Source organism: Fringilla coelebs (assembly GCF_963513975.1).
Source record: "Fringilla coelebs genome assembly, chromosome: 5".
Lineage (NCBI taxonomy): Eukaryota > Metazoa > Chordata > Aves > Passeriformes > Fringillidae > Fringilla > Fringilla coelebs.
The window spans coordinates 24,744,635-24,816,723 of NC_140033.1; the positions used below are offsets into that span (position 1 = coordinate 24,744,635).

Here is a 72,089-nt window from a genome sequence, read left to right on the forward strand (position 1 = left end):
AGTTTTAAATAAAGCGTGTCAATCGGTTTAGCTGGGTTGGAGGCATTGCAATGAGAGCTTCCATGAACAATTTCTTTCTAAAGAAAGATCTTCCTTAATTAGGAGATGTCCAAATGACCAAACTGAGAGTGTTTGTCAGCAAACAGCGTGCTTTGCTTAGCAGTGTATGGTCCAGGAGTGACATCAGATGACCAAGGGATGCTACAGGCTCTTTCTCACTGGGATCTGCAGATAAACAATCACCTGTGAGGAATGGTGTCACTGGAAGGTGAGTCAGTGATATCTTGACAGCTCTTTCATCACTCTGTTTTTATCAATTAAGGGAAAGATAAAATGATGGAAACCACGTTTTTTGGTTTGAATTCAGCAATGCTTTATTTGACATGAAAGATTGATTTCATTTCTGGTGGAAGTCAATGCATCTTTGAATAGACCCCAATTCATTCTCAAAGCTATAGTGTTATTGACTTAAGAGAAGACATAAATAAGTGCTTATCTTGAAGAATGTTCTTATGGCACATTCAAAGATTCTTTACTCTGACCCTGATAATACCTTGACACACCACTGTGACCATAATTTTAGTGTGGTTTCACCTGAAATGCTCCCAAAGCAAATGCTCTTGAATTTCACAGTGTGAGCTATCTTGCAATAAAATGATCATGAATACAACTAGATCAAGGAGAAAATTACTTGCAGACACACAAGTGTACTTTATTCTTCCAGTTTCTTTTCCTCAGAAGCATAACTCTCCTGAGACCAGCAACTGTTAAAAATAAAACAGAAAAATAACACGCCATTTTTGTGTAAAGATAAAATGATTGTAGCTAGTGATATTTATGATTTGATTATAGCTTTCAGGATTTTTAGTGTTCTTCAAGCCTTCTTTTCCCTGATTTTTCTTGTGCCATGTGGGCGGCTCTACTATTGCTTAATGAAAAAAGATTCTAATCCACATAATGTGAAGAAAGACTTTTAGGGTTCATAACCAGATGGAGAATAGAAAGAAGAGAGATTGTTTTTCTTTTTCATTTAAGTATTTAAATTTCAAAGTCAACCTAAAAGTTTATTTGTCCTTCCTCTGGATTTGGGGTCTCTGTATACTAAGAAAAAAGCAGACCCACTTCCAGTGAACCATTCTGTGTATATTTACAAGATAAGCAAAGGGTGGGGGAAGAAAACTATTGTTAAGGAATTAAGGGATTAAACTGCCAGTACTTTCAACACTTGGTTGTGCAGTTAAGGTCACAGACCCAAGAGGGCAGAGGCAGCCTGCAGGAGAGCTGGGAACTGACCCCAGCTACTCCTCAGAGGGGACACAAGTGGCATCAGTAAAACAAAGACAACAAAAAACCCCAGGGACCAACGGTGATAAAAGAGCTGCAGAGTTTAGTACTTTCTTAATGAGTGTCACTGTGAAAAATCTCGATGGACTGCCACAACTGGCCGTGTTTTTGTCTCTAGGTTAAGGGACATAGATGAGAAACAAAGAGCACAATTATTGTTCTTCATGAAATAGTTCAGCTTGGGAACTGCTTGCCACAGGGTTCTGTGAATGGCAGAAGTTTACAGAGCATCAAAAGGAAAGTGGACAAGCCCATGGGTAAGAAATCAGTAAATAGCACCAAATTAAAAACACCCAAGAAAACCAAACTGAAGCCTACAACACACCCATATTGCTTTTAGGGTTTATTTTTATTTGAAAATTACTCAGGGATGAGAATGCATTTCAGTGATATATCTTCTTTTTCCTTGTTCCCACACCCTTCCTTGGACACTGATTGTGGTCACTGCTGGAGGCAGGATGTTGGTGTAAATGGGGTTTGTTGTGACCTACTACCACTGTCCCAAGGCCATAATGTTATGGGGAACATGTTCTGACAGCAGCTAAGGTCTAACACATGAGCTGTTGGAAGTTTTCTTAGATGCTATGTGGGCTTTGTGGCTATTAAGTAGTTTCCAGAGATGCCTTTTCCCAGAATCTCTTGGCCCTGCAAATAAAGCAGTTCTGCATGGTTCTATCTGCTTTGGACTCTCTGTGAGTCAGTTGCTGGGACTGTAGCTCATGGAAGGGATCAAATGCCTTGTTACCAAGGGTAGGCTGCACCACACTGGAAATTTTTTTCCTCAGTATACCCCTGACATTTCTAAAATCTAAGAAATGGGTTTCTACAAATAAACAACATCTGTGTGTTATCAGTATTATCCATCTTCAAGATGGAACACATTCATCTGGGCAGTTCCTGAAAGCCCCCCCAGGAATATTTCACACCCATTTTCTAGGTGAAGCAAACAGATATTTCTACCCCAGCCCTGCATCCCACACTGACTCCTGCACTCACAAGAACCCCAGTGACCTCTCTGGGACCATACAGGCTACACAGACTGCCATTACCTTTGAGAATTAGTACAGTATGGCTTTCAATGAATATACTTCAATTTTGTCACTTCTCCCAACAAGAAAATTACATTTAAATTGGCATCAATTAATGAATTGAAACGTACAAAAGTAATTTAAATGAAAAAATGTCAAGTATCCACATAAGCTCAAATTGGATACATAAGCCATCAGATGAGAAACACAGGCTGTGAAAACAAAGGTGCATCAGTAGCTTTATTTAAAAAAATTCATTTCTGTGTGATTGAAAGAAAGAACTGGAGGTGATGTAAATAGTTTGGAATAGTTTGTAAATCAGCCCCACTGTAATAATTTATTAAGAAGAAATATGTGTGAATTTCAATGATTAGTACAAATATAGCCCAGATCTGTGGGAAAAAAAATCACAACAATTTAATCAAATTGTGGCTCAGACTTACATTGTAATACAATTGTTTGCCAGCTGAAAAGAGAAAAATGTAGTAAAAGGGAAAATCTTAACATTTCCCTCCACAAAATCTACTGGTGAAAGAATCAGCAGCTCTTCAGGCTCCCATTTCTAAATCAATTTGCCTTCTTGATTGCAAGATATTACTGGCTTTCAGTGGTCTGGCAGAGCCTGACTGCTCCAGGTGTGTTCCTGGCCTGTGGCAGATGCAGAGGAAGCTGGGTTTGTAAGCAGTCACCCACAAAGGTTTCAGCCCCCTGTTTGCAATGGGCTGGGAGCACATGCAGCCACTGACAGACAATTGAGATGTGTTAACTTGAGCTTGTGAGAACACATCATTAAAATGCCTTCACTGCACTCCAAAATATGTTGTGTCAAGCTTGTGATAAAATTTTACTTATTGATACTACATGGAAATTAAGATGAAGACAGGTACCGTGCAAAAGTTTACATCTTCTAGCCACCTTTCACTCATTCTAGATGTTTCTGATCAAGATTTCCATTTGTTCCTTTCAGCACTAAGTGCACTGAGATATGATCTCAGTTTTTTATGGTTTTTATCAGAATTCAGAGGATCTCAAGACCACACAAGGAGGTCTTTGGCAAACCTCAACTACAGTTTTCCACAGGCTCTGTGGCTGCCTTTTGATGATCTTTAGCTTTAGTTGTGATCCACTTGTTGAAAAAACTTTCTAACATATAAGAAGTGCTGTGCTTTTTTTTTTCTCAACAAGTTATTAATTCATTTTTAGCTGAGACTCCACCTCTAGATAACAGCTCCACTCCTAACAGGCAGTTACTTCTCACTGCCTGAATTCTTTCCATCAGAGAACTTAGGTATAAAAATTTATCACTGTGGGTGTGACAGCAATCTGTAGATACAGTAATAGATAAGAAGAGAATAAATTATTTCTTTCTGACAATTTCGTGGCCAAGGGATTTCATTTTTGTGTAATATTATTAAAAAAAAAGAGTTCAAGAGGCAGGTAGCATTTTTTTTCTCTTCCTGCTTACATGTAATAGCAGAGGGGCCCAGACCTTTTCTTTGTATTCAAATTATATCAATATTTTAAGCTGATCTTAGACTAAATGAAGTCATCACAAATTCTGCAGATATTGATAGGTAATTAGACTGAATTACTTTGACTCAGAAAGTCATATGTGTAGTCTAAGTCAAAGGGCTACCATCAAGAGAGAGAAAGAGCAGAACGAGTGGGAAAAATTCAGTAGTTCATAAATAAATGTCTGAAATAGAATCACCCTCTGGAGATGCTTTTACCTCCTCTCTTTAGAACCAGGCTGAGTTTTGATGATTAACTTCAGATTGACATCTTACTGTTAAATGGCTAAAATTAGGTGACATGAACTTTATCTTCCCATTATCTATTATCACCCAATGCAGCTAAGTATTTAATAGCAGTCTTATGTAAAAAAACTGCCATACATCTTTTTAAATGCAGTGCTGGGTCAGGTCAAGAGTGCTCATCAGTTTGCAGGATTAAATACTGTATCTCTAATGGTGTTTTGCACTTGAAATTCCTATCAATAACATTGCTCTAATTAGCAGTTACAGCTTTAAAATGTGAGGACCAGATTTGAAAGGATTTGTTTGCCACTTTTCTAATCTGCCTTTACCAGAGGGAAGTGAAGGTGTAGGAAAAAGAGCTTGCATACCTCACCTCTGGCTGGATACTAAGCATCTGAAAGTTATTTTCTTTTGCTATCTTAAAAAAGCAGGAAAAGGGAAAAGCAGAGACACTGAAGTGGGAATAGATTTAACACACAATTATTGCGTTTACTTAGTGATATTCTATGCTTGCTTTAGGCGTCTACCTTAGGTGCAATTAAGGAAATGCAAGTTTAGCAATCCAGATTCAATTGCAGTCAATGGGAAGAGACACAAAGGGACAATGGGAACATCAGCACTGGCTGCCCATAACCTCCAATGTTACCTATTTTGCTATTTAATTGCAATATTATTGCCGGGTTGTTTCCTGGCAAGGTATAAAGTACACATGGAAAAATTAGATATTGCAGGAACAGAGAGCACCTTTTTGAGCCCATTTAACTCCCCTGCAAGTTGGCAAGCAAAACCTGCTTTCACTGAAGTCTTGTGTCTAAGCAACACAAAAATGTTTTTCACGCGGTATTTACCATATTTTACAGCACTATTTCACAGCAATCCAGATAAGTGGCTTGTATAAACTGTGTTGCAGTTTGACTATGAGAAGCTAACTCATAGAGACTATTTGTGTTCATATCACAAAGATAAAACAGAAGCTACTAAACAATGTTATGCCTTGACTTTGAACATGGTGAGTATAGCGCATTATCAGCCGGCAAAAACAAATGTTGAATTTTTGACAAATATTCAGGAAATTAAACTTTGACTCAATTTGCCGTCCAGTTTAGTTTCCAAAGTGACTGAAAGAGTAAAATACTTCTCTTGCCTGCATTATTGTTGTTTTAGGCCAAAGAGAGGATTGGCTTTAGCAGCTCTGCTCTGACTTTTATTATATTGTTTGACTTATTAGAAATCTAGTCAAAACAAAGGAAAGAAAACATTTCATAGTTTGAAGACTATTACATACTTATTTGCAGCTAATATAAAACAGGACTTTGCATTTTCTTCTCTGAGTCTATTTGCCACAATAAGTGTTTACCATTGCTGCTCATTCAAGATGGACTCATGTATTTTGTGAGTCTACTGCAAATAACTCTGAGAAAAGTCCCGTTTGAAGTGGTGGCCTAAATCTCCACTCTTCCACCTATGATGGGAAGTGAAATGTCTGCTTAAGTTGGCAGATGTTGACTGGTCAGTGTGCTAGTGATATGCTCTAGAAAAAAGGAAATTTTGTCAAGGAGGAACCAATTTTTTTACACAAAGGGGAAGAGAAATTACTCCTTTGATCTATTTGCTAATGTGAAGCATCATTTATTAGTCTAAAGAAGTTACCTTATTCTTATGTGCTTACTAAAGTTAAATGTTAGTCTTCTAACAGCTCCTTCTAAGACAACACCTGGTGGACTAAGAGACAATTTGGAGACCCAAAAGCAACGTTTTCCAAAGGAAATAACTTTTGTCTTCTTTCCAATTCTGTTTTCTATTATTATTCTTCAGACTTTACATCATTGCTTAACTATAAATTGTCCCATGCTACTTTTATAGGCATGGAGTGCATGCAGCCTCAGTGTTATGCTCAAAGTAAGCTGCTGCACAGTCCTGAGAATATGAACATCTATAAAGCTTTTATTTTTTTAACTAGAGGAGGTGTCAGCTGCATGCAGATACTCTGGACAATGGGCTTTTTGCCTTTTGTCCTTATTAAAGCAAATTCTAACCTCACAACATTTTCTGACTTAAGCCTGTGTGCAGGTTTGAACTGAGGTATAGTGGACTGAGGGGCTCTGGTTTAGATTTGTGCTTAAAACACTCCTGATAATACCAAGATGTTTTTGTTCCTGCTGAGCAGTGCTGGTGAGAAGATTGGGGATGCATGGCAAGTTGGGAGGAGGCACAGCCAGGGCAAATGATTCAACCTGACCAAAGGGCTATTCCATATACTACCATACAACATAATGTTTATTTAAAGTGGGAGGATGAAGGGTAAAGGGGGGAAGTTTGGAGTGATGGCATTTGACATCCCAAGTCACCATTACGTGTGATGGGGCTCTGTTCTCCTGGAGATGCTGCAACACCTGCCTGCCCATGGGAAGCAGTGGCTTAATTCCTTGTTTTGCTTTGCTTGTGTGCACAGCTTTTGCTTTCCCTATTGAACTGTCTTTATCTCAATCCATGAGTTTTCCAGCTTTTATCCTTTTTTACCCCCAATCCTGGTGGTGGGGCAGTGAGTGAGCAGCTGTGCAGGGCTTGGTTGTTGGCTGGGAATGCCCCAAAAGACAAGACCCCCTCCAAAACCGGAGAATTTCCCTCCTGTACTCAGCACTGGCGATGCCACATCTTGAACACAGTTCAGTTTTGGGCCCCTCACTTTAAAAAGGTCATGGAAACACTGGAGCCTGTCCAGTGAAGGGTAATAAGGTGAAGGGTCTAGAAAACATGTTTTATGAGGAGTGGCTGAGGGAACTGGGTTTGTTTAGTCTTGAGGACACTCAGGGAGCAGCTCATCACCTTCCTCAATTACCTGAAGGGAGGCTGTCGTGAGGAGGGGGCTGGTCTCTTCTACTTGCCTGCAGTGAGAGGAAATTTCCTTAAACTGAGATGGGAGATTCAGATTAGATGTTAGAAAAAAAATCACTGTTGGGGTGATTGAAGTAAGTTGCCCAGGGAGGTGCTTGACTATCCATACTTGGAGATGTTTAAGAGGCATGTGTGTCTGGTGCTGGGTGATGCTGTTTAGTGGGTACAGGGGTAGTGCTAGGTGGATGGTTATGCTGGAAAATCTTTAAGATCTCTTCCAACTGTGATCATCCTATGATTCCCTCAGTCAGCTGACTTGGCTGCAGATTGGTATGAGCAGGCAGCTGGCCAGGTCTCACTGCTGTGCCTTCCCTTGGAGAGGTTTCCTGTAGGGGTCCCTATGAACAATAGAGGAGGCAACTCACTGGCCTGGGGTGAAAGGACCGTGCTTGACCAAAAAATTTACACCTCCACATTTCTTGTCCGTGTTATGAGATGTGGGGAATCCTGTGAAAGTAATTTGCTAGATTAGATGACTCTGATGACTCAGTGTTTCCTCACTCGTGGAAGTCAGCCCTATCACTGTGAATGTAAAGTGAAGGATATGGGTTAGCTAATGGGGTGGGACCCTGACATTCCTCAGAGGCTTCTAATTCCTGTCCTGTTACTGGAGTCCCTAGAGAACCCCTCCCAAAGAGCTCTGTCTTCCTATTACCTCTGCTAATGGGACTGAGACCTGTGTACCACCACGTATGAAGACTGCTGGCAGGCTCCTCCGAAATGGGAGTCTAAAATTCCACATCCTATCCCCTTTCCACAGACTTCTGTCAGCAGGGACCTGTTCTTATCAGTTTGGATATCAGATGGAACGCTTGCTGATACAACCTTTTCCTGCACTAATGAGATCACCCACCCATAGATGTTCTCTGAATGATTAGTAGTGCAGACTAGTTAGTGCTGCTATAGCCAATAATACTTCTAATCATGCAATCCTAATGAGACCATTTGGGATTGTGTTGGATTAAAGGATGTTGGGGCTTTAAAAACTTTTATTTGATTTGGTTCTTTATTTGAATGTTGTCTTCTGGTAAGAAAGTAAATAAATAGCTGCAGTTAACTCGGTATCTAAGTTCAATTGGCTGAACAGAGAACTAAAATTTACCTGCAGTAACAGCATCAGGGTATTTCTGAAATAAAAGGTACCACACTTTGAGCCAAGATTCAGAGCAGGGGAGCTGAGTGTCAACATGCAACTAGAGCCTCAAGGCCTATATGTAATAGCCAGATATTGTCAGCCAAGCAAATTTCTATATTGAGTTCTGTGAAACTGGAATGTTGAGAACACAGTCACCTGGAGTAAACATTCACTGCCTTTCATCTTCAAGTTATTTCAAAACTATTAATTGACTTCAGAAGGTTCCAGAAACATTGGTGCTGCCATTCTAATTAAAAAAAAATTAAACCACAGAACTAGAAAAAGTTTCACTTTCTCTAAGTGATTAGCAGTGAGAGAAAGAAAACCCAGCCTCAAGATGACACCTCAGGATTTCTGGTTTCCAGTTTTGAGTAAAAAAAGTTTCATCTCCTCCAAGCCACCCACAATATACTCAATATTGCACCTTTTCTTGCTAAGTAGAAAGAAATCCTTAGTTTGGGGATTTGGGTCAGGTTGGGAAGCAGCACAGCCCTCTCTGGAACAGTGTGTGCCTTCCAAGTCTGCTCAGACACACGTTGTACAACTGTGCCTGAAGGCAAGTGGCAGTGGTTTACATTAGGATCAGAACTGGGCTTGGGACAGTGAGTTCAGCAAGCATGAGAATAATGCTTCTTTCTTTAGCCATCTGAGGCTCCACCCCGTTTCTCAAAATTGCTGAACTATTTACAAATGTTTAAGAGAATCTCTGTGTGATGTTTACACTGCCATGCATTTCAGATGCAGGCAGAGCAATACAACCAAGGCCCGCCCCAAAGACAAGAGCTGTGCTGGATTATCATAATATGTACTGGTTCTACTCTCCACTACCATACAAGGCACTTCTGCATTCCTCCTGGTAACCTTCCATTACCTCCTAAGTCTGGCAGATCACTGCCAGATTTCTTAAACTTCATGGACTGATTACAGGCTTCCTAAATATAAAGCCCAGATTCTGTTTGGCAGTTTTGTATGGGAATTTCAAAATGAAGAGAAAAGGTATTTCAGAAAAGACTGTTAAAACCATTTATAGAACTGCACTGCAGTTATACAGTTTACAGATTCAATAAACTTTACTGGTTAGAGTGAACCAGGCCTCAAAATATCCCCGTGAAGTTGCTGTTACAGCCATCCCACATAGGATGGGAATGGAGGAACAGAATGCCCAAGGAATTCAGACAATGTCTGTTGCGTTCAGCCGGTGACTGGAATTGGATGTTGGATGTTTCTGCTTTGCAGTCATACTCTGCAGTCTGCTAAACTATGCTGATTCCTTATGCTTTTAGAAAGAGGTAAAAGGATGAAAAGGATTCCAAGCAGTGTATATTGATACTTTCCATGCATTGCAGTTAAATTAGGGTGGGCTAAGAACCTGTCTGTTTGCTGCAATTAAGAAATCTGTAGAGAAATATTCAGTTTTATAGATAATTTCCCTGACACATTAAAAAACCTAACTAAAATAAAACAAAGAAGAAATGGAATCAATGCAAGTCCACAAAAGTGGCCTGAAAAACTTCTGAATGCTTGTCATACTGAGATTTTTTAAAGCGAAAAAAAGTGCATTGAATGAGAGAGATGCTGTTTGTATTCTGCCCACAATGTTCTGGCTCCCTATTCTGAAAGGTCATTAAAATGTTTTCTAAGAACTGATGAACTGTTTGCTGATTTTATTCTTACTGATTATTCTTGATTTGTCTCCTGAATACACCACCAAACTTACTAATTAAAAATACCTCCCAGCTTGTTTCAGCTGGAACTTTAAGCTATGTTGTTGACTTTTTCCCATGTTTTCTTTGATGAATATGTGTCCAGCTGAGACAAGATAAGTCTCAATAGCTTCCATCGAGTCAAATTTCTACACAAAATAATGGAAAAGTGTCAGAACCTGAGTGTTGCCTGTCAGAATGTGCCATTTTTGGGTCCAGAACTTGAAATGCAGTACAGGTTAGAGCCATGATGCTGAACAGAGGGTCACACCACCAAAACACACCAGTAGGAAATGCTGCAAATGCTGAATGTGGATTTTTCTGAAGCTTGCTAGTGCCAGCTAGAAATGGGTGCAGACCACACCGAAGTGTTAGCTAAGGTACTTTTGGAAAGGCTCTTCAGACTGAGTCATGCGTGGATGTGTTTTCCGTGTAGGCGGTCTGTGTGTGAGACAGAGGAGCCTCTTCTCCTGTAACCTTAGCCAAACTTGGCAGAGGGATAGACATCTAATATTAAGTTCCTAAAAGTTTCAAAAAACTTGCAAAACAAGTTTTGTCTGTTAATGCTGAACCTCTGCTGAGCCTCAGCCTCTTAATAGACAACATAAATTTTGCATGGGCAAGTAAGATCTAATGAATTCCCAAATCATGGGAAATGCGTTAGTCAGAGTATGTATTAAGCCACAGAAACCCTCAGAGTTCCTGCCTGTATGGATTCTCTGCTACACAGTAAATGTAGATGATGATAAAAGTCATAAATGCATTTATAAGCATGGTTTCCCAATTAGATCCTTCGAAGTCTCTAAAGGAGAAACTCTTGCTGCAAATTAATCTAGTACAATTAGATTGTCAATTAATCACAAAAGCAGCTTTGGGAGCTAAGCTGCTTTAGTTCAGGTACTTGGAAATGCTTCGAGTGTTGTAAGGAAGATGTTATGGAGCAATGATCTTAGTTGGAGAGAGAAATGGCAGCTGGCAGGCACCTTTTCAGTGATGTGTCACAGTGAAAACCAGAGCAGGCCAGGAGATAAACAGAACTTAATTACAACTGTCGTTGGAATAAGCAGCCTGTGACTAGGATTTGGCTGGGCAAGGCCCTGAGTAACAATGTACCCACAAATTTTATCCTGCTTTCAGCAGAGGATTGAATCTTTGTGTGATGTAATCAGCCCTCAAACACTGATTCCACAGTTAAAAGATGGACCCTTGATTTTGCTTTTATGTTGCTTAGCTGTTACCAGCGCTCTAATTCCTCTGAATGAGATGTGAAATTCCTCAGAATCAGATCTCCTTGCTAGGAAGAGTGATAAAGCTAACCTGAGGCAGCACACTTCAGCACACTGCCTCAGACCACTAGCACACAAACCCACTTTTGCTTTGCTGTAATGAGGCACACCTATTAATCTCCTTACAGGTGTAATAACACATAACTTTTTTGATGTAAGTGTGCAACATTAGGAGCATGGATTACTGCTGAATCAAAGAATCCCTGAATGGGTAAGACTGGAAAGGACCACGGGGGCCATCTGGTCCAACTTCCCTGCTCGAGCAGGGTCATCCAGACCACATGGCACAGGATTCTGTTCAGGTTGTTCTTGAGTATCTCCACTGAGGCTGACTCTACAACCTCTCTGAGCAGACTGTTCCAGTGCACAGTCAGTCACCTGCACAGTAAAGTTCTTTCTTATAAACAGGTGAATATAGAATGCACTTCCTGAGCATCAGTCTCTGCCTGTTGCTTTTTGTGCTATTGCTCAGCACCACTGAGCAGAGCCTGGCTCCCCTGCCCTTGATACCCCCCTTCAATACTGATGAACAGTGATGTCCCCTCTCAGTTGTCTCTTCTCAAGGCTGAAAAGGCCCAGCTCCCTCAGACTTTCCTCACAAGAGACGCTTCAGCTCCTCAATCAGTTTTGTTGTCCTCTGCTGAACCCACTCCAGAAGCTCCAGGTCTGTCCTGTACTGAGGAGACCAAAACTGGGCACAGCACTCCAGATATGCCTCATCAGGGCTGAAGAACCACCTCTCCTCACCACCTGTCATCTTGAAACCCTCTTCTTCTTATCACAAAGGCTTGATTATTGCAGTTCCTTACCCTCATGGCCTGTTTTGTACCCATAGCAATTAAACAGCATCATCAACTTTCCTTTTCTAGAGCAATTTAACTTCAGCACTCCATGTTTTTCACCTTTTCATAGTAAGTCAAAACTATTTCACAGTGCTCCCATGATTCAGGATTATGTCCTGGCTTATTACATATTTTCCCTCTATTTTCCCACTCTGCTCATGTTAATTCTAAAATATCTTTGTTGAGCCTTTTTCTCCCATCCAAATTTCAGGTCGTGCTGTTTTCCAGTTCTACACTGCCTTCTAGCCTTAGAGCTCTGTCCTCAGCTCGCTCCTTAAAGCCTTCAGAAGATCTCTTTCAGTTCAAAACTTATTTTCCTGGTGTTTCCCAGAGCCCTGCCCTGTGCGCTGAGTGCAGCACAGACGGCATCTGCTGGGGAACGGAGGAACATCAGGGGGCCGCTTCCAAGAGCTCAGTCACTGCCAAGAGAAAAATCATGTCTTGACTCATGTAAACAACTCAGTCAGGGCAACCAATAAATAGCCTCCATGCTTTATTGTGACACTAAATTTTTTTAACAAATGAAAAGTTAACAAATATATGAAGCTTGACTAGTTTCTCGTAAACTGGGTGCAAAAGTTTTCTACGACAATGCTGGGCATGAATCCAAATCTGAACAATGCTGGTTTTAATTTGTAGCAGAAACATCCTCTAATTTTTTTCACTTGTTTAGGGGGGAGGCAAAGGGGGAAACTGATCTGTAACACTTTGTCGTGATTGTTCATAGCAGTCACATTGCACTCTGGCAGTGGCACCCTGAAGCAGGTATTGCCAGAGGTAAAACCTATCTGGCTCAGTTTTTATGAGTTAGGCAGTGAACACCGGGTGGCAGTCTAAAATCTGAGAGCCTAGTCCTGGCTCAGATGGTTTTGGACTTTAGGCCCCTCAAGCTCCTTTACCTTTATTTTATGTTAATAAGGACATGGAAAAAATTAACATGTTATTTTCGGTACTTGATGATAATTAGATGACATGTTTTCCATTTAGCACTTACTTCTAGGGCCTCTTTGGCAGAACACTTAACTCTACTAAGTACCATTTTTTGGCTTTATGCTTAACTAAAAAACTCAATTTACTTTTTGACTGAAGGATGGAGTAAAGGCAGAGGTAGAAGGCCCTGGCCCATAGACTTTTTCAGCCTCAGCACTGTGAAGCAATAAGGTAGTAGATGAAATGAAGCAGTGAGGCTCCAACTTTATACCATTAATAAGCAGCTCTTTGCAAGACAAAAATCACCAAATCTACTTGTGTGTGATCCTACTCACTGCTGAGCACTCACAGCATTGCAATCCAACTTCAAAGGTGTTTTTCAGTTACCATTAAAAACCATTAGCTTTTGTACTGTGGGTGGTACTAGCTACACATAGGATCATGTGTAGTTTAGGTTGACTATGAAATTCTGAATTGCTTTGGTCTACCTACAGTGGATGATATGAAGGGTGCCTACTTGGAGCTGACATCAGAGCTTGATGGCTGGGACATTCTACCAGAAGGTGAGAGGGAGAATTTGGAGATAAAATGCTTGAGGAAAGCCTTGAATCAGGAATTCCCCCTTCTGGAAGCAAACACTTCACTCATTGAGAGACACAAAAGGTGAAGAAACCGTCCCCGTGTTTCACACTGAAAATGATAAGGAAAATAACATTTGCCTTATTGCAGACTGATGGATATGTGATGAGCAGTTGGAGTGTGCTCCTGTCAGTTCTAGGATAAAACAGGGCACTCCACAGTCCTGACACATGGAGAAGTGCGGAGGCCTAGCAAAAGATTTTCTACTAGCCTCTCCCACCCTTTTCACCACACAAAAAAATTCATATATATTGATGTGAATCAGACTGTAATCTTCTCAGCCCAAGTGTTTTGCTTGGGCTGAGAAAGAAGGAATCCTTGGGTCCCAGAGGACTGCTCTTGTGGAAGTGATTTTTAAGATGGCTTTCCACTGAGATTCAACAAGGTATGGGACACTGCTGTGGTGGGAGAACATGCCCAGGACCTGAGGACACCCTACCTGAACTCTGAATTTCTGTCCTTGAACTGCTACAAGCACTAGGTCCCTTCATCCTGCTCTTAGTACAGCCATTGTGCCCCTGGTCCCTTGGAGAACTTGCTGCTAGGTGAATTGCTGTCCCTTTCATGGACTGCCAGCCTCCTTCCTGCCACCCATTCCTAGCTCTAGCATCCCAAACCCATGCTAAATTTATCAGAGCTATTGACAAAATGTTCCCATTCTGCCACCCCCACCTCACCAGTTCTGGGAACAGAGGGTCTAGGGTGTCCAAGTACTTCTAGTTCTGCAAGCAAACACTTCTGTGCTAATGGTCATTACTACTAAAAAGTCAGGTAATTTTGCTTCACACCATTAACTCTGTTCACATTCAAAACCTATGATTCTGGAAGCAAACGGGAAGTTGCTGTGTTGATTGCTCTTTAGCATGTCTTTTAATACATAAACTTTAGATTTCCAGAGGTAAAAAAATACATATAAGACCCGATTAAAAGACATTTTTCTCTTATTTTTAGCATATGCATAACCATACTAAGTTTGAAATGTAATCCAAATCTCAGTAAACGTTTATTCCTATCATGTAAAAATATGTTACTAATTCAAAGATGCGTTTCCTTAGCTTTGTTCTTTCAAAGTTTTTGCAAAGCTTTTGCCAGCCTCAGTTTTACAGATCCACAGGATATCTCTTCCTTAAATAAAAAGATTTAGCTGTTAAAATGACTGTTTATACCTCTTTCTTACCAACAAAGTTCTACTCTTCAGCAAAGAACTTCAACATTCAATAGAGGTCAAAATTTCATCTGGAAAGTATATATTTTTATTACTGAAGTATGCAAAAGCTTCCAGCTTCTATTCTTAGCTTATTAAGATAAATAGGCCCAAAGGGACTTCTAATAAAATAGCCAAAAAATGCAAGAGAAAAAACCCCAACACTCTACTGCCAATATTTTTATTATGACAGTGACAGAATGAAATCTCCTTAATGCTTGCTTTCGAGCTCCAGTATGTTGACTTATCTTTCAGCTAACACAAAAAAGCATTATCTGCAGGAACATAAATTCCTTCCTAGCTCATTACAAGAAGAGCTCAGCACTCCTAATCACCTCAGACCTATTGTGAAGTCACACAGCAGTATCTTTACTCTCTGTATCACCTGTATGTTACACCTGAGGTTCTTAAGACACGATTCTTTCCAACCACTGCATGAACAGAAATTAACCTTTGGATATCCCATAGGAGAAACACCTGGATACATCAGGTTCCAGGGAGGAGAGTCAGAGGCATCAAGCAGGCAAGGGAAGATACTCAAGAAGAGTCCCAGCTAAAGCCAGCAAGCCAACATGCTTCAGAAGAGGCCTGGAAAAAGTTAGTCCTAGTTGATGGATTGTAATTGTTTCATTTGACATAAATTTCCTTAGCAACTGTGTCTTGATGGAATAAGTAACTCCTGAGGTATCTCCAGCTCAGCTTTGTAAATGAAGGTTATACAATAATAAATTTTAATAAACAAAACTGTTCATAACAAGATTTAAAGTGAAAAGTATGACTGCTATCAGTCCAAGTAATCATACTAATGAGAAAGCTGTTACACAGCGTGGCAAGGGAGGGTGCAAAAGATCTTTTCACTGTTCTTTATAAAAAGTCAGCTGTATCTTTCAGAAGAGATGTGAGTGGCTGAGGACAGATGTACTAAAGACACATAAAACCAGTCACTATTAAGCTACCTTATGTTTATTCATTAAATAAGACCTTATCCCTCCCCCAGACACCATTCTCACAGCATTTCCTGTACAAGTTAAAGTACATAACCTGGTGCAGGTTAAGTAACACTTACATGGAAAAACCTTCTCTTACTGAGACATTCTGGTGTTCCTTGGTTTAAACCTGCAAATCTGGCAAGGATACTGGTTATTGGTATGAACTAAAATATATATACATTTTGTACTTCCTGAGGAAGTCTGAGAAAAGCTGTACAGGCTTCAAGAACATGGATGTAAAGTTTACAATTTAAGACAACATATAAATATCCCAATGTATCTCAGTGGGTCTTATTTTCACTGGACTCAAAGGATCACAATGCACTTTATTTTCTCAACACATTACCTCACTTGTATGAATTCAAAACTTCCCATCCAATGTCTGAAAATAGTTTATGTGAACAAAAAATAACACTAAGTTCTGAAGCTGTGCATTTGTTGGAACTAGACCCACTATTTTGCACATTAACAACGTTACACAAGGCAGTAACCACTGAACAATAATACAGGTCTTCAGTTTTTAGGAAATAATGTTCAAGCTAAAGTAAGGGAACATTTTCCTTCCTCCTTGCGTCCTCTGAAGGGGACTGAACAAGAACAGAAGTAGTAGACAATTTAAAGTGAAAACCACTAATTTTATTTATAGGTGTTACAATACAATCACCATAAAACTTACAAGAACTGAACATAAGACTTGCATAGACTTTCTTTAAAAATTAATTATTTTATTATTTTTTTCAAGCCAAAGACTCCCCATTCAGTGTTTGGCACAAAGATATCTAAGATGCTTCACTGTAGGTCTATAATTATTAAATAAAAGAAAGAGCTACACATTTGGTTTATCTAGTAAGCAAAGCTAAACACAGCTGTGAATTTTTTCACTCAAATACTGCAAGTTTTCTGGGAAAGACTTCTTCATGCTTTGGTTAGAACTCAGAAATCAAAAGCAGGATCCATTTGCAGAAATACATTCTTGGAAATGCATACAGTACTATGTGCCACATCCCTCTTGATAGAAGGCACAGCTTAGGAACATTCATGATATAAAACAGAAGCCAGTTCTGAAAGGCTAAAAGTGACACCCACTACTTCTGGCAATTTTTTTTTAATCTAAGCAAGACCTGCTCTTATTTTCTAACACCAACATCCCCCATCACCAATCTATAACATAACATTAGTGTTTGTAAAATTAAAGCTTTTCCAGGCATGAACAGTTGCAAAAAAGAAACATGAGGCAACATTTTTCTACTGGTGGAGTTACTTTCAAAACTATACATGAGAAGCCACTATTCCCCAAGAACCCATGTGTCAAAACCAAAGAAATTATTAAAGGCAATTTTTTTTTAAGTGTCATTCTCCCTGCATACTTGAAGTCAGGAAAACAAAGCTGTACATGGCAGTAAAACCGATCATTTTGTCTAAAGTGCTTGATGAAAGCAGAAAAACTATAAAAATGATAAATTAGTGAAACCAGAGGTGGAAGAGTTACATTTATCATATAAAACAAGATAAATTGGAGCATTTTCACATTTTCTTGTTCCAATAGACAAGATACAGCAGAAAGATTCTTCACAGTGAAGAGCTCCCTTAGAATATACAGAGTTTGTAACACATTTTTTCTTACATTTCTGTGATATGAAGTAATTTGAAGTAAGACTCAGAAACAGTATTCCAAAAGAGAAAATATTATTATAGCTAAGAAATGAGGATTACATAGGAAGCTTTAGACATTAGAAAAAAAAAATCTTTGGGAAATGCTATTTAATACTTTCAATAATTTTAAATGCCCTGACACTATATATTTTACAGTAGAAATGCAAGAGCCTTTGGAACACAGCAATACTTGATTAGTTTTGTGCATGTCTTCTTTTAGGACATCATCTTTTCCTTACATCCCACTGAGCAGAAAAGCATCCCTTCCACAGATATGAACTTCTGGCCAATGAGACACTTGCTGCAACAGGAGCACAAGAAGCATTCCCGCTTTGCATGCCAGTTGAAGTTGTTGTAGGTTACACGCTGAACCTCTGGATCTATGGCATTGTGACAGCCTTGGCAGATCTGGTGAGAAATAAAACAACACTGAAATGAAGCACACATATGCTCTCTTCAAGTGAAATAAAACCTGGAACTTTTAAATGTTTTTGGAGGAGAGAGACAGGTGTTAAAAGAAGTCTCCAGCTTTTGATTTTTTTTCTTTGCTTTTGAAGTGTTTTGATTAGAATTCAGCTGAGGGCACAGAATAATAAAATGAACATGCAAGTTATTTGCTGCTGGGACTAAGCTTAGACAGTTATGATGGTTAGGATTTCCCATTACCCAAATAATCATAAAAACCTGTTATGTCAAATGGCACAGATCTTCATATAGTACCTAAATACTTCAAGACATTAGCTACAAATCTTCCTGTGCATTGACAGCTCTGTGGTTATGCCAAATAATTAAGGGTTATTAGAAAGTCTTGAATGCAATTTATCTTAAAATCTGGTTGTTCACAAACTATAATTTAAACTGCCAACTAGAGATGAACATTTTTTTTTCTTCATTCACTATAGAAATCACCTATGTGCACAGACTGAGCCCCCAGCTAGTAGCTAGCTAACTTACAGATATGAATGGACCATTATCTCAGATTAGTTTCCAGCATAACCACAAACTGAGAACTACCATTCTTTTCCAAACTTCTAGCTTTATCCTGTCAATCACTCTCCTTTTTAACACGTGTGGCTAGAAATAAACAAAACAAAAGTACCTAGATTGCAGTATTTAACTACAGACCTTTAGCAGCAGCTGAAGTTGATTTCCACCAGGCTCAATGAACTACAACTGATGAGAAGTAAACATTTAGCAGCATCACTCATCTTCACCTACCTTACTCCTTCTGTTACCAAATCCTGCTTCACCACTGGCTAAGTTAAAGGTGTTTTTCCAACAGGTTCCCCCCCTCCACCCCAGCAGTGGCTTTTGTTCAAGTTTATGAAGTCACAAAATACTTGCCTGCCTGAAGTTCTGGGTTTTGGTTTCTTTTTCCTGAAGGGGAAGAAGATGACTGACTCAAGCCTAAATATTCAATTTATACTCTTCACATACTCCCAGATTGAGAAAAATTAAGAGTTTGAAGCTCCACAGACTCATATTCCCTTCCTTCACAACACCAAGACATCTGTAAGGACCTTACCACAGCATGGTTCTTCATGTAGCAGGATTTGCAGACTGGCTTGTCATTCACTGTTATATAGGTTATCCCAGCCAGAACACAATCACAATCAAAACAGCAGAAGTGTTTCAGATGCCAGTTTTGCCCTTCTGCGAGAGTATATTCATTGCTGAATATTAGCTACAGGGAAGATATAAACAAGTGCACAAGTAAACAAACACATTCATTTGAACAGTGTACCTTTTAATAAACCTAGCCTCTGGATGTTTTGTGATTTGCAAGGAACTCCCAGTGGTTCCACCACTGTTTGTTTCCCAAAAGCCTCCATGCTGCTCCCAAGAGCTCACAGATACCAGAGGCACCAGGAGGGCTGTTCCCTGCTGCTGGCCAGGGTCAGTTTGGCCCCTAGTGTTCCTGATAAGAAAACAACTGCATAAGTGTGATTTGTTGGAAGAATTTGCCCTCACATATCACATACTATGTCCCTAGAGATTCTGCAAAATCATCACCAAACCCAAAGCAAACTATGGGTGTGCAGTGTCCATATTGGTTTCAGTTCTTTGCAACCAAAATATCAACTATACTGGTGAAGGCATAACATCTTCCTGCACTGAAACGTTTTAGTAAAACTCCTAAACACTTACCAGAGGAACAAACTTTTGTGCTAGAAGAAAGGACTAGGATATTTCTTACCTCATCACATCCAGCACAGCGGGGTCTTTCACTATCACAATAATGTCTTCCACAGTACAGGTTACCATTCTTCCAGAAATAGATCATGTCTACTAGAAGTTCACGGCAGGTGCAACAGACGAAACAACCTGGATGCCACAATTTGTCATATCCAGCACGTTCGGCATAGACAGCTGGGTCACCTTCCTTCATGTTCATTTTGCAGTGATAGCAGGACTGGAAAGAGATTATTACCAAGTTAATTAAGTCTTTGAGAGCTATATTTATAAAAATTACATACTATCAATACGTTTAATAAATTCCATCTTTCCAGACTGAAATTAAAGCATTAGTTTAATCCCACGAGTAGACAGCAGTGGTTAAGGATATACCTCTACCATGGTTTAGGTTTAACTAAGCCATTCAAGATGATGCACATTCCACTGTCATAGCTTAGTGCTCCTTAAAAGGATTGTTGTACTTTGCTGTATTCACATTCTGCAATTGCAGTCCAGTGTTTAAAGAAAACAACAGACAATTAAACTTCATGATATGCTCTGTAAACCTTACATGCTTAGGAACAAGGACAGAATAATGATCCTCCATCCAAGCTAACCAACTATGACTAGAATGCATGACAAGGAAATGGCTGTACTTATAGGTCATGAGAAGAGCAAGCCATATCTGCATCACTGGTGGGGAAAATAAAAAATTAGTAAATATTTCAAACTGATTCTGTTTAAAGCTGTGTTCTAGGGATGCTAGTCACTCATGGCTGCTGTCCAACAGTCTGTGATTAATGATTTTAGGATGGGAGAGTGACTATGGATAAACTACAAAGCATACATACACAGCTACACTACAAATAGTTCCAGAGACTTCTCAATCAGTCTTCTGCCCTATACCTGCCTACAGAGAGGGTTGTGCCATCACGTAAAAAACCACAGATGATTTATGTTACTGAAGCAAAATTTTTTTATCTACAGTTTAATCACCAGTTTGGCATTTCCTGCACTCCAGCTGGTCTGTGGACTGGGCTGAACATCCTGGGAAGGTTTTCCTCTGTGACTCACATCAGCCACAAATGGCTTTGTGTGCATATAAAAATAAAATATGCCTCGGCTACAAGGCATATTGATCAGATCCCAGATGCCTGACAATTTCAAAAGAAAGCCACCAAAAGAAGAAGAACAACTTGGAACAGAAACAGAATGGAGAATGTAGGGAAATTAATGAAAGGGAAAGTTCAAATATACATGTATAGAAAGGTTTCTGACCTTTCTACTTTAGAACTCATACTCCAAGAGAAGCCCACTGAAAGGTTAAGTAGCTGCCTTGACCCAAGTCTAGGCAATGTGATTCATTTGCCTACCATTTACAACATCTCCAGCTTTGGTGGTTAAAAGGTATATAGAAATTTCCTTCTTTACCAGATGAAAAATATGTTAAGCATATTCTTCTTTAATTTAGCTTTCAGTCAGGGTGAAAAAGCTTTGTATTTGTAAACACAGAGACAATTACTATAGGTATATTTACATTAATAGTGACCTGGTTGTTAGTGTTGTTTGGTTTGCTTTTTTATTTTTTATCAGGTTTCAAAGAAGTGCAGTCTATTCCTAGAATGAAAATTAATTTTTCAGGAGATTCTTTTTACCACAGCTACAGGAATACAGCTTTCAAACTCAGTCTGAAAAACAACGTACAAGAAAACCTGATGAGCAAAAATGCAGAACCAATAAAAAAAGTGTAGACATGGATGGCATTCTTTTGCTAAGTATTTAAGAGCTCCTCTGTATCAATTTATGCTGAACTGTTAAAAAGCTGTTGAGATAATGCTAAATCATACACCTGAAACAAAGTCTCGTTGCAAAAGTAAGACACCCCCCCCCCACCAAAATACTTAAAAATAACATATCTAAATCCTGATTATTTAACCCAGTGTAAAGTCAGTACCTAATAAGAGATAAGAAACCCAAATGTTCACTTATGTTATTAAGAACCTACAAGCCTCTTTCTAAATCACAGCCCACAGTGATAATATATGCTTGGCTTAAACTGCAGGAAGAATACTCAGGTACTGGAGTAAGAAAAGTTGGGAAGTAATAAACAGGTGCAATGCAAAAAACAAAGCACCTTCTGATACAATTACTCGTGAGGACAGAGTGCCTCCTGCTATTGACTTATAGTCCAAGGCAGTTGGTCAGCAGGGTACAATGCAAGATGTGCATTTCTGTAGGTCTTCCTTTAGGAGATAAGTTAAGAATTGCTGCTGTGAAACTAAAGTAAACCAGCAGGAATGGCTGATATAAGACAAAATGACAGCAACCTAATCAAGCCATGGTAAAACAGTAACAAAAAAAAAAAAAAAGGCAAATAGGTACAGGTAACCAAATGGCACAGCTTGAAAGTTTTTAGGGTAAGTGGCCATGTCCAAAGCTAAAACCTAAGTGCTGATTTTATATTTCACACCAGTAGTCATATATACTGTCAGTTCAGAAAAAAACAACAAAAAACACATCACTCTCCCCAATAATACCAAAAGTCAAATTCTACAACCAATGTTAAACAAACCTTTTTCTCCATCTAGAACTTGTATATTAATTTTCTGTAAGCAACCTGAAGGCAAATATTCATACACACAATAGCAACATTTCTAAAAATCAACTTATAGTAGAGCTTTCAACACTCCTAAGTAATGTCTACCTCTACTAAACTGATTTCATGTTCCTTCAGTAATCCTATCCCTATTTTGAATTTGTAATTGGCAGTTGAGATATGCACAGCAGTAGTCATGTCAGAAATACTTGATTAAGGATATAATTTTTGAAATATCAATGAAACTGTGTAGTTTTATATACTTTGTTTTTTGTTGAGCTATTACAAGGAGAAATTAGAGGCCAAAGGAAAAAAATTGATAAGAAAATGGAGCTGAATATGAAAAGAAGGCTAGTCAAAAAAGGTTCAACTTGTTGGACACATGATGGAGACATGTTACTTTATTATTTCTTAATGTAATTTCACTTTAAACACAATTTGTCAAGTGGGTAATTTCAGTGCTCTTCCAAAATAGAGGAGAAAACAAGCTTCTAAAATTAAACTAACTCTTCAAGAGGAGAAGAATGTAACAATTAGTCCCTAAGACAACACAAACTTTTTGATTATTATTCTATAAAAGCCACCCTAATATACTATCTCCAAACTAACATGTTTTTGCACTGAGGATGTAAGTGTCACCTAGGAAGTTATTTGCTGCAATGAATTAAATACTGTCAGAAACCATGGCTCTATGCAGACATTCACAACACTTTCCAGCTTCTTCTTTCCCTCCCCAGATTTTTGCTATTCCAAATTAACAAACAATTTAGTTGGGCTAAAATGACCAAATAGAACACTCAGATGACAATATACCTTCTTGCTTTACCTTTCCCTTCTTATACTTACATATTGGGATGCTTTCTGATGTGGGAACTTCTCCATTGTTCCAACAGCAGATGAGGTACCTCTGTCACCACCATTTTTCAAGTTGTTCTCATCAGGAGCTCTCACTTCCACATCACCAGGGAGCTTGATATCTCCTACACCAAGTGCCTCTCTTTTGTACTTCTTCACAAATTGTTCCATATGCCTCACTTCACTGGGGGAAAGCTCGTGGCACTTGGAAGGATCCTGATCGTGAGCAGGCAGCTGCTTTGCCAACTGCTTCTTCCTGTACTGCGCGCCTTCCGAGCCAGTCACAGGCTGCTTCTCCTTGGGTAACATCTGCATGTACTGCTTAGCCTGAATCAGCAGGAATCACACATCAGATGGCACTTCAACTACACACCCATTCTCATAAGCAAACACAACTAAACTAATCTCTACTGTTTTTAGCGACAGTCATATTTGTCAAAAACATATTTTTTTTCCATAAACATTAAGCTCCTGAAAAAGTAATGGAGATAAAATACAGCAGATGCATTAATTGGCTTTTTCCCAGAGTAAGAGAAAGACTCCTTTTTAAGCCTTTTACAACATACAGAAAAGAGTTATTACTTCTCTGAATAAATAACATTTACACAGCACCTTGTCTCTATCTATGAATACTGATCATGAGTAGAGTCTTAGAAAAGTAGAAACTGAAATAATCTGCCTAGGGCATTTAGCCCATTGAAGAAATAACTCTAGCTAAATTAAGAGGAAAAAAAGCCCTAGTTTAAATAAAGCAATGACAAGACTAAAAATCAAATTGGTAACTGAATGTTAAGTAAGTCTTAGATGAACAAGGTTTGATTAATTCAATGAAAAGGAATAATTTGAGATGATGTCATTCTAGCATGGATTGCACAACATTTTGGTACAATAAATTAGTAATCAAAGTTTGAAAAGTGAAGCAAGATCCTCAGAAGGCTATCTACCATCTCATCTACTTCAGCTGAAAATATACTGGAAGAGAGCTGCTCTTTTAGATGTCAACACTGACCTGTTCTTGCCATATACAGTAAAAGCTATAAGCAAGACTAAGTGTTCCCCTTAAGTTTAAACAATGATATAAATTGATGTGGTGTTGGGTATTGGGGTTTTTTTTTCCTTTAAGCCTACACTCCATGCAAATGTTTCAACTTTATTAAAAAAAGAAAAAAAAAAAAAGAAAAAAAGAAAAAAATTAAAAAAAAAAGAAAAAAAAAGAAAAAAAAAAAAAAAAAAAAAAGAGAGCAGGTTACAGAAACTGGACTCCAGGAACTTAGTAGATAACTCTTAATCCTACGTATTAAAAATGACCTCACCTCCCCAGGTTTTTTAGAATTTCTACAAACATCCGTAAAGCAGGATGACAGATGCAAGACTCATTAAACAGGCACCATATTTTCAGTTTTGAGGAGGAAGAAAGGAAGAGGCAAAGTTATCCTTCCAGTAAGCTCTACTACTTTATCTCCCACCAACTCTTGACTTGAACATGAAAAAATGTGAGTTGGACTTACAAGTGTCTGATTCTGAACAGGAGGAGCCCACTCATAAGTCACAGTATCAATGGTTATGTTCTTCTTGGCTGGCACTGGGCTGGTCAGTATCATTACATTGCGTTTATACAAGGGATTGCCATCATTCTTCAGCTTTGCAATGAGAGTTGTGTATTTTGTATCTTCTAAGAGTTTCCCCACTTTCCGATCTTCCTCACTGCTTGAAGGGATATCATGCTCCTCCTGGCCACATTTGCAGTTGCGGCATATTTTCCTGAAATTCAAGGAAACAGCAACAAAATTACAATCTCACATCATCTGGGTAGTAACATCACCAGGAACCCAAACCTTTGTTTTCAGTGCTTTCTTTAGGAAATATACACTTTTTCTGCAATAGGTCAAACACCTCCTTTATGTGTCCTGTTGCATTATTTACATTGTTTATTTACAGATACTGTTATCAGATATCAGTCAACTACACTAATGCATTTTTAATATGAAGCTATGTCATTTCTTCAGTTACATCTCAGTACTGAACAAACACATACATATCCATTATCAGTCACCTACCAGATTTATTATAAGATAATGCATCAACATGATTCACCCAGCAATCATTTGCTTGGGATTTTAGTTTTTCAGCTGCTCTTCATACATTCAAAGTTACACACACTATACAATTTTCTTCATATGTATTTCACTGTTTGCATGATATTTGGTTATCACCGGGTTGCTATCGCCTGGAAACAAGTATTTCCAAGAAAGGAAGAAAATGCACATAGACATGTGAAAAGTATAATTGCACCAAGTTCTGTTCAAAGCACAGAATTCAAAGAGAAGATGAAAGAAAAGTTAAAGGCTTATATGGATAAAGCCTTTCAAAATAGCTCTGAACCAAGTCAGAGGTACTCTGGCACATGCTGTAGAGAGACTTTTCACAGAAAACAGCCTTAAAAGGTAGAAGTAGATCTACTTCCTTGGATATAAATTATATTCTTTCATATACAACATATTTCAACTGCTTTGGCTAACAAATATTAGAAAGTAATTTGTTACCTTGAGCATAATTAAACAGATCACATATAATGAACAGAACCTAGGATTAGACAAGCTAGTTCATTATTTATTAACAGTGTCTCCAGAACTTCAGTTCAAAGCAGTCAGCCAGAAATCAGAGAAACTAGATGTTAACTAAAGGTTCTTATTACAGACTAAGAAAACGTACCAACCTTCTGGATCTCTAGAGTTTGAAGAAGAATGAGCACTTTTAGCCCATTATTTATCCTTCATACAACAAATAGCATAAACCAGAAAATGCTTCTGAACCCTGCCTGCCAAAACTCATCAAACTCTAACATTGTTCTGCATCTTGTTTTATACAGTCTTGAAGGCAAGTTAGGTACCGTAAGATATGTCACAGGAACACAACAAGAACATGCCATGACTACAGCAAGCCCCTGAAGTAAAGGGAAAGGAAGGAGGACCTTTAATTGGCAACCTGAAGTGATACTCAGCCAGCCCCAAACATATGCTCTCTATATGGACACCAGTTTAGGATGTGGGGTACTAACATTTCAATGGGTGGTGGATGCTACACTGGTCATTTGGTTACACAGAAAACAAACATTGTGGTAATTTAAGTTTTAAAGCCCATTCCAAATAAAAATACCTAAACTTCAAAAATGAGCCACTCATTCAAAATAAGAATGTTAAGCAGAAGTGACTTCACTTTGCAACACAAATACCTAAAGAGATCACTGAGATGTAGACTGTCTGACAGCTTCCAACTCATTTCCACAACAGGAAAGATGTGCAGAATTTCAAAGCTGATACTTACCTGAATAGCTACTATACACTAATCACTTTGCAATCTCGCAGTTTACCAAAACATTCAAGCATGAGCTAGCATTTCCCACTAAGCTTAAAAGCTTTACTGTGCATCTCAAGCACTCGAAACATAAAATTTTGCAAGATCTTCAACATCTGTCTACACAAGTCCTTAACATAGCTAATACTTAGAGACTATTTAATATACTAATAAAGCAATTCATATTCACTTTGCTCATCTTTTATGGCATGCATGTGATTATACCTTATTACCAATTCTCAGTCTTTTTTGAGATCTAGTACCAGGTGACAGAATCAGACCTAGCTTTTTGCAGATTTAGTGATTTACATCACGATCACCATGCAGCTTTATGCCTCAAAGCACGCATGCACTGGAATTAAAGCAGTCTGTCCATCCAAACAATGACACCAAACACTTTATTTGCAACTTAATATTTAGCAACAGCAACCCCCAGTTTTAGACTTGTGTCTTGATAGGATGTGATTTAATAACACTGGTGAAGACCAGACATTCTTGGGCTCCCTGCACAGACTTCCACAACTGAAGTACAATCATGCTGTTCAGAACTGCTCTGCTTGCAAGACAGTAAGAACAGTTCATACTGCTGTATTGCCTGTGTGGCCACAACTGCCTCGTGACACAGGCTGAGCACTCTACCCCCTCCAACAGCATCCGACCACGGTAAAGCAGCACTGACAGCAGTGAGAGACCAGACCACCCTCCACAAGCTGTGGTGGATTTCATCCTAAGACTTTCACGTGGTCTGGAAAAGCCACAAGAGCACCTTATTTTTGCTCATGTTACATCATGAAATTGCACATCTTTCTCCTAACAGTATTCCTTCAGAATTCAGAACAGATTAGAAATCCTGTTTCTACTTTCCATTAGATGAACACTGTGACTCAGCTGCTATTATTATTCTTGGTCCCACCTTGAAGGCTTAATGTTTCACTGACTGCAGTATCTGTGAGAGATTTTTTTTTTGCTTTCCTCATAAAGAAGTAGTGGCGAAGAAGTGAAAGCACACAATTTGTCCTTAGGTCCTTTTTGGGACTCACTGTGAAAACTGGCATAGAACTACTGTTCTTTATACTTGCATTGAAATAATGAGGTACTCACTAATCTTCCCCACCAGGAACCCACTAAAATTAAGAATTTGACTGCGTACATTTCAGTCTCATTTCCTTGCTCATTCAAAATTAAGTGAATAATTCTTTGCCAAAAGTTTGCAAGAAGCTGTTACAGGGGCTATGTTACAAGTGTAATAGTGGCCTTGGCATTAGAACTTGTGTACCATTATGCCTCTGAATACAGGACAAAACAATACAGAAAGAATGTGGACAATGCTGAGTCACAACTGATGTCAGCATATCTCAGTAAATCGAAGGAAAATCCCCTAGGCTGTTGCCATTTCCAATGCTCCCCAATGCTCCCCTCCTGGATCTCAGCCACATGAAGATGTCCATACAGCTGCTAACAGAGCAAAAAAGTATCCTGTTCTGATTTTTAATCTTTCCTCTTTAATAATTTCCAACACTAAAAGATATCTAGTTGATACTTACATATGTAACTGTTCCTGAATAGTACTGTTCACAATTTAGTCCTAACTTCTTTCACTAGTTGCCACAGCACAATCCTGCTCATTGGTCACTCACTGTCCCCTGTGAAGAAGGTATATGGCCAACTGATTCTCTTTAGAATGGACTGGCTGGCAATTTTCTTGACTGTATATTTTGGAGTATCTAGTATATAGTAAGGAGGTGTTAGGGACTCCTGCCTACGTCTTCACAGCTCTCAGGACCTCAGCAAAGCAGAGCAATGTTCCCTCTCCTCCCCTCCCCCCGTCTCAGCAATTTGAAAAGCTTTTCCTACTCAAAACATGGAAGATAGGGAGGAAACTGCAAAATCTATGGAATGAAAAGTTGCATATGACTGTATAGACAGGTCTATTAGATAATGCCTTGCTAGCAGGTCTTCAGTAGTTAGAAAGAACAAGGAAGAAAGGTATGGAGATTCCATTCTCTCTAGTAATAAATTCCTGTGTCCTGAATGTCTACTGACATGAAGGATCAAAGACTTCCAGTTCCTTCTCTAAAATCAAATGTAAATCATCCTACTGATTGCCTATGTTTTGGTGTATGGAGAGGAAAAGTAAAATGGATCATGTTCCTTTCTATGCTGGCTCCCAGTGACAGGAGACAGTAGCTGTAAGCATAGGGAAATCCTCAAAGACCTGGCAAGTCCTGAGGCTTCTGCCCTCACTGCAGAACGACCAACCTCCTCCTATTACAGGATCACAAATCCAAATGGTCTGAATATCTCAGTGAGGGAGACTCCACAGCCTCTCTGGACAACCTGTTCCAGTGCTTGGTCACCTGCACAGTAAAGACATTCTTCCTCATATTCAGGTGGAATTTCCTGTGCAACAGTTTCTGCACATTGCCCTTTGTCTTATTGCTTGCCACCACCAAGCCAAGCATGGCTGCATCCTTTTGACACCCTCACTTGAGATACTGATAGACATTGATGAGGCCCCCTCACTTCTCAAGGCTGAACAGGTTCCTCAGCCTTTCCTCTTGAGAGAGATGCTCCAGCCCCTTAATCATCTTTGCTGCCCTCCATCAAACCCATTCCAGGAGCCTCAGGTCTCTCTTGTACTGAGGAGGACAGAATAGGACACAGCACACCACGTGCAGAACGCACCCCATGACACCACTGGCCCTCAGGGCATACTGGTAGCTCAGGGAAAGCTTGCATTCCACAGGATACCCTGGTCCTTCTCCACAGAGCTGCTCTCTAGCAGGTCAGCCTTCAGCCTGTGCAGGTGCATGGCATTATTCTTCCTCAAGTGCAGGACCCTGCATTTCCCTTTGTTGCATTTCAGATTGCTCTCCTCCACCCATCTCTCCAATCTGTCAAATCCTGAAGGGCTGCACAGGACTCTGGTGTATTGGTCACTTCTCCAGCTTTGCATCATCAGTGAAATTACTGAGAAGGCACTTTGGTTCATCATTCAAGTCTTTGATTTTATGATTCCTTCTGTTATGTGTTCTTGCTATTAATGCAGCTATAAGTAATTGCCATTGCTTTGAACTGTGTCTCAATGCTTCCCTGCCAGCTGTAGTATCAGAAAATCTTAAAGCCAACTTAGGGCTCTCCCTGCCTTCCACATAGTGTATCTGTGGAGAGAAGCCACATGATGAAAAAGATCATTCCCAAGCTTAAGAGCCTTGTTTTCAGAAGTTTATTTTAACATCTTGGGAAGTCACATAGGGGACAGTTACCACTTTCTGGTATATATGCAACCAAGATAAATCAAAACGTTTTCTCCTGTTTTTAGCAACTTCTTACTCCAGTCCCATAGTTCCCTCTAGTGGGAAATACATTCCCAAAGAGCAAATGTAACTAACTGAGTAGCAATCTCTTACATCCAGCCTGACCCATTGGACATGTGTGGGAGGTGTTTTTCAGCCTGAAATAAATCTAATACCTAAATTAAAAAGTCTTCTTCACCTTCTGCTGCTGTTACACTTGGAAAGAAACATGATTCTGATGACAATTTTAAAAGCAAAAGCTATTAACACACTATGATAAACCAGGCAATTGTTAACCATTCAACTACCATTGTAGACCACATCTCTAATTTTACTCATTTTGTATTCAGCTCACAACACTGAGGCTATCAGAATTTCAAAATCTAGGAATAAATTTTACTAAAGGCTTGGTTTACCACCATTTCTATACTAGCTTCTATTTATAGTTCTGCACCTATAAAACCTGCCCATACAGCATGTCAAGATTTACAGCACAAATGTCTTAAAACAGCATGTTCCACCCCAGCAGAGATATATTCCAAATACTTCCAGTATAGAGAAGAAGGGTGCAGTATTTCCTTGTAAAGCCCTGCTACTCGATAGGTACACTTAGGTTTTTTGTGCACTTTACAATCTGACTCCCCAGAGGGAAAATTGAGGGTCCTTTGTATGGAAGTACAAAAATAAATTACATGTTGGCTTCTTGAGGAACAGCATTTTCATGTATCAGGCCAAGAGCTATGCGATGTGCTGAAGCTCCTCGGCTGCCCCCAGGAGAGGGCAGTGTCAGCCTTGCACAGCCCGCAGCAGAACCACACCCGGCACAGGCTGCTGCTACTGCCCGGCTTGCTGGGCTGCACCTGGCCCCTATGGAGGTCACTGTCTTCATAATGCCCTTACAGAGCTGTGCTTTGGGGTTCTAGCTAAAACAGCCTTGATAGGACTTGCTAGTACTGGGCACTTCTGTCCCAAAGTCAAGGCTTTGCCATTTTTGAACTCTGCCCCCACCCCACCTCAGCAAGTAGAGAAGCTGGGAAGGGGCAGATCTGACTCAAATTGGTCAGTGGGGTTTAAATGCTCTATAACATCATGATAAATCAGAAATAAAGGATGAAGTCAGGGTTTCTGACTTCTTAAGTAGTTACAGCTTGGAGACTGGCTGGGCATCAGTGTGCTGGTGGGAAATGGCCAGTGATTCCCTTTGCAGCATTTGCTCACCACCACTTCAACTATTAAACTGATTATGTCAACCCATGAGTCACCTTGCTTTTGTTTCCCCTTTTTTGTCTCCCATTCTGATGTCTGGGACAGGGAGTGAGCAGCTATATCGGTGTTTGGCTGCTGACCAGGGTAAATCCCTACCCCCAGTTACTCTCCCAATGTGTAACTTTAACTACAATTCTTACTTCAACACTTGTCTTTTACAAACAAGTAGCAATTAATAAGTGGGTAAACTCGAACTGATTTTGATTATTCATGTTATAAAAATATTCTGTCCCCTTGTGCTACAGTTTGTTCCTACTTAAAACAGAGTTTCAGATTTAAAGGTTAGCAACTAAGTAAACAGATATTTGGGGTGCAATGTGTTCCATTTAAGTGATGGACTAAAGAATACATGCATCATGCAAAGAATATATTAATATATTTTTCCCTTTGAAAACTATTTACACAGAACTGAATTAAGATTTCAGATTCACACTCTTACTGTCCCCAGTAGCACCTCTGCTGGAGAAACAGCTATTTTCCAGCCCATTCTTGAATTCTCTCAATTGCTAACTTTTTGAGTGATTCAGAGGTATGTGCCACATTTGTCTGACACTTAGATGAGGCTTCTCAGACTACTTCCAGCCACCTTATTTATCTGGACTATCCTATATGGACTCAATTTCCAAATTAAATCTTACCTAAATAGTCACTGTTTTTACATCTTTTTCATTACTTGCTCTTTAATCCACTGCTGTCTACAAACTCTTACTTTTCTAGGAGAGACAGTGTTTTGATGAGTTATGTTTTCAGGACCTGGCACAATGAGTCCTAACCATAGGAAGACAGTGCAATATGGATGAAGAAAAACACAGGCAAAAAACCCCAAATACCCACACAGAAGCAGACACCTTTTAACTTTGCAATCATACTATGATGTAAATAAACCACTTTAGCCATTTTATTTCTTTTTATTCCAAATTATTTCATGTTATAGAATAACCTAGCAATTACAAGGTGTAATATTGGCAACTAAGTTAAAAAAAAAAAAAAAGAAAGTTAACTGGACTTTTTCCTCCCCAGAATTTTGCCATCTGGCATGGCGAATACAAACAAAAGAGCTTTCAGTAGAAAGTAAAACAATTTCTCATCTAACAATGGATAAACACTATTAACTGTTGCAATTTTTAAAATTCTCTTTTAGTGCATTACTTACAGTAATTTTGTTTTATTTTACTATTACTTCTACAGACAATCCCTCAGTGATGCAATGGATATTGAAAAAGTCCTTCCATAAATTATTTCTTTTATCTTTAGAGGACCACATTTACCTAATAGTGCATAAACACTTCTTGATTTGTGTCATTATTTGTAAGTTGTTTCTATAGCTACATATTACAGATAAGAATATAGCTTCTTGATTATGTATCAACTTGTAACACTAGGCCTTATCAGCACCTGATGTCACTATGGCTGGCATACAAAGGCTACCTTATAGGACAAAACTAAATTCTACTGCAAATGCTTTCACTCTAGCTAGTAAGCATTGGTTAAATGCATTAATTTTCATTGATAGCATGTGCTAGTACTATTGACAGCTATTTTTCTGTTCTTTTCAGGCTTTTCTCTTTGAGAGGGACATTTTTGCTTAAAAAAAATCAGAATTACTAAGCTGTATCTTAGAGCATGCCCAGTATTATGAGTGCATGAATATACATATATACATCTTGTTTCACTGAAGCAAGAAAGGCTTTAATGAAATAGAACATTTCTGCAAAAGTAATGACAGACTATTTACTGCTATCATCAACTCACTGATTTAGGAACAGTACACCATCCAAGACTCACTATTATCTAACTTATTTGAATTTATGTGACGCACACAAGTGACACCTCCTCCCCATCTAAATAAGTTGTAGGTGTGTACAAAGTTTCAAATATTTTCAAAAGTAATTTTACATAGCATCTCAGATCAAAGCTTACGTATTTGGTCAGGAGTTGAAAAAGCATTTTATTACAGAAATAAAACACACTTCTTCTCTGTCATGTCTCTTACAGTAAGGCTAGACATATTTTTACAAATCTACTGCAATTGTTTAGTCAGCTGAAGCAAATGCTGCAGTAGAAGTACTACCATTCACTTCAGGGCGGATAAAATGCATGTTCACAAGTGATTAGATACTCTGTTGTAATGCATCTGAGAATTTCTGGCCCTGGACCGTGTCAGCTTTTTAAAAAACATCTTAACAGTTAAACAGAGAGAAAAAAAATGGTTACTTAGACATTTGCATATATATGTCAAGGTTTGCAGTGCTGAGTCACAGCTCAGGATACATTTGGTGTCACTTACCTCCAGTAATGAAGCTCAAATCCTCCGCACTTTTCCTTGCATTTTAGGCAGGGGGCACCAAATCCTTCCTCATGGCCCAAGCCCATCTGTATACAGAAGAAGATGACTACAGTCAGCTTCAAGTATTATGGTGCATGAATGATCTTACTGATGTCTTTATAATCTGCAATCAACAGCTAAAGCCAAAAGATTAAGCATTTGACTAAGCTGACATAAGGACAGCATTTGGGGTGCACTCACCCTCCTACTGTATCTATAGAAGTAGCAGTGGTCACACAAGCCTCTATACAGGATTGCGCTAAGCAGGCAGAGGTAGCCTTAGTACTTTTTTTGTTCTACCAACTTCACACAAGAGAAGAAGCAGATTCTTGGCAGCATTTCCTTAGGTCTAAGGCTGTGAAATCAGAGTAAGTGAGGCCAGAAGACCTCAAGTCAAAAGACATTTAATCCAGCTATCTGGACAAAGTGATTTACAGTATTTAACTTGGCAAAATACCGGAAACCAAGAAATAAACAGACCCCAGATTTATTTGCACTAATCCTGAATAAAGGAAACAACTAAGTGGTTTGTCTAATATTTCCAAGTATATTTGAGGCTACTCTGATAGTGACTGAGAGTAGCATCTACCTCTTACAATTACATTTCAGCTGGACTCATATCAGCTGACTTTCTGAGGTGAAAGAGAAACAGCACAGTTAGTAAACTCAATGACCAGAAGGGATATGTAAAGGGTTTCCAAAAGGATGGATGACCGATTCACAGCGCAGAAGAAATATTAGAGAATACAGACAACAGTGCAGAGTAAAAGTATTCACACAATATATCAACATATCAGCAATTTAACCAAGTAACAGCCACCTGTAAGTTTGAGCTGATAAATAAGAAGCACAATAACATATGCATTCATATAACACAGTAAAATTAAAGCATCTCACTCCAGCACTTTAAACCTTTGAGGAACACTGCTCTCAGATCAGAAAGATGAAGGATCATGGAAGTGTGGCCACAGCTGGGTATGCAGGCTCATGCCCAACAGGCAGAGAGGAACCCATCCCCTCACCCCACACAGTAGGAGTGCTCCCAACTAGCTGTAGGCAGAAACAGCTCACCTGCAGTTTAGCTTTTATGAATGGAAACTGAGCTAGAACTGACAAGTTCTAGTATTAACTTTAGTTCTGGCAACCACACAATGCCAAAGTTAATTACGTGTGGTGTTAGAGTTTTATTATTAATTTTGCCATTTACTGAGAGAAATCATACTACTGTTGTTCTATGTACAAGGATATAAACCAGGTCAACTTTTCAACATGGTCTCTGTCCAAAATAAAGAACAGATTATTCACAAACCAATTGTTTAATACAGAACACGTGGTAATGCAGGGAATACTATGTTTTCAGTTACTTTGTAATTAAAAGGATCACTGCCTCAGCAATCATCAGACATCCCTGAAGAAAACTACCCTGAAGATCCTGATCTATTTAGAAGAAGGAGGTATGTCAGCAGCTATTAAGCTACTGCATGGATGGACAGAAGGATATGACATTATTTCTTCCAGCTATTAAGCTACTGCATGGATGGACAGAAGGATATGACATTATTTTTTTTGTATCTGGAAGATGAAATACAAGCTGGCTGTGACCTTAGTGACATCTTCATCAACCTAAGGGCTCATGGAGTTCACACGAGGTACTAACTTGAAACCTACCAGTAGATATGTAAAATAAGCATAACTTTGAAGATTAGGTTCTCCATCAGCTACACTTTTGATAAGCTAACTGGTTAATAAAAGTTCATCTTCACTGAAGATGAGCATTTATACAACTCTCCTCAACTGGAATCCAGAGATCTCCCATATATACACACATACCAGAGTTCACAAAAAACCTGAGCACTCTTCCCAATTCACACTCAAAGAGAATAAGATGTTGGCCAGGATGTTTTCTAAAGGGGAAAAAGGAAGCTAAAGCAACACAAAACAACTTTTTTTTTTGGGGGGGGGAGGTGGGGGTATGGGGAGCAGGGAGAGTCAGGCTGTTTTTCATTTGGTGTTGTTTCTCCTGTTTTTAAAGTCATCCTCTCGAAAAAGTTGTTAAAATATGATTGCACTGCCCTAATAAACAAACAAAACTCCCCCCAAAACCCTGATCTCCCCCCAAAAAATGACAACATTAACCCATTCTCTCTTGCTGCTACTTCAGTTACAAACTGGCATTACTTCTTTATGCTCAGGCTCTCACTTCCTTCAAAAAGAGTGGAATGAGAAGAAAGGGAAATTATCATAAACTCATTAGTACTGCAATTAGAAGATTTAGAAACATAGGATCACTTGTAACAGTGACAACAGTTATACAGTTTTTTCTCAGTTATACTGAGAAATAAACTTGGCATTTCAAGAATTTCCAAAGCAGCATCTGAAATTCAAGTAAGAAATACAAAAAAAAAAAATTGCAAAAACCATTTTAACTATCATTTCCAAGCCTCCTAACATTTAAGGGTCTTTTTATGCTAAAAAAAAAACCTCCTCAGAAACAAATTAAGGGGAGGAAATATGTGCTATCTAAATGCTCCACCCAGAATATACTCTCTCCAGACTACAGGGACAACAACCAGCCAGCCTACTCGCACTTTCACAGCCAGCAGTCTTAGTGCAGATTTCTTTAGAAATACAGCATTCTATATTCCTTCCCCAGAAATAAAGAGCACACCATTATGTAAATGCTTGTGCAGTTCAAGACAAATGAGTTGAATTAGCAAATGAGAGAGACTTGTTTTGAAACAGGTTTTTCAATTTGCTGTGAAACGGAAAGAAGGGAATTACCTTTCTATATACAATGTCTGGGCACCTTATGGAAAAGGTTTAGCTCAAGATTGAAAGGCACACTATAAACCCATCTAGATGTGATTCTAGATGCACACACAGCCTCAGCCTTTGTTCTGACAGAGAAACTATATGGCTGCTTGCCAAAAATTAAGATGTAAACCAAACTCAAAAGCACTGCAGGCTATTGTTATGCACAAGTCAGTGCATTACACATATTTCTCCAGAGTCCTGTAACAGGGCATCCTTCAGCTGTAAGATAGCATCAGCCTCAGAAATTATTTTTTAGTTCAGCAGCTAATTCAGCAGTAGTTTAGGAAATTCAGAAAGCCTAAAACTTCAGTGTGGTGCTTCTTTAGAGCTATCCATATCTATCTCCATGTCTTCTGCAGAACATGGCCAGCTCCAAGCAGAAACACCCAGAGATACAGAGCAGGCTGAGCACTGGAGAGGTAATGCATGTCTGGAACAGCAGGGAACCCATTTTCCCCATAAATGGAGTTATGGAAGAAATGGCACAGACAAGTCAGCTGAATGCTGCCAGAAGAAGGTTCCTGTCTGTCTACCACCATTAATTTTCATTTTACAGCAAAAGCTAACCAAACCCATCTGGTATTACCAAAACACCCAGTACTGATTTAAACAGCCTGAGTACAGAAGATACTATGATTGAGATCATCCATTGCATGCTGCTTTCAGGATTACATAGTATCCAAGGGCAAAAAGCTTTAAGTGGTTACAGTCAAGTGACAATTAGTGAAAGACTGCCCATTTCAGTTCACATTGGAATCTAGTGACAAAAGCTGGCTAACTTTACAGTAAGGAGGGAGTCATGCGCAGAAACTTATTATCATCTTAAAAACTCAAATGATCATATTCAAGTGTCTAAGAGTTTGTTCAGAAGTGTAAGCAAAACAGCAGTTCCTATGAAATAGTTTAAACCTGGCTTATCAGAAGGGTTTATTCTTAAGTTTGTTGAACATTCCTTTTCTCCTCAGTGCCACCATGAGCCCAGAATTAACTCAGGCTCCAACTGCTTTTCTTTCCTCACTCCAAGAGGACTCCTGTATGACCAGACAGGTGAGCTTCACCCTGCCACAGACAGTAAGACAATACTTGTACTCAGCCTTTACAAAAGATCAAAAACCCTTCCAGTATTACAGATGCCTCCAAAATTTGAAAGGACATGGCTATACAGTGAGAATGCTGTCATTAATGGATTGCAACAATTAACAGTGAGCCTCAGATCAGAACTAAATCCTCTTCACTATCCTTTTTGCAGAGCTTTCTCCTGTGCTTGAAGGTGCTCCAAGCACAGAATTGAAGTGATCCATGCTAAAGCTATTCTTAGATTTACCATAAAATTCTAGGAATGTTCTGGTTTGAAGAATAGTTAACTATTGATCTATTTGGAGGTTTGAGTTGAAAGCACTTGTAGAGAACAAGAGATTTCTGGTACATCTTAATGTGCTTTTGTCCTTCTCTTCTTTGAAAGTGCCTGACAAACCCCCAAAAACCTAAGAAATCTCACTGCTGTGCATGCTCTGTTGCTGAGATCTGATCTTATATCACTATGTTCTGTACTATCCAAAGTCTTCTCTAGCAGGGAAACACAACAAATGGAAAATTAAAATAGGTTACAGCATTTAAACTTTAAAAACAGAAGAGTAATGATACTTCTTATGATTCCAAAATTATAAAAGAAAAAAACACTACAAAAGACATGAATATCTGGACAATGCTCTTAAAAAACTTTGACAGACACTGTATGAGAAGGAAAAAAATTTCAGATCTGTAACAAAGAGCAGTATCCCACAAATCACTTTATATTTGTTTTTAAAATATCTATTAAAATTGATGGCAACTGTGACCCTAGGGTTTTTTTTAGTATTTGTTTTTATTTGGGCAAAGTTGACTGGAATTAGGAACTCTGGGTACAGAAGTCCATTTTGCACAGAAAGAAGGATGCCAAAAAAAGTGGTTGTATCCAAGAAAAATACTTGGAAGATGATCTGGACATGCAGAGGAATAAATCAAGGAGCTGCAGTAGCCTGATAGTAGCAAAGCCCCAGGAATTTATTTTATTGTGCTATCTTCTACTAAATATCAAATAGTTCAGAATTTAAATATTTAAGACACTGCTACATAGTGTACCTTCAAAAGGCTAACAGCTACCAAAGATAGCTCAGCTGGACAGAAAACAAGTGTTGTTTATTCACCAATTCCAGCATTACACTCACTAAGTTTGAATGCAGCTGACACACACAATAACACAATCTGTAAACCTCCAATACAACACCATCCATCATCTAGAACTGCAGAGGCATTTTTACAATACTCCATGTATTTTGTTTTGACATCAGCACTCTTACCCAGTTGTGTCCTCTAACATTAGGTTTTGAGAAGCAGACCTGGAAACCTACGCATTCATTTTTAGGAGCTTTAGTCATGCAGGAAAGTGCATGCTTTTTTTCTGTTTTTAAAAGCTGTAGCTAGACAACCTCAGACTGAAAACAAGGCACAAATAAAGAGTTAGGCAGACTTTAAAAACAATAAAAAATTCCCCAACAAAACCAGAAACACATACACCAGGAGTACTGGAGTACAGTTAGATCTGGTGTATTCTGGAAATGTCATGACAGAAGCCTCCTAACTCCTTTAATCTGTTCATTTGACCAAGTTTGAGATGCTAGGTAACAGGTGTGACATGCTTTCATCTTAAGAGCTCTGCTCTTCTTGAAGGTCTCCAGGACCTAAAAGAACCCCACCAACTTTGGTCATCAGCAAAAACTATATATATGGGGGGTTTGTACATATACATCCCTATCAAAAACCATGTATGTGTGTATATATATATATATACACACAACCAATACACTTAAGTATTAGCTACATATAAATAAAACATGCATATCTATTTAGATTGCAAAATACAATTTTAAAACATACTACATTATAGATATTTAAATCTACACACTCATAACTGTAAACTTTGTATCTGCTAGGAAGAAGACAGTAATTTGCATGACATGTTCAGTATACTTCCTTGAAGTAAAAAAAGTATTATTTTTAAGCAACTTTTACCAATAAAATTTCATTCAAAATTGCTACTCACCATTACTATTACTTACTTAAAGAAAAATAGAAACATTTCTTTCTTTTTTTCCAGGAACAACTGCAGAATCAGACCTTTGTTACTTTTATGACAGAATACTGTAACTCAAAGTAAGTTAAATTTCCCCCTTGCTGCAAAATACTTGGTTTATAATTATACCCTATCGAAGAAACTTTCATATGATCTTAAAAGTCATGCAGTCCTGCATTCAAAGAATTTCTTGACTTGTTATTCAGGCATTTCATGATATTTTATAGTCAGACACCTGGGGAGTACTTTTGCCATGGGAAAAAATAAGTAAGAGTCAAAAAGTTTACTTCAGCTGTGCCATATTTGCCAAGCTGCTTTCCAGGGATGCTGGACAAAAAAAAGAAACCTAGAGGCATAGATTCAGACAGGTGTTCCAAAAAATTATTCACATAAAAAAAAAAACCCACAGCATATGCAGGAAGCAGTTACTTAGCTTGTGAACAAAACTGAAGTAGTTCTTCTCATATCTATACAAATGTTTTCATTCTTCCACTTTCAGGCAAAACTTGCCTCTGAATAAAAGTACATTTCCTTGATCTTACTACACATATGAAACAGCAAAAAAGATCTACTATAATGGGTTTCCATAGCAGTAACACCAAAACAAACAGTGACCTCAACAGGAAGTGCAGCCCAGCAGATATTACTAAATTGTGCTTTGCAAAACAGAGAAAAGTTGACTTTGCTCCTATACATACTTTATTCACCATTCATTTATCAAAGATCATTACACTTGTTGACTTAGCAATGTCTAAAATACTCAGTGTTTGGTTTTCCTATTGTAACAGAACAAACTGAGTCTCACGCCATTAAAAAATAACCACACACAAATTCCACATTAGAGAAGTTGCACCTCTTCTCCCCAAATTTCCTGCCCCTTCTCCACTGCAAGCAAAGTTCTTTTTATAAAGCAAGTATCAGACAGTGAAAGTTTATACAGAACAGACTCAGTGCCAGATTCTTATTTTCTCTAGTGAAGCATGAGACTGTGCCGCCAGCACGGCTGAAAAGCAGGACCGTGACCTACTGATTCATTTTACCAAGTTCACAGAGGTGGCAGACAGGGCAGGAATCCAGGCTGTTAGAACAAAGTTCTGCTAGAGTATTCAACACAAAGCACTAAATCTTTATGTTCCCTATAGCCTCAAAGCAAGGCTTGAGAACACAGCATATATTGTATCTGGGAGAAACAGTGGTCTGTTTTTTGCACAAGTACTTTTCAAGCTGGAGCTCCTCTCCTGTTCTTACCCTTCAGCTCTGTTGTGCAATCGCTTTATACAAACACTATCTTCATGATCCTCAAATGCAAGAGCAAATCTAATTCCCCCTGAGAAAAAGGAGAAAACTGTACAGTTCCCCCTAAATACAAAAGGAAAATTGTAACAGACCAGGAAAGCCTTAGACTTAGTATTCACAAGGCAGCCAAAAAAGACACTATTCACTGCCTAGATGTTTGCCAGTTACTTAATAGCTCTAAAACGCATGGGGAACTGACTACAAAATTTACATGACCACACATTTGCATAGGTTCTGCATATATATTGCTCAGTGCAGAAAGTTCATGCTGAAATTTCTGTTTCTGACAGGCTGTGGCTGTCCAGAGCCCCAGATTCAGACCAAGTGAGACATCTGGCTACGCAGTAGTACTAGTTCCTTTGGCCACTTATTAAGACAGCAAAATGAGTTTTACAACACATGAAAGAAACACAACAGAAGCTAAATTAAAAGTCTGAGCCAAAGTAACTGTGCCCTTAAGATTCCTTAGGAAGGAAGTTAAACAGGACTGCTGCTTTTCTGTCACAAGACAGAAAGTACATAAGGTATCACTGCTGAAAGGATGGGTTAGAAATTGTGGCAGGTGGGGCAGCAGTTCTTCCTGCTGAAGAACACATACATTGTTGGACTCCTAGTGGTCTTGTACTGGAGGGAAGCAATTCCAATCAGACAGTGATAGAACTGCTACATTTGGAGGAAAAAACCCCATTGAACCTAATATCAGCAATGTAAACGTAAACAGACTTTCTCTGAGTTTTTTTCTTCACACAAACCTAGACATGTAGATATAAATGTATGTAGTAGCTTTCCAAACAGACAATACAGAACCTAAAAATGAAGAATGGACTCATGGATTACTGACACTTAGAGAAATCTTAAGAATGTCACCTTGGAAACTTCATCTATCAGGTTTCCCAGAAACAGAAAACATTCCATTATATTACCCTGTACAGTTATAAATTAGCAGTTGTGGGTAGGGGGAGAAGCTTTTCTACAGCACCAGCTGAGTGTCTGAGCCTCCACACCACATGCTGCTCCAACAGGCATTCATTTCCTTCTGCTCTGCTGAACACCAGGGCTACAGAATAGCCAACATTTAAACTAAGGGCTCAAAAATGCAATGGAATTTCTTATCTGGGGACAACATGACAATTCCTGCTTTCTTCTGCACAGTGCTTTAGGAAATTCCTGCCCAACAGGCAGATTAGCCACTCACCACTCCATAATATTTACCAGGTTATTTGCCAGGCAACAAGTCACTACAAAATAAAAGGTTACATAAAGCACATTTTGTATGAGAACTGGATCTATTTTGCTCCAGGGTGCAAGATAAAGACAGGTGAGAACCACGCATTGTGGTAAAGCAGCCCATTACTGCTGCTGGACTAAAAACTGACACAGGAAACTCCACCTCAGGACAAGTTTCTTCTAAAAGCCAAGTAGCTCACTGGTTCTGATAATCTTGACTGGACACTTCTCAGAATGTTCTTCCCCCTTTCAAGAAAAAAGGAAGTTGGCAAAAAAGAGAGATGCAAAAAGATAATAAAACAAACAGGTTGAGAATTGGAATTAAAGGACAGAAAAGGAAGACACACAGTTATTCCAGGGTTGACATGAAACTGTTATTCTATTCAGTGTACAAAATTTAAGAAGTTTTGATTGAATAAATTTTAGTAGTCAAAAAAAAAAGAATTTTGTACCGAACTCACTGGTAGCTAGTAAAGCTTCCCAGCTCTCCCTGTAGGGACTTTCAGAGAGCCTCTTCTGTTCTCTTGGAAAATGAGCTTCATCCAAGTTACAAAGAGAAAGAAGATGAGAAGATGTGAGCAAGAGAGGAGAGACAGCACAATAACAGACACAAGTTTCTGAATGTACATTTAGTAGAAACAGAGAAAATGTGATGGTTTTCAAATCATAGACATCTCTATTAACACTAAAGCAGTGCAGAATAGAAATATTACTTTCATAAAACAGAGCTTTGCTGGTTTCTTTTGTGGCACTACCTTTTGTGTCTATTTGAGCAGAAAAAGTCTTCAGGAATCTTCAAAGTTCATGAAGAAGATAAGCAAGCAAAATTTAGCAAAGTAGTCAAATAAATTTAAAACACACAAAACTACCCAATAATTACAGAGTATTTTCAAGCAGATGTTCAGCAACTACAACTTCACTCAAACCAAGACTCCACTATCAGCAGAATTTTATCAGTCATTTCACACCCCGTATTTATTTTCTCTTTAGATAAATAAATTCTGAATTAGATGCTCTGTCTTCCACAAATTTGCGTCTTTCATCTCCTGGAGCTCAAACAAGCTCTGTAATGCCATCAAGTTTAAGTTTTAAATTGTGCTTACAATACAAGCAAACCTACTCAAGAAGCTTACTTTCATTGCATTCAAGGAGAACAGAAGGGGAACAACCCTGTGCACACAACCAGCTTCTAAAGACAGCAATAGTACTTAGCTACACCCATCTATATGCTGATGGCCTAATGACTGGGGGTTGAGATAGGCAGTTCCTCCAAAGCAGAATTCTCACCCAAGTGACACTATCACATGGTGACATCACTTGAAGCAAGCTCAAGGCCACCCATTGCTAGGATTCAGCCCTAACAGGTAACCTTCCACACTACACAACTACTTCCACCCCCAAGTTTCTAGCCTGCAAGCTGGAAAAGCACACAGGTATACAAAAGTGCATATGTATATTTTAAAACAAGTTGCTACCTTGAAATAAAACAATCCAGGAATAAACCCCCCACACATTCATACAACATGCATTTCAAAAGACTACTTTCCACATATCAATGAAGGTTATGCATAGATTTAACCCATGTTCATATATAAAGCTCTTTTTCCCCTTATCAAATAGTATCAAAACAGATACTATGAATAAGTTTTTAATTTTAAAAAAGTCAGTGCTTTAGCACTACATTTAATTTGTGAAAGAACTAGAGGCAAAGACTTATAGGAGTATCCCACGTGAAGTCAGCTTTACATAGGAAGTTTTAAATGGCTAGTTTTGGAAAGAGATTCAATACAACTGGATTACCTATCACTTTCTTTTACTTACCTTTTATTTCTTGCCAGTTTGACACAACTAGTCAATAAACCTTTAAAAATGAAGAAAAATCACGCCCAGCTTCTCGCTCAATGGGGTAATCCACTGGACCGCTGATAACGCACTTGTGAAGAGTCAGTCACATCACAGGTCTCCAATCAATCACTAACATAACCACAAGCAGCGACTTGGCTGCTTGTAATTTAAGCGTCACACTACTACACAGCGCACGTACATGAAAACAACTATCAGATCTCGGGGGTTTATTGGGGGGACCGAACACATGTTTTATTTGCATGACAGAACAGGGGTACGTCCGCACCTGGGGCGCCAGCTGCGGCGACTCCCTACGGCCGGCAGCAGCGAGGCAGCCCAGCCGTGTGCGCACCGGGGCTACCCGGCACACGGCTCTCCTGCCACGGGGCCCGGGCGGCAAGCGCGGAGCGCCGGGAAGGGCTGATCCCGGCACCCGAGAGGCGACCCCAGGGCAGCCCCCGCGGGGGCTGCAGCGCCGAGGCGGGTCCGCCGCTCTCCAGAGAGCGGAGAGCGGTGGGCGCGGCAGACATCCCGGCGGGCAGCCCCCCTTACCTTCTTCACTTTATTCTCCAGGTTCATGGCGGGGCGGCTCTGGCTGTGAGGCAGCTCCCACCGAGGAGTCTCCGCTCGCGCGCCCCGCGACGCTCAAACTTCCGCTGCCCTGCGGCAGTGGCTGCAGCCGAACAAAGGCCGTGCGGCAGCCAATCCCCGCCGGCCGCCGCCGGCCCGACAGCCAATCGCCGCCGGCCCGCCCTGCCCCGCCGGGCCCCGCCCGGCCTGGCCCGGCCCTGCCCTGCCCTGCCCTGCCCTGCCCTGAGTCAGCCCCGGTGGGCGGGAGGTGACGGCGGGGCGCTGCCTGTGCAAGGTCTCGCCTTCGGTGCAGAGCCGTGCAAATGCGGAGCCTCTCGAAGCATGAGGAAAGAGGAAATCTTGGGCTATAATGCAGCCAGGAGGGCCTGGGTAACCTGGGGTGCATCGGGAGGAGTTTGGCCAGCAGGTGGTCCTGCCCCTCTACTCGGCCCTAGTGAGGCGACATGTGGGGCGCTGGGTTGAGTTCTGGGCTCCTCAGCACAAGAGAGACAAAGAGCTACTGGAGAGGGTCCAGTGAGGGTCACAAAGATCATTTGGGGTCTGGAGCATCTTTTATGAGGAGAGACTGCAGCAGCTGGGCCTGCTTGGTCTAGAGACCACTGAGAGGGGTCACATTAATGCACATAAATATCTCAAAGGCGGCTGGCTGTCAGCTGGGTCGTGTCAGGCTCTTCTCAGTGGTTCCCAGTGACAGAACAAGGAGCAACGGCTATAAACTAAAACACAAAATGTTTCACCTCAACGTAAGGAAGAATTTTTTCACTTTGAAGATGACAGAGCACTGGAACAGGCTGCCCAGAGAGGTCGTGGAGTCTCCCTCACTGGAGACATTCCACCTGGCCACGTTCCTGTGCCACTTTCTCTACGTGACCCAGCCTTATTGACCTGAGGAGGAGCAGGAGCCGGCAGCGGGCAAGGTCCGACCGTGAGCAGCCTGGCCGAGACCGCTCCCGAACTCCCAGCGGCTTCCTGGGCTGGGTCCCAGGCTCCACCTACCTGCCTGCCGGAAAAATGTTCGACTCTGATCCCAGTCTTCCAACACGGAAGTGTGTTCAGTCCTGGCATGTCACTGATAAGATAAATTGTATTTTACCTATAATGTGTACGTAATGCAAAATGACAATAAATTGAAGCACTTGAAAGACTGAATAAAATAAAAATTTGGTAGATTTTTTTTCATTCATTTGCAGAATCTAGTGTTTTCTCTCCACAATTACCAGCTTTTCTCAAGTAGGTCTTAGGTAATTTTGTTTCTTCCCCAGAGGCCAGAGATGCTTATATTTCAGCATTTAATTTTTTTTGTCTGACACCACTTGTTGAAAGATGTTTCTAACAAAGCAAAAATGTTTTTGTTTGTTTGTTTGTTTGTTGTCTGTTAGCAAAACTCACTTTTCTGCTAGGACTGGCATCGTGGTGTATGCCATGGGCCAACAGCTCCTATAGGTAAATCTATGCAGCAGATCTTGACCAAGAAGTTCCGTAAAAAACTAAGAGAGGGTGGGGTCAAGCTGTATCATTAGAAAAATGAGAGAACATAGTCCACCAAGTAATGCTGCTGTATTTAGTTCCCTTACAGAGGTGAACAATAGGAACTTGCATGTATTTTGTTTGGTTGGGTTTGACATTTTGGTTTTCATTTCTGGTTCCCACTCTGTTTTGTTTGGTTTAGTGGTTAATTCCTGGTGGTTTGGGGGTTGAAAGACAAGGGGAAGTTAAGAGTGCCTGATGTTGTTGTACCTGGGACCCTATGGTTTGAATACCATCAAGCCTCATAACTTCCTCAGGCTACGGTATAGGAGTAAGCAGGAGATTATTCCTGTTCAGTAAATGTGCTGTCAAATGCCAGCAATTACAAGGACTAGATAGGTATTTTTGACCATACGAAATGAAGAAATGAAACCATCATAGTTATCATTATATGCTTTTCATTTGGGAATGGATGTAGGAGCATATTTTCATTCTAGGAAACAGAAAAGAAGTGAAAGAAAATCTTGTATGGTTTAAGTGTATTTTGCTTATTCTTATCTCTCTGGGTATAATCTCATAATAAAGATTTTGATAATGTAATTTTTCTTTTTTTTCCCCTACTAAGCTATAACACTGCTCAGTAAATAATAATTTCATTTGTTTATATTTTTCCTAAACTTCTTGAGTTGGAGATACTCTGGTTATGATTTGTGCATATTTCAATTGTGTCATCTAGTGCCAGAATATAGTAATCTTTTAGCAACTCTCCTATCAGCAAATTCATATATGAAGCCTACAAATTCATGTATCTAATGAAAAATGCAGACAGTAATATAAAACTTCTGGTTTGCAAACCAGCAGGTTGCTGTTGGAATGCACTTTTTCTGAGACCTAGATCAACAAAGAATGCATTTTAAGATTGTAACTGTTTTCTGTGTTTTCTATGGCTTTAATTTGCCTGGCAGAAATAATTTTCTATTCAATGAATATAATCCTGTATGACTCTTCTACTTAAAGATTTTGAAGTTACCAGGAGAACTACGTTGACATGCCAGGGCACAGAGCTGGGCTTTATTATAACTGTCTGGGAAATATCCAATACCTGTTTTAAATACTAGTATTTTCTAAGGAAAGAGCACAATGTATCCCAGCACTAGCTTTCCCACAGCAAAGTTCATGAGGCCAACAGGCAGAAGATGGGAAAAGGCTTATACTTCAAGCATATACATTTCTGGGAACAAGGACAGCAGACAGTGGATGGTCTGTCAGATAATTTTCCTGGTTTTACAATTTTCCTTGCACACAGATACCATAATGATAAATGTAACTACATTTCTCCAAACATTAGATATGTAGATTATGTAGATGATTTATATGTCCCTCCTCAGATGGAAGGTATCATAACTGAGCAATGCTGAAAATTTGTTTCCAATAAAGCTGTTATTTAATAAACAGTTCTTCTGTTTAAACTTTTCAAGCAAATACTTGAGATTAGCTTCCAGTTAAATTCTTCTAGTTTGTTGTTTTCTCAGTGCTTTATATGTTAGAAGAAATGACAGTGTGCTTTTAAGATCTTTTTCTGTAAATATAATCTGAAGTGTGATATAAATATAAGGAGTCTGTCTTGCTTCAAAGTGGCTTAACACACTAATTTAGTTTTAAAAAAGCATTTCAGTTTGAGAAGGGAATAATATTTGCATTTTTGTATCCATTTGAAAAAAACAAAGGAATGTTACATAAAATGTCTTGTGGCAGGTCCAATAAAAACCCAGAAGGGAATTCAGGCGCATGGATCAAAAATTGTAAGTCTGGAGGCATTACTGATTATCTGCTTACCAGGTAAGCATATACATGGTGTTCCATTATACTTTAATTCTTTTGCTTTTTACTGCCTCAGATTTCAGATGCTGTGAGTGTTAATATTGACACAGTAATTTTGATAATTGTTTCATGCTTCATCCATTGTAAATCTAGAAATTAAACTTCGCTGTATTTCATTCTACAGAGAAGCTTATTATGTTAGGAAGTTTCGGACCATGCATGAAATAGATTTTGATTTAAGAACCTTGTAAAACTTGGTAACAGCCATTGCCTTTTTAAAAGAATATAGAAAGCAGAGGCTCTGCCCCAATTTTTCTATAAAGCCTGAGTAGATATTGAACCTTCCCCCAAGTCAGAATACAAAGTCTTAAGATTTCATCAGCGTGATGGGGAATCAAAATACAGCTTCCATCTGTTAGGACTGTGGCCTACCTAACAGACTTTGGCTACATTGTATTAGCTATGCTTTTAAAGTAGTTCCACTGTACAGAAAAGAAAAAGTGCTCTCTGAAGCAGTGACAGAGTGCATCTGTCTATGTGGTTATGCAATGCAAGGCTTACATTGGCCAGATATTGGGTAAACTTATAGTTCGACAAATGAGGGCTTGTTATCCAAAGAACCCTTAACACAGGCTACAGTCATGCTCTTTCTTGTTCTCCCTGACTGTCCCTGTGACTTTTCAGTTCTTGAAACAGTGGCAAAACAAAATGGTGGGAAAATGTGGTGTAGCTTGATGGTTATGACACTTGCTGGGAAAATCAACCAGAAGAGGAACTTGAACTTGTCTGCTTTGTGGACAGTTTTAGGAGCATAAAGAGAAGGGGAGAAAGCAGTAAAAGAATAACTTCTTCTATAAGGAAAGAGTAAGCTGTGCTCTTTTCTTTGAAAGACTTGTGATGAAAGGAGTCTCTGTTTCCTAACAAGCAGAGATATTTTCCATCAAGTGTGGGTGATTCAGCTAAGCTGGGAGACAGCTTTTTGCTGACTATCATTTCTGTTTTGCTCAGTATGCTTCATGGCTTGGTGCCTGTTCTGAGTTATGGGACTGCTCCATGACCTCTGTGTGCCTTAGGTCACCTAGCATTGAAACTAAACATATCACTTTTAGGTTTCTAAGTCAATTATTGGATTTAACTCAGAGATTTTGTACTGGAGAAGGGAGCTAACTCTTTGATTTCATCTCTGGTTTTCAGTCCCAGTCACAACATGTGTAGTTACAACCTGAAGAAAATTCCTGCATTATTAAATCTCTAACAGATATAAATTTACTTAGGCAAAAAACCCTACTCAACACCTTCTCAAACACCTACTCAAAAGGTATTGTAAATTATAAGAAATTAAATTTATGGCACCAGAAATATACTAAGTAAAACCCGAGATGCACTTCTTGTTCTTTGAGAAGCTTACTGTATAGTAAGTTTCCATACATATTTCATTCATGGAAGAAAAAGGAGCTCCTGACAAAATTCAAACATATGAAGGGAGTTTATAGAAAGTGAAAGCAGGGATGGGTAACCTTAGAGTAATATCGAGGCACTCTCTGGTGTGCAAAAATGTGTCTATGAAAGCCAAAGCCCACTTGTAGTTGAATCTGAAAAAGGATGTCAAAAGAAGCAAGATAAAGTTCTTGAGTACACAAGTAGCAAAAGGAAGAGTAGGGGAAGTGTGGACATGCTGCTGAATGGGGAAGTGGCCCTGGTGACATGGGACATGCAAAAGGCATGGCCATTTTCCCCTCAGTCTTTACTAATAAGAATGGCCTTCAGATATCCCAGATACCAGTGGGAAAGACTGGGATAAGGAAGACATACCTTTGGTGGAAGAAGGTGAAGCCAGGGCATACACAAGCAAGCTGGACATGTGTAAGTCTATAGGTCCTAATGGGAGGTATCCATGACTGTCAAGAAGGCTAGATGATGCCATTGTGAGACCATCTGGATTCATCATGGTGACTGGGAGAAGTTCTCAAAGACTGGAGACAAGTAAATGTCACTCCTATCTTCAAAAGAAGCAGGAGAAGGAGGACCAAGGGAACTACAGGCCACTCACCCTCACCTTTATCCCTGTGGTGTTTGATGGAGCAACTAATCCCAGAAATCATTTCCAGACATGTAAAGGAGGAAGGTAGTCAGCATGGATTTACCAAGTCATGCTTGACCAACCTGATATGATCCTGAGGTTCATCCATGAGATAACTAACTGGCTTGGAAGATGAGAGTAGCATCCTCATTACTGGGTGATGTGGCAGAGCATATTCACAGCAAGCTTGCTGATGATGCAAAACAGGTGGGTGTGACAGACACAGCAAGGTGGTCTTAGTGCCGTCTAGAGAGATCTGGACAGGCTGGAGAAATGGGCTGACAGAAACCTCTTGAAATTCAACAGGAATTCCTCCTGCAGCTGGGGAGGAACAATCCCAGGCACCATTACCTGCTGGGGGCTGAGCCACTTTGCAGAAAAGGACATGGTGGTATTGGTGGACACAAATCTTGCACTAGCAATTTGCCTTAGTGGCAAAGAAGACATAGGATATCCTGGGCAGCAGGTTGAGGGAGGTGATCCTTCCCTTCTATTCTCTGATAATGCCTTATTGGAAGTATTGTGTCCAGATCTGGGCTTCCTGGGACAAAAGAAACAGGTATACTTCAATTTGGAACAGCAGTCTACATGCTGGTATTTTCCATCTGAAGAGAGATCAAAAATTTGATGTTTATCCATTAGCTACATGGACTTCATCAAAGTCGATAAGTTGTCTATTTTTTTTTTTTTTTGGGGGGGCGGAATTATGTCAGAGGTCGCTCAATATCTAGAGGCAAAATTTTGAAAACTATGGTTTATTTAGAATTTTTTTGGCAAACAGCTTTTTATTTTGTCATGTCAGCATTTCTTTGAAATCAAATTTTTCTGCATGGGTTCAAATACTAGGAGTGGAATTTTTGATGGCAGTAGAGAACACAAAAAAAACCCCTCCCTCTCATTAGAACTAAAGTCTTTACATGAGTTGCAGAAGTGCAGTATCTGATGCTGCTTTGCCTAGGTCAGAGTAAAAGACGGTAACCATGGGGAATACTTCCAATCTGGGAGTAGTTAGTCCAATAAAGGATAAAGGCAGTTTCTGTCATGTTTCTCACTCGGAACATTCTTGGGTTTGTTCCAATGCAATGCGAGAGAATTTTTTATTTATGCTCTCAAAAAAACTGTGGAATGGAACTAATTTCCTATACAGCTCTGCTGACAATATAATGTTATGAGCACTTGTTTGGCTTCTTTCCCATGCAAGAGAGCTCCAGGAAAGGTTCTGTGGTTCTCAGATTTTCCATTAGTAATAATTTACATAAAAATTGTGTATGTCTAGAGAAGGATAATTTAAGTACCATCTGGATAGAATCATAGCAACTCTTTTGCTATAATTTGTATTTAATAAGTTCAGCCTATGCTTGAAGAGATGATGTCTAATGCTATTGAAAGAAAGTAGTTACGGTATATGAGATCATGCTTTTATGACTACAGATGCCAAGGAACATTAATAGATAATTGAATTCTTTATGTGTCTGTTCATAATCCAGTATCCTGTGATACTTACCACCCACATCTGAGAAAAGCAAACCTGTAATGTCTTAGGAAAAGGGCTCTGATGATCAGACTTTCTGCATACCAGACTCCTTTCAGAGTCATCAAAAAAATTTTCTGGCTTGGTTCTGCAAGCAAAAATTTTTTCTACTAAATGGACTGAAGTTGTCGTTAGGGTCATAGGTCTCCAAGCTGTCACTTTGATAGATCAAAGACTCTTGCTCTTTCTGCTGATCAAACCTACTGTTAGCCCAGCCAAAAAGGTACCCACTTGAGATCTTACTCAGTAACTTACAGATTGTCAAAAGACTAGTCTCAGGAGACATGATTTATAATTTCAGATGGTATATGTGGTATACAGGATGAAAAATCAAAATTAGGGCAATTATCTAAACGACAGTAAGTAAACTCCCTGCTTGGGCTTACCACTTCTGTTTTTATCAGTCCTGGAAGACTTTCTACTGCACTCTAATCCTTCCATATAACAATGTCACAATATAATATGGCCTTGATATGAGTCTAGAATTTGCTGCCTCTGTTGAAATACAAGTTTAGGCTCTGATCCAGCAGGTGGGAATGCTAGCTGAGAGTCATAAGTCAGCCACAGAGATAATTTTCCTACACCTGTGCCTTCATTTAAAATGAAAATTTGTGGCATGTAATTCACTTTGGCCATTTTATTTTGCTGTTTGACTTGGAAGCTTTTGGTGTAGAGGTTTTCTAGCTCTGAAGCATGGCTCAATATGCAGGACTGCAGCTGATGTCTCAGGAATCAGAGCAAACTGCTTTTTCAACCAATAAAAAATTTTTTCAAAAGTTTTCAGAAAATCTGATTTTATTTCCTGTGTCAAAGAGCCTACAGAAGCATAAATTCCACCATAGGCGGATGCTTATATTTGCTTACTTATTTGGACTTTTTAGGGCTTGTCCTACAAGTAGTTTGCCTATGCTTTTAGCTTTACACAGCCACATGGTGAAATTGACTTTAAGTGGTATAATGACTTGCATACCATTAACAAATGTGTTTTGGAGAGAAATAAAAACATTTTCATATTATTAAAATAATTCAGTAAAGGTGGCTGTGTAGCTGAGGGGCAATGAGAGAAGACATCTTGTTCTATCTAACATCCATTTCTGGCTAAAGCAGAAGTTCTGATTTTTCCTTCTTTCTTCATTTCTATCCTTTGCCCAGTATAATGACCTTACTTGTGCCACCTCTGGTTCTTACCTGACTCCTTGAGTAGCCAGTTCAACTCTGTAACCAGTAGAAACGTATTAATCTTGTGATGATTTAATTTTGTGTCCTCTTAGTGAGCTGAATTTAGAGACCTGAAATGGCTGTGGAAGAAATCAAACACCAGAGAAAGCAGAAGGAGAGGAACATGATGGTGTAGTTGGTAGCAGAGAAGTTCTCATGGAACTTCAAAGTGAGATAATGAGAGAAGTCATTGCAGAAGCAGAGTTGGTAGGACTCTTAAATACAGCTGTGAGACAGCTTTGTGATAAAGTTATGTCCAGAAGGGATTAGGGATTAGCCCTTGGAGATGAATAGGTGGAGGCAAGCATGGGGGGCTAGTTGTTCAGTAGACACTCCAGAATTCCTGTCTTCTAGACAGTATCATGGGGAAGCTGTCTGTTGTACATACCACAGACCAAGAAACAAGTTTGATTCCCAAAGATTATCAGCATGTTTGCATGTCTTGAACTACAGTACTGCCTGGATTCTGGCTTGTTCAGTAGGAGCTAGTAAAATTACAACAGTATGTAAGCTGTATCATTCACTGGTTCAAGCATTTGGTACTAATGAAAAATTGGTATTTTGTGTCTCAAAAGCTGTTGGATGGAATATGATGCATGAGTGCCGAGGAAAGCAGAAACTGTTGAATTTGTATCTCCTTTTAAGTTTTTCACTTCTTCATTGCCTGTATGGTGTATTTCTTCTTTTCTGCGTATAGTAGGCATGAAACATTACAACACAATTTATCACAGCTGTTTCACATGCAACAACTGTACTCCTGTACTGGTAAAGACTAAAGGATTCACAAAACATTATTAAAAAGAAACTGTATGAACAACATGGTTCATTAGATTATAGCTTTTCATATATTTTCCTCAGTATTCTCTATGTATGCCTTTTTTCTATGCTTTGCTCTGTTATTTGGTTTCCATCTTCTTCCCACTCCCTTATACGGAGGAACTGAAGTCTTAGTTTACTTTTCTCATCCATGTTTTACCTTCCATTCTCAAAAAGAGTGTTTTAATATAACTTGATAGCATCTTGCATTTGTCTGTTACTAAGGCAATATATACAAATAGGTACACAAGAAAAGAAAGTCAGAATTCAGTGCCCATGTATGTACCTACCTCTCAAATGCTTTTTTCATTCATTTCATTGCTTATTTTTCCACCAGTGACAAAATACAGTACCAAGAGCCAAGGCTAGCCCATGCTTCCTGGTACAGGGTCTATTTTCAGCTTGTTAGAGCTTTATCAAGCATCAGCCATTTGAGATGAAAGCTTTACTGCTTCACATCCTACCCAGCATAATAGCATAATTATTCCATTCTTCTTCTAAAATTTGTTGACTGGTTTTTTTGGGTTCTTTTTTTTTTTTTTTTTGATGTGGAACTTTAGAGGAGAGAAAGAAGTTGTTTTGATATCCTGTTGATGCTAGATAATTAAGGTGTTTCCTAGAACATGAGTAGTGAAGAATATTTTTCCTTCTTTTGCCAGAGCTAACAATTCTTGTGCCTGTTTCCCTGAAAATTTTTCTGACAGCTGGAGTCTCATTTTGGAGGCATTTTGAATAGAAGTCAGTGGCTATATTCAGCAAACAGCTGTATAGATGTAGAGATATATGCCTATAGATGTACTTATCTCTTCCTGGATAGTCTTGTGTTTAGGGCCTTCAGCTGTACTTGAAGTATGGGACAGCCTTGTCTAATACTTTTTATTTTTATACCAAATCTCCCACACAAATCCTGTAACCTCAAAGGTTATGAAACAATCTGTCTCACCATGTATGTACTTAAAATATTTTGTGTGGAACAGAACAGCTTTGACAAGAAATGTTCTTTTTCAAATATATCCCTTTCTGTGCAGAATCCCTGCTGTGAAGGACCAACCCCTGCTTTGGGATAATTACCCATTCCATTTAATGTGGAATAATTGTAAGTGTAGTCTCACTTAGAATATATAAACTGGGCCACTTCTATATTCCCTGGCAACTTTATTATGCACTAGTGGATAAAGTTTTGGAAGAAAATTTATCTTTCTTTCCTGGTTTTGTAAATGACCCCGAAAATGGCTGTTTTGGTTTGGGTTTTTTATTAAAGCCTATTTGTCAGATTCAGCCCAGCATCATAGATGCCATTAGAGAATGTAAAATTGCTTTTCTGTTAAATTGATTATTCCCTCCAAAAGTGCATCCAACTGTAATTCTAATATTTCTAATCTGCTCAATGAATACTTGAATTTTTGCAGAAAATAATGCTGTGATTTCTTTTTTCATGTTTATTAAAGAACAGATGAATTTAATTATGACTGTATAATTGTTATGGTACGATTATTAGAGAGAGATGCCTCCGCTCAAATTAAGATGCAAGTAAGACCGTATGCCAAAGCCAATAGTACAGATTTTATTTAACTGTAAATGGGAAATAGAGAAAGAGAGAAAGAAATAGGAAAGAGAGGGCAGGAGGAAGAAGGAGAGTGAGAAACAAGTTAAGTAGAAAGAGTCACCACCCCTCCAGTGGATCCAGTGGCGTCCCGTTGGTCATTTTCACCCCTTGCTTGTAGGTGTTGGGGTCCCATGGAACACAGAGTTCTGTGGATTAATGTAGTTCAGGTACAGGTGGGAGTGCCCAAGCACCTGCCCTGAGGTGGGAGATGCTTTACACTGTCATTTGCAACAATGAATCTGTTGCAACACCTGAATCAAGAGCAATCCTCTGGTGGGAGGCCTCAGGAATGAATAAGGGGCACAATTCTCTGGTCTTTTGTGGTTTGTGACACCTTCTAGACATGACAGCTGCCTCTCATGTCAGAGCAGTTGAATGTGCTGTGAAAATGGGACCTTCTGGGGGCGGGAGGGAGAGTTTTGCAGCTGGGCCAGTTTGTGTAAGGGAAGACAACTGGCCTGGTAAAAAGCACTTTTTTTCTCTGCTGGGTCTGCTTCTTATCTGGCCCAAATCTCAGCTTTTAGCCTTTGGCGGTGGATGTTCAACCTCTCTGTTTTGTGAAGACAGGCTTTGTCACCACCTCCCTAAAAATGACCCTTCTGCTCCCCCTGGGTTTGTTGGAGGAGATCTTGCAAACCTGGCCTCAGCAAGTGAGTCTGTGGGCTGTGGCCTGCCCAGCCTTGTTTGCTCCTCCTTAGACCTGAGATACTTGGACAATAGTGAGGTCTTTATCTTATCCTGAGTTCCTGTCAGGTGGCTTAACTCACTTTCCAGTTTCCTGAAATCAGGAGGCATATATCTGGAGGGCTGAGCTTCAGTGGTTGTAGATGAGCAGTTCCTTCTTTGCACAGTTTGCTGCAGTGGGCAAAGTCCTTTGGTGGTCTTAACAACGTTTAAGACAATTATAATTTTTAAGTCTCTTATAATAATAATATTAGCATTGGAAAAATTGTGTTCTAGAAAACATGTCACAATTTGGTAGCTCAATTTGAAACCTGTCAATGCCATGCAGTTTAGCAACCATTCACTCTAAGCTCAAGAACCTGAAAAGGATACATGACTGAATAATGTATTGGGGATAAAAAATTCAGAATCAGCTAACTTAGTTTCTTGAAAAATCTGTGTCTCAGTATTCATGTCTAAAATATGAAAAATAAGTCTTCCTTAGGTCCATATGACTTTTGAAAAAACACGGATTTAAAAAATCAAGAATCCAAGAGCTTCATATGCAGCAAGGGACAAACTTCATTAATACCTGAAGTAGAGACCTTGCTCTGGAGCAATTAAATAGAGACTCAGTTTCAACATCTTATTTTTTACTGATTTTAGTTAAGTCAAATAACTTATATTTATTAATTTCTTATGAATTATCTTATCTTTTCTATTGAGGGCATGCCTTGTTTAAATCAGATAATTCACTTCAGATTTTGATCCTCTGATACTATTAATAGAAGTTTTTCTGTCACCAATGTGCCTTGCATCTGGTGGCCAGCTACATCAAACAGCAACAAATAGTTTTATCAAGCATTGCTAAGTTTTTAAAGGTCTGCTCCACTCTGAAAATAAAGATTCTCCTGCTTTTGGCAGGAGAATGCTGAATTTTCCTTTAAATTCAATTTGCAATTCAAATAATGTCTTCAAAACAGGATTATCAAACATCAGGTTCATGCAGGATTCCTAAAACATCTTAATGCAAGTTGGCAGTCGCTTATCACACATTATTAAGCAGTTTTCAGAAATCACAATGTTGTCACTGTAATTAGAAGCCTCTTTATATTGTACTACATAAGTGGCTTATTAATCTGAAAAGAAACTTATTAATAGAAGGGTCTTAATTGCTGTAATTACATTAAAAGTAGTTTTGCTATAAAGCCCGAGAAAGCTCTAGCTGCTTTACAGACTTCTGTGTCTTTGGATGATCATTATGAAATGCCAGTGAATTTAAATTAGCTTTCAGAGATAATTATTATTTAATTTGTAAACTCTGCATTACTTCATGTAGTATAGCCTGAAAATACCTTCTGCTTCGAAATTCTAATGTAGCTAAGGATAAAATTCTACCAAGGCTGCCATCACAATTTCAGGGTTTTTTTAAAGCTTTTTAAAAAAAATTAATTAATGATTTTCTTTTCTTTTTTGAAATGTAAGTGAACCTGAGGAGTAGCAGATCATCCAACTGCCAACTATGGTGTAATCTTGACATACTTTTAGGGGTCAGCAAAGGGAAAGTGATACTGTTCTCAAAATAATTAAATAATTATTTTTTGTAAGTATTCTTAAGGTTCTCACCTATAAAGAAAGTAAGAATTGAATTTGGAAAACCAGATCAGATTTCCAGAGCTGCTGCTGCATGGATTTGCACTTGCAGAGTGGGATTTGCAGTTATGTTTGCTCTCATTCATAGAGACATTACCTATGATTTGTCACAGCATACAATTGATGGAGGGGAAAAGAGTATTTCACAGAATCATTCAGACTGAAAGGGTGCTCCTGCTCATCTACTCCAGCCTCTTGGCCAGAGGATCAACAGTATCGCTCAGGGCTTTGTCCTCTTGGGTCTTGAACATCTCCAAGGATGCAGTTCATGCGACTCATGTGGGCAATCTGCTCCAGTGCTTAATTATGATGTTTTCCTTGTATAGTCAGGGTATCCCATCTTTTGAGTTTATGGATGCTGTTTCTCATTTTCCCACTGCACCTTAGGAAAGAGCCTGACTCTGTCTTCTTGATAGTCCCTATGTTCCAGTGCAGCTGTCTCTTCTGAGCAAGATAAGCTCAGCTCCCTCAGTCTCTTTTCACAAGGCAAGTGCTCCAGTCATTGATGATCTTGGTGGCCTTTTGCTGAAGTCTTGCCAGCTGGTCAATGTCTTTAATGTGCTGAGGGGCCCCAAACGGAATGTGGGGAGCCCCTCTGAGAGTGGTTTAACAAGGATTGATCACTTCCCTTTTCTTAGTAGCTGCAGTCTTTTTTTTCCTTTACAAACCAGTATGTAGTTAGCCTGAAGAATAACACTTGTTTTTTTAAACCCATTGTTGTGGTTTAACCCCGGGTAGCAACTAAGCCCCATGCAGTCACTCACTCATTCCCCCTCAGTGCTGGGGAGAGAACCAGAAGGGTAAAACTGAAGAAAACTCATAAGTGAAATAAAAGCCATATAAGTAAGATAGACAAACGGGGGGGAAAAAGTAAGGAAAAACCCAAACAAAGAGAAGGAAAAATAAAATCCAATTATTTTTTCCTTGACAATGTAAAAGTAAACAATTGCTCACCAGCAACTGACCAATGCCCAGTGAGGCCCCATCAACCTCCGTCCCTGAATATTGCTGCTGAGCACAACATCCTATGATCTGGAATATATTTGTGATCAGTAGGTGTCATCTGTCCTGGCTGTCTTCCCTCTAAGCATCTTGTGCATCTCCCACCTCCTCACCGGAAGAGGGAATGTCAGGAGCAGAATCAGCTTTGACTCTGTGTAAGCCCTGCTCAGCAGTAACTAAAGAAGCCCTGCAATACCAACATTATTTTTGTCACAAATCCAGAACAAGCTGCTGTGGAGAAAATTTACTCTGTCCCAGCCAAAATGAGTGGAAACCTCCAGTAGTTCATCTACATAGATACCAACATAGGTTCAAGAAAACTCTGGAACATCTCAAGGCCTTCTTCAGTAAACTTTCTTGCCTTCCTAAGCCAGCAGGAAACCTAGGCAAGGGTGTTATTCTGCTAGTTTACCTGTTACAAGTAGTTCACTTTGCTGGGGTTGGCATCAAGGATGAGAGGAAGCAAAACACCAGAGGGACCAGAGGGAACTGTGACACCTTCGTCAGAGAGAGTCTGAAGCTGTCAGAACAGCTGACTCAGGTTGTAATTTGAGATATCTAAATTGCCACTGACTTCCACAAAGCAGTTCCCTTCCTTCTTCCCTGAGCCCATTTCTGTCCCACATTGGCACGGGTGGATCCCAACAAGCTTGTCTATCACGTGGCTCTGAAAATAAGGTAATTGGCACCACTCAACAGGTATCTAGAAAGCAAAATGGAATGAAAGAGTGAGGGTGGTAACTTCTCATAAGGATAATAAATCTAGCTCTGGCAGTGCTGTTCTCTGTTCTAGAAGTGTACTATCCATTTCATTTGAAATTGCATACAAATAAAAGCTCCAAGATGTGCCTTGCTTAAAAAGCTCAATTTTTCTAAAGCTTTATTATGTAAACAGCTTGAGTTTGTTACACTTCACATGGGGAAAAGGGAGAGGTATAAGAGAACCACTGATAGAAGAAGTAGTACTATGGAAAAAACCATGTGTTCTATTCCCAAAAAGGCAATCCAAAGATGTGTTTCTAGCTCTGAAGTAACGGCATGACATCATAGAATTTATTTCTGTCATTGATTCATAGAAGTGCTGAATAAAGACGTGTCTTTCTCATGCCATGATTTTATTACATGTATAAATATCTCTGTATACAATTTATAAAACAATTCAGACCACTGATTTTTTTTAGGTTTTATTAAACCATTCCCTAAATATGAATGTGTTAAAGCATGAATATCTTCCAGTTGCCTGAATTCTTGATTATATAGAAAAGACATTTTATTGCTTATTTTGGTTTGCCATATGAGACAAGATTAGTTTATCTTTTGAACTATGTCCAAAGAAAAAAAATTATAGTGCTAGCTAAAGGTCAGAGTTCTTTTTTGTGGAAGCTCTGTTGATAAATCTTCTTGTCTAAACCAGCTCAGTTCTCTGACAAGTTTCTGATATTGTATTTAATGAGCTGATGTGGGACTTGTTTAATTTCTTCTACTATTTTAATTTAAAGTAATGTATAGTCATTAATATTGGTGCATTAATTATGACAAAGTAAGGTACAATCTTATTGAATCAGGAAATTGTAAAACCAGATGGCCCACAGTAATACATGAAATGCATATAAAAAGGATGTTATTTTGGAAGGTCAAAGGAATATCCTGACACTGGGTGTTTCTTTATCAGCATTGCGTTGATTGATCTCTTTTGTCTCAGCCGACAAAATGCAATGTTCAGTCATTGTTTATGGAAGCAGAAACAGGGAAAACAGTGCCTACTGAAATGTACAAGAACTAAGGAGGGGCCTGGGAATAGGAAACACCTGTGAGAAAGTCAGGAAACTGAATTCAATGCTCCTCACTCATTCATAGGCAAGGGAATGGTGACAGTTGTTAAACTGCATCTGTAAACCCTGTGGACTGAGACAATGTGATCTAGTTAAGTTCTGCTCCCACTGTCTGCTTTGTCTTACTGTTAATGGAGGTCCACAACTTGTTCATTCATTGGTTTGTTAATGAAGCCAAGGAAGGCTCTGGCAACTCATAAATGCAAGTCTTCTGCCTTGCTTTGGTTTACAAGGGGAGCAGCTTTTAACACAGCTTGATTTGCAAAACTCCAGGTTCAGAGTATAGGTAGCAGGCATAAAAATCATCTTTATTTGGAAACTGAATAAACAAGCTCTCACTGCTACATATAGACTCCAGCAATGTGGTTAGGCTAGCACCTATTAAATGTCTGCTATAAGCACTTAAGTTCTGTGTGTGTGTGTGTCAGTGTGTGTTAGTGTGGTCTATGAACAGTGAGTGCTGTGGGCTAGCATCTGTACAGATCAAAAGTATGATGAAATGATGGAAATATTAGTGAAATATTGATTCAGTGAATAAAACACTTGCCGAAGTACCCGTTGAATTATGTGTGTACTGAGTTTCCCCCTTCTCTGCAGAGGGGGAAATATCTTTTTGAGGGAACTTTATTTCTGCCTACAACTACCTGAAAAGACATTATGGACAGATTGGGGTTGGTCTCTGCTCCCAAGTAAAAAGGGCCAGGACAAGAGCAAATGGCCTCAAGTTACACCAGGGAAGGTTTAGATTGGACATCAGAAAAAATTCCTTTGCTGAAAGGGAGGTCAAGCATCGGAACAGGCTCCCCAGTGGAACAGTGGGATCACTGTCTCTGGAAATGTTGAAAACACAGATGGATGTGCTGCTTGGAGACGGTTTAGTAGAGGACTTGGGTGCTAGGTTAATGGCTGGACTTAGTGATCTTAAAGATCTCTTCCAACCTAAAAGTTTTTGTGATTCTGTAAGTACCTGGGATGTGTGTGAGGCCAGACATCTAGCCATTACTCTGTGATTTGCAATCCCTTACAAATGTACAGTCCTACTCACTCTGCCTGGACACGTTTTCTGTGGAAAAAAATTAAATATAGCTGGGAAACCCCAAACATATGGCATCTTCTTTCCAGCATCAACCAGATTTGAAAAACAGGACAGGGACTTGCAGAAGACACTTGTACAGACTTGTCAGCCCCATAGATATCATGTTTGAACCATAGAGTTGTAGAAGCAATGACAATGACAATATTTCATATGAAATTCAGCTTGTTCATTTCTGACCGTGAACCTCTAGCACACAGATGGACAGATTTCTTAACTGTAAACATATCTGTGAAAAGTAACATATTTTCCAAGCTGCTTGAAAATATATGTTTTCTGGAGATACTAAGTATTAAAAAGGCATGGGGCTCAGTAATGTGAAAACTTAGGGAAGGGGATTTTGTTGCAATGCATTGTTACACAAGCCATGTTGTTAGTTCTGCTCATTCAAGAGCCAGAGCACCGAGGTCAGCTGATGCATCATGAAAAGAAGCTGCCAGTCAGTTCACAGTGGGGCACACTCTGTCCCTTCATTGTGGGAGGTTTTATTATTTTTTTTTCCCTGAGGTTCTAAAGATTATTTACTTATTAAATATCAAAGCATCTGATTTACACAGTGAGAAATAATGCTTTTTAAATCAGAGGAATAAATATGCTACTGGTGTATTATTTTTTATGTTAATTGGACGATGGAGAGGTGGTAGTAAAACACATCAGTAGCATCAACGGTGCAAAAGAACGGACAGTTACTGCTCTCAATTAAAAAGGAGTTTGCTGCCATCTTATGGGCTTATGAAGTATTTATCTTCCTAAAAGTAGTGCAGCACTATTATGAAAATTCTTTAAATTATTTTTCCTAATCTATAGATGATCTTGAAAGAGCCTGTTCTGTCTAGGTTTTTTTTTTTTTTTTTAAATTTTAAAGTCTAAATTCTTTTTAATTAAAAACTGCTTCATTTGGTGCTTTAAAGCTTAGTCTTCTCAGTAGGTATTAACACCCCAAATACATAATTTTAACTTTTATTAATTTCAATTATGTATATTTTTGTATGTTATGAAAACTATTAATTATTTTGTGAAAATTATTTTAAGATCTTAAATTACTATTTTTAAAACTCCATTAGCAATCTGGATGACAGGCTTTTAACTTCCCAACCACTATACTGCTTTACACAAGTAGGCTTATCAGTTGATGGCTTCTCTATCTTCTGAAGATGTGTTGGTCTTGCCAGGTACTCTGGGGTGCTGTACACAGGGAATGCCCTTCTCTCTCAGCAGGGGTCAAGACCATGTAAAACTTTTTTCACATTATAAACAAATACTCATATTAAATAACAGGTTTTTCTATATCTTTCGACATATAAGTAACTGGTCCAGTAGAAATCACGAATCAAACAATCTAAGACTTAAATCTACAGACTTTTTAAATACAAGGGAGGAAAGATCAACTATAAGCAGAGCTGAATTCTTGTCTTTCTGTAAGTATGCTTCCCATTAAAGGCAACGAACCCAAAAGACAGTACTGTTTTTGACAGCTGTTGGGGGCGTGATGATCTGAATATGGAAAAGATATTCTGCTATACAGAATTTTCTGATATTTAAGTGTTCTGTGTTGTCTTAGAATAGACAAGAAGGTGCAAATATTTTGTAGAAAGAGATTCCAGAACAGTAAATATGCTCCTAGTTTGGTGCAATGAGCTCATAAGGAAAGAACTCTTGCTTCAACAGGTTTTCTCTTTTGTTTATGGAAGCAGAAACAGCTTCTGAAAAATAGATCAAGTCAATGTTGTGCAAACACTTCTTCTCACCTGGGATGCAAGAAAGTTTGAAAGAAAGGCTTTTCTGGTAGTGCAATTTGCACTTTTTTTTTTTTTTTTTTTAACAGAAATTCCACAGAAGCTCAAATTAAGAACTTATTGTATTTAAATATGTGAGTTTTTTTCCTGGGGGGAAAGAAAAAATTCTGTAGTGAGTCAGTATTTTCTCTCAGGCTGCTTTCCTTGAAAAGTCCTCACCCAGATTAACTTACAAACAAGTTTGTGATATTGCCGAGCTTTTCCACAAATCTGAAAGAAAATGGGGCAGATGGGGTTGCAAAAAGTTGAATTGCAGGTGACTTTTCACTTCAAAAGATTTCCCTATCACTTGCACTTAAAACCTGATTGCTGTACTTTTTCTGGCTTGAAATGGACCAGGTAGGGGACATCTCAGAAACATTATGTAGGTGGCAATTTTGATGAAAGAATTCTGAAAGGGATTTAAGAAAGAAAACGCAGACGTTTGGTTTTCCTGCGTTCCCGATTGCAGCGTGCCCGTGTTCCCTCTAGCGGCGGGCTGCGGGGTCGGGCTGGCTGCCGGCCGCGCTCAGCCAGCGCACACTGCTGCGGGATTGCTCCTAAATAAACCCGGGTGCCCGCCCCCAGTTCCTCTGCGGGCTCCCCGCTGAAACCAGAACCCTAAGCCGCTTCACCCACTATTTTCAGTGTCTTCTTCATTGCACAGGTTGTGCCTGGTGAGGACAGTGGTGTTAGGGAGCAGTGGAGTTTGCTGTCCCAAGGGCGCAGCTGCCAACATCTTACCAAATATGGCCCGTATTAAATACACTCAGGTGGAAAAATCATGGAATTCACACTGGTTATAGAAATACATTCTTGTGTCTAACTCTCTTCCATATCATTACCTGGAAGGAAGGTGTGGTGGAGTGGGTGGTTGCAGCTGTGTTTCAGCTACCTGAATTACAGGAATAAATTTTTTCCTTTCAGGGAGTTTAGCTACATGATAAGCCTCATGAATAACATTGCAAGCCCAAATAGGATAACATGAATGCCACTGTATAAGTTTCACTCCAACAATCTCAAAAAGTAATTATTGTTCCTGTTCTAGCATGACATGCAGTTATTTATCATCAAGAAGGAACTTATTTGTGATTAATTTGTCATTTCCTTGTCAATACATGACCAAAGATAGAATTGGCTGACTGCAACATGGCTTTTCTTCCCTTATAATTCCTGGTCCTTCTCCTCCTAGACTAGACTAGGATAATTTGGCAATCAGTGGAGAGTACATAGAAATCTTTTTTAAGAAGAAGTACAGGTGGGACATGTGTTAGTCAAGGGAACTAATACAGGACATCAGGCTTAGAATTTCCTTTCTGAAATTAGGTTTCCATCTTTGAAGGAAAAAGTGGGACAGAGAGTTTGCTTAGGGCAGGCATATAATCAGCATGGACTGGTAGGTGCATACTGGAAATGTCCAGCTACTGCAGGCTATATTCCTGCCTCTCTTTATTCTCTAGATAGACAATCTCAAGGAAGTGCTGGGGAGGTGCTCTTCATCTTGCATTCCCCTCTGCCTGTTTCTCTCCTGAAAATAGAGCCTCTGGCAGCACCCAGCCTTCAGGGTTTGTATGTAGCTTCTGTGTTCTTTCAGGTAATTTTGGAGGGACAGAGGTCACGGATACTTTGGTCATCTCTTTGTCTCGGTAATAATTTCTTTTCCTTCTGTTTATTTCCATTATCCTATTTTCTGTCATTATCATCAATTTGATTTAAAAATGCATGTTTTTTTAAAATAAGCCGATCTGTCTTAATACATTGCTAAAGAAAGCAGCGCCAAAAAATGTTGTATCACCTATGTTCTCTATATTGAGGACTGTTAGTAAGGGCTACATGTCTAGAATTTTCTTCCTTCTTAAGTTTTAGAGATGCTATTTCCTAGCATAAGGTCTCTTGCAGAGACACAGGCACATGCAGTCTCATCAAGCACTGTCTAGGACGCTGAGATACTTCATCCTACTGAATATTCCACTTCTCTTTAAAGGTCTGCAACATATTTTTTTAATCCTGAGCGCTTTATTGTACAAATATAGATCCAGAATAAATAATTTTACAAGTATCTAGTGATTTTGTTTTAATTTTAATATAAACCTGTAAATTTGGAAGTAGCTTTTTACGTAATCAGACAACACAATGACTCAGCAGTTAAACCCCAGCATCTGCTACAGCAGCACCTCTTGGGAGTTTCTAACAAGAACTGGGTTGTTATCTGTTTATAAATCAGTCATGTTGAATAAAGAGGAAGTAACCAGTAAGTCAAGTGGGGAAGAATAGAAAAAATTCCTATAACAAAGTGGATAGTAACTAAAATGTCCATAATATGTCCTTCTTCCAACTTCAATATGACTACTGAGACAATCAAAAATTCTGGAAAAAGAGACAAAGCGGTCAGAAGCTTTGTCTCAGAGAATGCTCTAGAATGTCCTGTCACAGCAGCCTCTATGTAATATTCCAAACTCGACATTCTGGCTCATCTCTAAAGGCTGACAATACATTATGATGTTGTATGTAGAGTTGGACACAAAACCAGTTATGTTATGAGGAAGAAAATTATTAGGCACTATTAATAGCGTCCTCAGTTTCTGCCATTTGCTGATTACCCTTTTCGGCTTTTTTTGATAGCTGTTATAGTATGAGGATTTACTTTGCAGTGAGGTTAATCTATAGAAAAGGGAGGTTTGAGGCTGGGATAATGCTTCCTCTTACAGTTCCTTCACAAGATTGTGCAAGCCAAGGGGCATCTTGAGTATTTGTATGGGTGAGTGGGAAGCTGGGTATCTAGTCAGGGAAGTTTTTGGTGAAGCAATATAATGAAACCGTGGGTAGAGAAGGGGAACGTGGATGCAAATAAACTAAAATGACATCCTGGGGGTCTATAACTCCCATTCAGTCAGATTTTGTGATGTGTAATGCTAAGATGGGAATGTGGCCTCCAGGGCACTCTCAACAGGGGTTGGAGGAACCCCGGTGGTTCCTGTACACTCACGGGGCTCCTGTACACTCACGGGGTTCCTTTTGTGGCCTGTGGGAAGGCTGTGGCTTTGGCCTGACTAACAGCACTACAAAAACTTTGTCAAGTGTCAATGTATATATTGTTCACTTGCCCTTCAATGTCAAAACTCAGAAACAGCAAACAAACTGGGTATAGAAAGAATTTAGAAATCAAATAAGATTCTTGAGGTCTCTTGACCTTCGGATTTGGATGTTGTTGGTAGGTGTGAAAGCCTACAAAATGGTTCGAATGTCAAAACCTGTTCAACTATATTTAGGGAAAGAATAGAAGCACTTGAGCAGGGAATTTCCAGGACAGATACATTACTTTTTATAAGCATACTCTAAAAACTCAGAAGGTATGAAACTGAAGGTTCTGAAGAGTACTGAAGAACTGGCAGGTGGTAGGCTTCTACAACTACATATCCTGGAATTTTTTAATGTGGCAGCATATTTCACAAATATGAATTGGCCCTGATCATACTATAGCTGATGTTTCTAAGAAACCCTCATGCTTCAGAAGTATCCAGACCTGACTACATTTTGAGTATTTTGAAGCATGTATTAGGTTCTAAACAAAGGAAAATATTTTGTGAAAATTTTGGAAACTTTTCTGGAAAAAAAAGTTTCCTATGGAAAAGATAACATGCCTGAGGAAAAAGCATATGCATGACAACTTTGGAAAAGTTGCCACAAACTCAGAAAAATGGTTTGTAAACCTCCATGAAGTGATTAGTCCTTTTCTAGTCAGAGATGCCTTTTTTGTGTACAGTACACGTAAGATTAGTGAATAAATAAGACTTGACATCAAAAGTTTATTTCCTGAAAGATCCTGAATTTGTTAGAGAAACATCTAGAACTCATATAGACAAAAAAAAAATATTTCATCACCAAATGCAATAGAGGAAAAATTGGATTTGGAGCCATTTGCAGAGCAGGAAATATGTTTTGCATCCTGAGTTTTAATAATGAAATTGCAAATGTTATATTCTGTTTCTAACCATCACAATGCCTGTTAAGCATACACACATTTTACTGAAAAATTGATCAAATAGTATTGTCTAGGAAATGACACAAAGTGTGTATTGATTCACTGCAACACTTAAAGTGATTAAAGAGACAAATAATACAATTATTTAGAATGCTATTAAAATATTCACATATTAAATTTTTGTAAATACAGTAGATCTTTTCATGGCCTCTTTAGCAGAATTATGTCAGAGGAGTAGTATTTTATAAATATTTCTTGTTTCTAATCTAAAGTAATATCCTGGCATTTCTTTGAGAGGCTGACAGTAGTCAAAATAGTTACACTTATATATTAGTCATCACTTAACATCTCTGTTTAATAAATGGGGAACAAGTTTTCTGTAAAAAAGAGGAAGTGACTTTGGTTTATATAGCATGCCCTTGGTCTAAGGAGAGATGCAGACACTCATTTAGAACTGAAAGAGAACACGTTCTTTGTCTGAAAAGCCAGTACAGAAAATGCATACAGCAAATAATGTGCCTGCAGCATTACTGAAGGTAATATTTTTTCAGAATATTTCTTCAAGAAATAGAAACAAGAAAACAGATATTATTGATTGAAATATATTACTTACTGATTAAAATAAAAAGAGATAACTCCACTGCAGCAAGCTCTGGCAGATAAAATGGTTTTTAATTATGTGTTTGTATTTCAGTGATGTCCAGAGATGTTATGAATTGGCTGGAGGTCATTGTAATGGACAAACAGAAAAATAATTTCATTGCCATAAAATGCTTTGTATCATAGTTTCAGGGGCTAATGAAGTGAGAAAACTGATGGGTTAAACGTGTTAACGTTTACACCAATGTGTTAATCTGTTTTATGAAGATGCTGTGAAGTTCTGTATTAGGTACAATTTTTGCAGGTGGTATACTGAGTACATTGATGTTCCTACATGGCCACTGTGGTGTTTCCAAAGGTTGGTGTTCAGACACAGTTCTGGTGTTCTTGGCTGAATCACATTCTTAGATGCATCCTGCTAGAAATCACAGTTGCAGCAGCGTGTGCAGGTGCACTCCTCAATACTTGCTGCTGGCTGATGCTTAGGCCAGAGTCAGCTTCTTGTCCTCACTCCAGCTGTGCATCCCCACGTGTGGTGAGGGTGGGAAAAAGGAAGAGCAATGAGAGAAAGGGCCGTGGCTGCTGCTGTGCTGCTGTCTGCTGCATTCTGCAGCTGGGTCAAGGCTGACGGCTCGATCCTGTTCAAGCTTTTTACAAGGGCATGGAGTGATCGAAGCAGTAGGAGTGGCTTTACATTTACACAGAATTGGTTTAGATTAGATATTAGAGAAAATTTGTTTGTTGTGATGGTGGTGAGATGCTGGCACAAATTGCCCTGAGAATGTTGCTGAGAGTGTTCAAGACAGGTTGAATGGAGCTTTGAGCAACCCGGTCTGGTGCAAGGTGTCCTGGCTCAGGGCAGGGAGTTTGGAACTAGATGATTTTTCAGGTGCCTTCCAAACCACACCATTCTATGATTCTGTAAGCTCTGCTGCTGTCTTTGGGGCTACACCTCTCCAAATGAGTTTTTCTGGAGGAAAGACTTCCAGCCACATAAAACTTCTTGTGTGAAGGTGAAAGGATAGTTATCAGCCTTGATCCGTCTTCTCTTCGTTTTTTGTTTTACTTTTGATGAAAGAACAGCAAATCTGTTGTGGGATTTTGAAAGATATAGAATATGAGACAAGGGTTTTACACTCAATTAGACTCAGGCACGCTGAATTCCTCTCACCTCTTGGCTACAGGTAGTAGGTATAAATGGAGGATGTAAACTTGTATCATTCTTGCTGATGTTGGTCAGAAGTTTAAGAAGGGCATAATGACAGACACAGAGTATTATTTACTACTTGTAATAGCTAGCCTGGATACAAGGTAGTAGGAAAGTAATCTCTAACTGACTGTCAGAAGTTTCTCAGGCTGAGAGAAATGAAGCTAGATTAAAGAGAAAAAAAAAATCAAATGAAAGCTTATTCTATAAAATCTCTGATGTCGAGGAGGTAATGAGGTCCTGATTCTTCTTTGGTCAATTTAAACTTAAAGTCCATTATTACAAAAACCAACCCAGTCTCCCCCCTGCCCCTCAACCTGAACCCCAAAGTTATTGTTTTATTGGCATTCAGGTTCTGCAAATTTGACAGAGGCAGGAAGCCTATTAATGTGCTACTGCCCCCAGAGTGTCCTTAGAACTGGATGTCTCATAAAAATATACACTCTCAACAATTTATCATGAAATGCTAGAATTGCTTTCAAAAATCAGAGATGTTTTTTCTTTCCTAATAGCGGTCACTTCCCTCATATTTTCCAAAGTACTTAGGACAGTTTTTCAATTAATAGGCATAATTAATAGAAAAAAGTCTTGGCTTCTCAATGCATCTGAAAAGCAGTATCTTTCCATGACATAGCTTACCATTATTCAAAGTAACAATTTTATCATTTCACTCTGCTGAAAATTTATCAGTGATTTTTTCAATTTATTTATCCTTGAAAGGAGACTTCTTCCGACATAAACCCACAAAAATGGAAGGATGTATTTATATCTACTTATGTTTTAAAAGATCAGTGGAGGAATTTTAAAAATAATGCAACTTTAGGCAATGTTTATTCATATTGCATGAGTGCTATTACTGACATAAGTGAAGCACTGTTAAACATGAACAAAGACATCAAAACCATGCCCAGAATGTGTGGAAAATATGCAGTGTTCTGTAATTGCTCAGTTTCTGGTAATGGCTCTCTGTATATGGAACAATGGGTGTTTGGTTTTTTTATCATAGTTTTTAGCAGCACAAGATGACAATACTGAAATCTCCCACATCTATATTTGGACCATACTTCCTTCTTTCAAATGTCACTGCATATTTTTAGACATAAAGAAAGGGGGATCTAAATTCTTTCAACATACTGCAAAACATGTGATGTTTAAACATGCCCTTTTAAAATTTACCCTAAATGTAGTTATGATTCTCCACCAATTCCTACTGGGGGAATAAGTCCTGGAGTCTAGAGTGCGGACTTGGCCTCCAAAGAGGAAATTTCTATCTGGCATCCAAGGCTTTGATCTTCCCAGAGTGGAGCTGTGCCTCCACGTGTGTGCCATGGCCGCAGAGGGTTAGCCTGCACTGACATTGCTGTGCTCCCTGCCCTCTTTGTGCCCGTTTGGTGCACATGCACATTGTGTCAGTGCTGAGCCCAGTGTCACCCAGCTTGTGGTGCATGTGCCCATCGTGTCAGTGCTGAGCTCAGTGTCACCCAGCTTGTGGTGCACGTGCCCATCGTGTCAGTGCTGAGCCCAGTGTCACCCAGCTTGTGGTGTGCACTGAGTGCCTGGAACTGCATAGGCAGAAGTAGGCAACATACAGGTGTAAGGCACAGAGCGCCTAGACTCATCTCCTTATGTGTGTAGGGTGCAGCACATCCAGCTCTCTGTGGCTTTGGAAGGAGCTTTGGGTGGGAAGTTTCACAAATCCTGCTTTTCTCTTTGCTTACCGTCAATGACCAGAAGCCTTGAAGGAAGAAGAGTTATATATGCATTTACCTGAAAAAAAATCTGTTCTGTTAGTTGGAGAAAAGATTATTGCAGCACTGGATGCCAAACAGCTAATTTAAAAATGAAGTTTGATGCAGATATAAGAAGCTCTTTTAATGTCATGTTTTTGAATTCCAAAATGGTGTTCTTTTTCTTGCTATTTTTGCATGGACTAATTTTTTTTTTCTTAACCACATTTTTGTCAGTAGGTTTTTCCATAAGATTGTCTCTATGTTGTGTTTGAATGACTCACCATTGTTTTGGGATCTTTGTGACCCTTTTCACTCTAACTTTTACAGACTAACGCAGCAAGTTTCTGTATTTACATTGCTTATCTGAGAATATGCAAAAAAAAATAAGGTTCTGTGTTCTTTGTGAGACTAAGGCCTTTGTGTGGTAATGTAATATATGGAGAAGGTGGGAAAGAGAAAGACATAAAGAGTCTGGAAGGTATAAGAAAAGCTAGAAAAAAGCTATTTTGTGCATAGGTGCTGCCTGACTTATGCAATAAAATAGCATAATGATAAATTGTGAATATGTACATAAGATATATTCATCCTATATTATAGATTTCAATATTACCATTTTGCTTTAGCTTAATTTTACAGTCAGTTTTCATAAATAAAGTTATATAAATAAATAGCAACAAAAAATGATAAGTATAATTTCCTTATGAAAAGCATTTAGCCTGGTATATGCATGCCATTTTCTTTTCTGATGAAATACCAGTTTTTCTTTATTTTTTGTATTTCTATGTATTTTGTTCAACTGCTCTCAAAATTCTCAGTGACTGTTAAGACCCAAATGTGTTGTGTGTGCCTCCTTCCCAGTGTGAAAATTGATGTGGCTGTTCCATGCTGTGAATGCTGTAGGCCAAATAGAACAGCTGTTTACTGAGCAGATACCACTCTCTAGTTAATAATAGAGAAATATCTATGACAGTTTTATTTTTTATTTTATCTCTAGAACTTAAGAGTGATGTCTATGTTTGCACTGACTTGTGGCTGTCTTTCACTCTGCCACTTCCGAGTCATTCTGCCATTTCAGAAGTCACTGTTCTTGCCTAAATACTCCCATTGCTTTTTTGAAATTAATATTGCCACAGTTAAATTTCTAAGTTGGGAAATACCCCATTGTTTACCTGTAGGTTGATTTTTTTTTCCTTTTGGCAACATTATTACTGAAGTCAAATGCTAATTTGGAGTTATTTAATTTTTTCCCTTCTTCCGAACCGTCCTACTGAAAATAAGACAGAACTTGACTACTGGCTTTTTAGAAATGACTCAGTTTTCTCCTCTCCTGATTACATCAGTTTTACTGCTATGAGTTTTCTGTCTTCTCAGATTTCTCACCTGCTCATGACACAGAATCAGAAAGATATGATAAAGGTGGCATTTTGTCACTTTTTCAGTGTCCTGGATATGGCCCATTCACTGGAAACTCTTTTTGCAACTGCAGCTATCATGGTAGCACTCCTTTGTTTTTTTATTTTCCCATTCCAACTAAATTTTCAGGAAAAGAGGGAAGGCAATAACCTCATTTTAAAGTATATAAGGAATCTACTGATGGAGGAAAAAATCTTATCTTGGAATGGCTGAACCAACTTAATGTCTCTTGAAACAGGTTTGAGGGTAGGATTCCATGTTGGCAAAACTTTGTTCTCAGAGTGTTATGTTGACAGAAAGTGAAACCAGAGTGAAAGTGCAGATCTAAGACGTTTGAGGTATGAAGTCTCTGGGGTATAAAGTTGTGTATAGTAATTTTTCTGTGTGAGCACTTGAACATCATGTGAGTGAGAATGACTCAGAGCTGTCTATCCACAACTGA

General features: G+C 39.1%; 1 protein-coding gene across 1 annotated transcript; it reads right to left on the reverse strand.

Moving 5' to 3' along the window:
* Nucleotides 1–16,441: 16,441 nt before the first annotated feature.
* TES (testin LIM domain protein) lies at nucleotides 16,442–44,193 on the reverse strand. The gene is made up of 7 exons (XM_084206915.1): nucleotides 44,120–44,193; nucleotides 33,235–33,320; nucleotides 24,540–24,792; nucleotides 23,023–23,358; nucleotides 19,603–19,818; nucleotides 18,931–19,089; nucleotides 16,442–17,813 (listed from the first exon to the last, which is right to left on the reverse strand). The coding sequence occupies exons 1-7, from the start codon at nucleotides 44,144–44,146 to the stop codon at nucleotides 17,622–17,624; spliced, it is 1,269 nt and encodes a 422-aa protein (XP_084063041.1). The 5' UTR covers nucleotides 44,147–44,193; the 3' UTR covers nucleotides 16,442–17,621.
* Nucleotides 44,194–72,089: the final 27,896 nt, after the last annotated feature.

What these genes read in the sequence shown, in the direction of transcription:
- TES (XM_084206915.1), bottom strand. Translation starts at nt 44,146, where the DNA reads ATGAACCTGGAGAATAAAGTGAAGAAG. An exon ending in CTGTTCAGAATCAGACACTT is followed by an intron (nt 23,359 to 24,539) that starts GTAAGTCCAACT and finishes CTGCTGATTCAG; the next exon opens with GCTAAGCAGTACATGCAGAT. An exon ending in ATCAGAAAGCATCCCAATAT is followed by an intron (nt 19,819 to 23,022) that starts GTAAGTATAAGA and finishes ATCTCTTTCCAG; the next exon opens with TCCTGCTATCACTGCAAAAT.